This window comes from Phoenix dactylifera, chromosome 3, assembly GCF_051530095.1.
Source record: "Phoenix dactylifera cultivar Ajwa chromosome 3, Ajwa_hap1_PhDact_Kaust_v1.1, whole genome shotgun sequence".
Taxonomy (NCBI): Eukaryota; Viridiplantae; Streptophyta; class Magnoliopsida; order Arecales; family Arecaceae; genus Phoenix; species Phoenix dactylifera.
The window spans coordinates 53,279,376-53,350,369 of record NC_143192.1 but is presented as its reverse complement, the minus strand read 5'-3'; the positions used below and the strand labels follow the sequence as shown (position 1 = coordinate 53,350,369).

General features: G+C 39.4%; 6 protein-coding genes, 1 long non-coding RNA gene and 1 pseudogene across 13 annotated transcripts; 4 read left to right on the top strand and 4 right to left on the bottom strand.

The window, feature by feature from the left end:
- Positions 1–1,850: 1,850 nt before the first annotated feature.
- On the bottom strand, positions 1,851–12,117 carry LOC103701488 (FMN-linked oxidoreductases superfamily protein). Of its 2 annotated transcripts, none has more exons than XM_008783559.6 (10): positions 11,569–12,117; positions 9,728–9,844; positions 9,381–9,611; positions 8,628–8,886; positions 8,244–8,506; positions 7,302–7,574; positions 6,790–7,071; positions 6,518–6,638; positions 2,400–2,569; positions 1,851–2,307 (listed from the first exon to the last, which is right to left on the bottom strand). In XM_008783559.6, the coding sequence occupies exons 1-10, from the start codon at positions 11,872–11,874 to the stop codon at positions 2,209–2,211; spliced, it is 2,121 nt and encodes a 706-aa protein (XP_008781781.6). In that variant the 5' UTR covers positions 11,875–12,117; the 3' UTR covers positions 1,851–2,208. The 2 variants fall into 2 exon arrangements, with proteins under 2 accessions (XP_008781781.6, XP_038973378.3); XM_039117450.3 differs by having other exon boundaries at positions 9,728–9,848; positions 11,569–12,037.
- A 4,435-nt stretch (positions 12,118–16,552) lies between these two features.
- LOC149768147 (uncharacterized) lies at positions 16,553–22,182 on the bottom strand. The gene is made up of 3 exons (XR_016400003.1): positions 21,403–22,182; positions 21,144–21,285; positions 16,553–18,878 (listed from the first exon to the last, which is right to left on the bottom strand). It is a non-coding gene; the product is annotated as an uncharacterized LOC149768147 (long non-coding RNA).
- A 2,348-nt stretch (positions 22,183–24,530) lies between these two features.
- LOC103701489 (uncharacterized) lies at positions 24,531–30,851 on the top strand. Of its 6 annotated transcripts, none has more exons than XM_088719088.2 (5): positions 24,531–24,920; positions 25,018–25,120; positions 25,441–25,514; positions 25,628–26,371; positions 30,632–30,851. In XM_088719088.2, exons 1-5 carry the CDS (start codon positions 24,714–24,716, stop codon positions 30,743–30,745), a joined length of 1,242 nt encoding a protein of 413 aa, XP_088575214.2. In that variant the 5' UTR covers positions 24,531–24,713; the 3' UTR covers positions 30,746–30,851. The 6 variants fall into 6 exon arrangements, with proteins under 6 accessions (XP_088575214.2, XP_008781783.2, XP_008781782.2 ...); XM_008783561.6 differs by lacking the exon at positions 30,632–30,851 and adding an exon at positions 30,213–30,485 and having other exon boundaries at positions 25,634–26,371; XM_008783560.6 differs by lacking the exon at positions 30,632–30,851 and adding an exon at positions 30,213–30,485.
- Positions 30,852–33,965: 3,114 nt separating this feature from the next.
- Positions 33,966–34,917, top strand: LOC103701491 (uncharacterized). The gene has a single exon (XM_039117464.3). The coding sequence runs from the start codon at positions 34,337–34,339 to the stop codon at positions 34,730–34,732; it is 396 nt and encodes a 131-aa protein (XP_038973392.3). The 5' UTR covers positions 33,966–34,336; the 3' UTR covers positions 34,733–34,917.
- Positions 34,918–39,831: 4,914 nt separating this feature from the next.
- Positions 39,832–43,757, bottom strand: LOC103701492 (large ribosomal subunit protein uL2-like). The gene is made up of 2 exons (XM_008783564.6): positions 43,232–43,757; positions 39,832–40,387 (listed from the first exon to the last, which is right to left on the bottom strand). Exons 1-2 carry the CDS (start codon positions 43,669–43,671, stop codon positions 40,042–40,044), a joined length of 786 nt encoding a protein of 261 aa, XP_008781786.1. The 5' UTR covers positions 43,672–43,757; the 3' UTR covers positions 39,832–40,041.
- Positions 43,758–45,239: 1,482 nt separating this feature from the next.
- Positions 45,240–48,080, top strand: OTP84 (Tetratricopeptide repeat (TPR)-like superfamily protein). The gene has a single exon (XM_008783703.6). It carries the CDS (start codon positions 45,281–45,283, stop codon positions 47,927–47,929), a length of 2,649 nt encoding a protein of 882 aa, XP_008781925.4. The 5' UTR covers positions 45,240–45,280; the 3' UTR covers positions 47,930–48,080.
- A 4,037-nt stretch (positions 48,081–52,117) lies between these two features.
- On the top strand, positions 52,118–54,395 carry LOC149768146 (pyruvate dehydrogenase E1 component subunit alpha-3, chloroplastic-like; annotated as a pseudogene).
- A 7,409-nt stretch (positions 54,396–61,804) lies between these two features.
- On the bottom strand, positions 61,805–67,237 carry LOC103698325 (uncharacterized). Its single transcript, XM_008780320.6, has 6 exons — positions 66,419–67,237; positions 66,177–66,336; positions 65,773–65,955; positions 65,593–65,676; positions 62,942–63,023; positions 61,805–62,812 (listed from the first exon to the last, which is right to left on the bottom strand). The coding sequence occupies exons 1-6, from the start codon at positions 66,715–66,717 to the stop codon at positions 62,373–62,375; spliced, it is 1,248 nt and encodes a 415-aa protein (XP_008778542.4). The 5' UTR covers positions 66,718–67,237; the 3' UTR covers positions 61,805–62,372.
- Between the last annotated feature and the right edge of the window lie 3,757 nt (positions 67,238–70,994).

Sequence of the window (70,994 nt, the reverse complement as noted above, 5' to 3'; positions counted from 1 at the left end):
TTTTTTCTCTTTTTTTTCTTGTGCATAAGGCGGATGGATCATACCTGATAAGTACGGATTCATCTAATAAAATCAAAAAATAAAATACTTTGGAGTGTCAGGGGCAACTTTCCATCACCAGCCCATAAAGTACTATCGGAGTGACTGGCTACATAAGCAGCCAAATAATCCGCAGCTTCATTAGCTTCAAGGAACACATACTTGGCCTGAAAGGCCTCTCCATCCCTCACTATTACCCGGATATCTCGGAGCAAAGGGTGGACGCAACTATTGCCCCTTGGGCCTCTCCAGATCCAACTGATGACAGTGGCCGAGTCCCATCCAGAATGATGGAACTAGCTTGTAAAACACACCGGGCGTGACAAAGGCCTTGGGGCGGACGACTTTTTCTGGAGGAACTTTCGCTTCGCTTCTGACACGGGTGCGTTGGAACAGGAACAGTATTCCTATATGATTCCAGACAAACTAGTAGCTTTGGATTTGCTCCTGTTGCATCCCACACGTCGACCACGTCGGGCCTTGAGTTTTTGTGTTTCAGATTAATAATGTTCGCTCTCCTTTTTCTCAGCTGCAGGGGCGGTGGCGGATCCTCCGTTGTGGCAGCGTCAACCATCGCCGCTGCCGATAAGGTGGGAGGGAGCTTCTCTGGCGGTTTCCGCAGGCTTGCTGAGGCCCTGAGGGAGAGATCGGTTTTTGATAATCCTGTTGAAGCATGAGGTTGGAACGTTTTATTGGACCCAGTCCGCTCCAGAACAACCGGACTTCTGCCAGCCCATTTCTACGGGCAGGGCCTTTATCTATTCTCCATTGCTTGGGTCTCCCCGACCCCTCATCCTTTTCTCCTCCCCCCTCCGTCTCTCTCTCGCTCTCTCTCTGTGGTTTGACGCTACTATCTCATTAATCTAGTGGTATTCCAACTAGATTATCTAAACAAGCCCTTAAAGTACTAGCTTACGAAAGAAAGAGTTGAAATCCTCTCCAGTCAAGAGCTGAACTCGAGAGGATCCTAAATAAATCCTATCCAAGGAAAGTTCCTCATTCATTGTACTCGAGATTAGAAAAATCAATCCTACTCTCACTAGTCTACGTATTTTGCATGTTACACATTGTTTTCATTATATAGACATGAATACATATATAGTTTGGGTTAGTTCAGGAGCACTAATTGACGGCTTCCTCTTACTCTGTAGCCAAAGATCATCTATCACCAGCAATAAGTAAAAAAGATCTTGTCATTTGGAAATTAAACCACAAGCTCTTGTATCTTCCGAGCACAAAACTCAATCTTCCAAGCCCATGCGCACCTCATGAACGTGTCAACTTTATCACACCTACGCTTCCCGTAATTTTTTTTAAAACTTCTCATCTTGGAAAAGCACTTTTTTATAATTTTTTTCTTGGAAAGTGCGTTTCTTTACAATTTTTTAAAGCAATATAAAACATGCGCTGAGCTACTCAGGCACCGCGTTAGACAAGAGAATGAAGTGGGGCCTGTTTTTCAAATCAGAAATCTTAGCGCATGGGATCTAAGACCTCCAGAGTCGCATATTAACTGCTTGTGCTTTCTTGGGTCTTAATTGATACAACTCTTCTTGGCAATTCCACAGCATACTTAACAGATTTTCTTCTTCAATATCCGATAAGCAAACCCGAATGAACAAATGAAGAATCAGATTAGCTACCTGCTACGTAGTCCAATTTATTAGTGTTGATTGGCAAAAAGTTCGAATGTCACTGGCATTCTTCATAATTTTATATAGCTGTACGAAGGAACTATCATTTTCTTTCAGGTAGATCAAGCATTACATCCATTAGCCTGTGAAATACAGAATAAAAAGGGATATCTGCCATGCAATCAACCTATAAAATGACTCATTTCATGATTAAGTACTGTCTATCCACCACTTGAAAAAAGAAAAGAGAGAACAAAAAAGATACAGTAGCATATTTTTCCGCTTTGCACATGCTTGCAATTATCCGTACGTGCAAAACAATGATTTCAAATCGTCTTGGACATATATTGATTCTTCCGAAGTCCCGTATCAATGATAGCATATAACTAAGAGGAATTTTCACCAAAAAAGAAAAAAAAAACAAAGAACGTTTGCTTTTAGTAATGCCAAAACAAAGGCTCTTAGCTAGGCCACGCAAGCCTTCTCTCAAGCTGGCAGAAGTATAGAGGAAATCAAGGGATCCAACTCTCATATCTTAGCCATTTTCTGCCCGATCATAAGCGTTAGATTTATGTTTCGGAGCAAAAGTAAAGCCTTCTGGAACCTTGCCAAGCAGCATTTCAGAGATACGGATCTGCATTATTGAGGAAGCCAAGACGAGAGGAAACAATCAGCAAGAAATGTATAAGGTACATGCAAATCAAAAATGGGCAAGAAAATATATACCCAGTCAGCAGCTGAATCAGAGGCCATCATGGTCTCAAGATCATTGCGACCATGATAGCAGGGGGGTCTCCAATTTACCCGTTGCGGAATGACATCCAACAGACCGACTGGAATATAGCGGCACGTGTAGCTCAGCCATTCTAACAGAAAATGGCGAGTTGTCTCTACACCTGTACTAACTAGATTAGCAGCTTAAAGGAGACGAACAAAAGCAAGAATACAGTGGATTACCACCTTTGATAGCAATGGTAAAAAATGAGTGCAATAAAAAATCTCAACAGATTATCCCCAAAAAGATAGATTACACTCCAGGTGTGTCGTACAACAGAAGAAGAAATAGATCATGCACTTAGAATAAACATAAGCAAGCAATCCCAATTTGTCAAGCTGCAAACACTTGCAGACAAGATTCATAGTACTGGAACCAGCAGCTATGCCAGTACATCGGTAGTACGGTATGGTAAGATACCATGCCATGATGTTCTGGTGCATACCAACAAAGGGGAACCTACAAGGGAGGAGGAGAGAGAGGAGATAGGAAAAGAGAGAGGGAGGAAGGGAGAGGAAAGGAGGGAGAGGGAGGGAGAGGCGGAGGCTGAGAGAGAGAGAGAGAGAGAGGGGGGGCTTCGAAGTTCACTCTCCCCTCCCTCGCCAGTTTCTTGAACCGAGGGGCGAAACCGTGCCAATCCGCCCCTGCTACATCTCGGTACGCTTCGAACCGACAATTCAGGGTGGCATAGCCTCCCATACTTGTGCAGACGGTGAGGTTTTTCTTCTAACATCTTTTCTGCTTCACTAAGGCTGTTGAAAAAGCATAACTCATAATAGCAATGCCAAAACACTAGCTGAATGGAGCTTCCTACATGATATTTGAAAGAGCAGGAACCAGAAAGTGAATTTATGCAATGGAGCAAGGAGGCAGAAACCAGGGAAAATGATTAACATGTGCAAATATACAATCATACTATACTTACAAAACTGAAAATGTAAGACGCTTTCTCCTAGGCTTTATTTTAACATATCTACTCTGAAGATACTGAAGGTACAGTAGTACAATAATTAGATTAAGTGTTTCAGACAGATGAGTGATGGTTGTAGCTAGTCAAATTTGCTCTCTGCTGTAAAATAAAAAAATCTTCTAAGTGCACCAGCTAGAGAGTGATTGGGTTTCCAAAGAATGTCAATGGTTGTACAACACAAGCTTATAATTGGTTTCTACAAGCTATGTACTTCTTATTTCTAATGAAGGTTCTGCGAGATCAGAAAACTTTGTGCAGAAACTAGGACCCTCATCTTAGTAATGCAAAAGCTTCCAAAGAATGTCAATGATTGTACAACACGAGCTTGTAACTGGTTTCTACAGGCTATGTACCTCTTATTTCTAATGAAGGTTCTGTGAGAACAGAAAACTTTGTGCAGAAACTAGGACCCTCATCTTGGTAATGCAAAAGCTTGGTTTCAAAAAATTGAACTGTAACTGGTTTGTGAATCCTTAATGATGTCGGTTTAAGATGATTACGGTAAAGATCATGGACAGATTTTAGCCTGTTGGTTTTATATGGATGTTCCTTGCCCTGAACGCCTAAAGAAATATGCTTCTAAACTTAATGTTTTCATAGAGAGATTAGAATGTTTTCTAGTTAGCCATGCGAATACTTGTTGAGACTAGAGCAGAGGAACACAAAATATCAAGCCAAACACTTGAATTGCCCTCTTCAATGTTTGAAAAGGGCAACATGTGCCATGCATAGTTGAATCCATGGTTCACAATACTAAACCATATCGGACCATAGCAGGCATACCAACTCATACCAGTAGTGAACTGACATGCAGTACACCCCATGTACTAAGTGTCGGTACCAAGAATTGGACTGTACCAACACTGTACTACTTGGATGCCGGTGGACGTACTACAAACCTTAGCTAAACCACTTATGTGCAACACCTAGCTATTAATACAGATTGCAAATATCACCATAGATAGCTAGAAATGAAGCTCCCCCAGTTTGATTTTACATTCCTAATGGAAATTTAATGCTTTGGCAACGAGAAGGCATATGGATTTCCAAGTGGAATACTGGAAAAGGGGGAAACGATTGATGGATTCGGAGAATTGACCTGTGGGGGAAAGCAAGATGAAGGGAATCCAGTGGAAAATCCTTTAAAGGATATGCCACTAAATTCTTTTATTCAGGATCTCCATCATGGTTTGAACTTTGAACTAGCCTTTTAGATTCAAATACATACAGCTTGATTTTTTTGTGTGTGTGTGTAACAAATCCTTTGGTGTTTCTAATATTTCGAAGTAACATGGCTAGGCACCTAGAAATCATTTTCTGGAGGGCCAAAACAGACACTCGAATATCAATTAAATGGCCCTTATGTAGCTAATATTTTTCTTTCTTTTTATTTTTTTGACAATATGGTAGTTATTCACCACCTGTCAGGTTTGAACCTGAGTCCTCTCACTTGGAGAGATAGGTAACAACCAGTTGATGGTCCCTTATGTAGCTGTAGTTAGGCTTGAAATAGAAACTTCAGTAAAAAAGAAAAGATGGTAAACAAAATGCCAATGAGATAATATCCACGAAGTCTTAAGTAGACCAAAATAAACAAACACAAACACAATCAAAAATTTTCTGCTTTGGATGCACGCATACACCCTCCTCTCCATATTTATGTAATGGGAGTGTGCACATATTATATCCAATAAATTTCTTTTCCCTATTCTTGGCTCACATCCCTGAGCTATAACTAAAATGGAGAGCTACACCTATAACATTAACTATTGAAATTTCTAAAAAACTCCTGTAGATCTTGAGCAGAACTCTCCAATGAGTGAAAAATCACAGAAATCTGGTGTTCCAGACTTGATGCAAGGCCTGTTATCATAAATAGTGTCTCCAAGCACAAATTTTCAATAGGAATATCCTGAGCTAAAAATATTGATTTCAAACGACATGCCTGCACTTAAAACTTCTCCCAGGTATGATCTTGTTTTCTTGCATTTACGATTCATTTCCTTTTCCTTTTTCTTTCATCTTTTTTGGTGAAGAATTACTCAGTTCCACTTTCACAAAGGAAATCCAAATCAGAAGCTTTTGATTGCAATAAAGTTTTAAGAGGACCAAAAATAAGATGCAAGTGGTATGAATTATGTTATTGGTACCCAATTCAAGAGATATCGCCACATTGAACAACAGCAATTCCACGGCTTTCATAGAGGAAAGCTGAAGCATTAAAAATTTATTGGCATCATTTAAGCATCTCTGTCCAACTTCATTGCCTAATTTGATCTCCCTTGACTGTACAAGCAATTCATGACCCCTATTTTCTCTCTTGAGGGAAAATCTTCTCTACCCTCTACCAACCGACCACCCAGATTCATATCCAACTGTGCTTATCGTTATAAACATTCAACTCACTATTGTTAAAGGATTGTTTGTATACTCTTTTCATTCTTCTTCACCCCCTCTTGCAATTCCTTCGTGGTATTTGGTGTTTTTGGGTGGCTTCAAATGATTTCACTTTGTGTTCATGTTCTAGTCATTTCATTCCTCTTTAACATCTTTTTTTTTGAAGAAAAGTTTCTCTTTAGCATCTTAAACCTAAAACTAAGGAGACCGATGCCATTTTGGATTCCCATGCAAATGCCTTCCCCTGTCCATCTTTTCTCCGACTCCCAAAGTTGTCAGCAGAAATAGGTAATAGGAAAATAAGTCCACATAAAAGCATCACTTTGAGGAATAAATTTTAGATTTGATCCCAGCATTATTTAATATCTGGAGTTAGGCATGTTATTGCACTACCCCACATTGATGTTACAATGATCTTCTTTTATTATATATAAACCATGAAGGTAAACCAATTCAACATATCACCATGTTCTAACTGTCTTGTATCTCTTGTCTTATGAAACTCTATTTCAGCTCCATACTAACAGCAAAACTCATACTATGTTTAATCAGTATGCACAAATCCAGGATGATGTAACACATCAAATAACATGCGTATAGTTACAAAGACAACAGAATATTGTAGGTTTTCGGAATCTGCTCATTAGATATGATATAGTTGGACATAGATATAAGTTCTTGTAATGGGTTGATAGAGCATACCTTTCATATCAGAACCCCAGTGTTCTAGGCCAAAACGTACAAAATCTTTGAGAATATTGAATCGCTCCTCAGAGCTAATGTCCCAATGTCTTTGTTCCTTGATTTCAGTAAGTAACCAAGGCTGCGAAACAAAGATCTCTAAATCAAAGGCAAATACATATTGAACATGGTGAGGATTAAGAGTATTAAAGGAGTTCTGCTGATATACCAATAGATACTAAGATAACGGATTTCAACAATTTATGAAGGAGAGAACCAGATGGGAGACAAACCTTTATTAAGGCACCTCGAGCGATCATGCAACTAGAAAGCTCAGGGCAATCAGCAGAGTGCTTGTTCCAGTCCAAATATGAGAAGATATCACCATTTCCTAGAACTTGCAAAGCGTCAGGGGCTTTTCTTGCACATTGGTAGATATAATCCCAATCAGCAAGCTTGCTATAGCGTTGCTGTCGTGATCGGCCATGGATGGTCAATGCACTGGCTCCCCAGTCGCTAATATCTGAGATTAGAGAATCAATGCGATTTCTCCCTTCGAAATAACCTGTACGCACCTATTAAAAAGAGCAAAGAGTCAAGAGCAGAGAAATACTTGATTCTATTATGAAATCATTCTAAAAGGAGAAAGAGAAAATAAAACAGCTATCTCAAAATGAAATGCCTTAAGAGTATCTCAGATGGAATTCTTGACAATTCCTTCAAAACCTTAATTTACTAATTTATTGATGAAACTGGATAAGCAGAATGACATAACAAGACTAGTGTCACCAGAAAGTTGACCTACCTTAATAGTTAATGGTATGTTGATGGTACAAGAAGCTGCTTGAATAACGCTCTTCATCCTCATGGGTTTTGTAAGCAGACAAGATCCAGCCCCCTTGTTAACCACAATGTCAATTGGGCACCCCATGTTAATGTCAATAAAATCAACTAAACATTCACGATCTATAAGCTCAACAGCACGTGCTATGGTATCAGGATAAGCCCCACATATTTGTACACCAAATACATCCTCTGATGAATGTCGCCTCAGCAATGCCCATTCTGAAGCATGTCCCTAAATCCATTAGAACATTGCAGATAAGACAATTTATTTTGTTTTCATATATTCACAGTCATAGAAACAACATATTTTTTAGAAATATCTCAAACAAATTAACCATAACAGGCACCCTGGCTCATATTCCTTCATATAAAATTAATTGTAAGCCATCAACTTGTGGCTACATTCTTGAGATCATATCCACCAGCAACATTTAGAGGTGTTACATAGAAAACATTAATCTTCTAGTCTTTCCAAATATTACATTTACTCAATGTTTTTCCATTTGATTTGTTATTCATGATTTTATAATGATTTAATACAGGGCATAAATCATTCTTATATTTGACCATTTTAGATTTATAGTTTTCTTAAACTTCTTTTCTAGATTAGTTTATATCTTTTTCTTCAAATCTCAACATTTACTGCCTTTCCAAATTTGAAACACATATACAATATGCATTTATTTTATTGAAGTAAAACAAATTCGATTGTTATGACTGTGTTAAAATCTAACTGAATTCCGAAGTTCAACAGCCTGGCAATGTCCATGGTAATGGCACATGAAACTCCTTTTTTAAATCTTTTGTTGAGAAAGTGCAATGTCGCAAGTCTCTTTTTTCATTCTGTTAAATTCTTCCAAACTGTACATGAAATGTGAGAGCTCAAAGTTAGAAGGCAAACCTGCAAAAGATTAGTACACATAGCCATTTCTCCACAAGTAATATCAGCACCTAAGGCTTTGCAAATCCTTCTAAAAGGAAGATTCCCAACTGTAGTCAAGGGAGCCAGGTACAGCTTTCCTCTGAAATCAATAAGCTTCCTTTCCCGTGGATGCGGTTTCAAACTTAAATCAACTTTAGATGAACATAAGCTATCAGTTGAGATCTCTTGTGGTCCATTTTGTGCATTAATTCCTTTAAAATCTTTGTCCATGTGATATGTGCCTGTCCAGATTTCACTTATTGGAGTCAGCAACAGAGCGATCTAGCTACAGAAAATACATTGCAACAAAGCCACACAAAACTTTCATTAAATAGCATTAAAACCTCTAGTATGAAACCTAACCACTATTGTTATCAGCTAAGCAGCGTCCCTCATCAACTGAACTCTTTGCCTTCTTCAAAGGTCTTGAGGGGTCAATGACAGATGCATCCTCTAAACAGTCCTTTTCTGTGCATGTTATTAGAGCAGGCTCTGCTTCATTGGCTGAGCTGCAAAGAACCCCATTGTCATCATCCAAGTGAAGATTATCCGGCCCATTTAGAGACTCTGAATGGATTTCCACCTGATTGACATCTGGCATTGCCTTTGTTTTGTTACCCCCCTGCAAAGTGGAATTGGTAATAGTGAGGACAGGAAAGACTAGCAATTTATACATTCTTTTCAGAAGAATATTTTAGGAACAGAAAGGACAGTCGCATTTCTGAAACAAAAATCAATAAAACTTGAAGGCAGATAAAATAATGTAGGCAGCTGAAGAAGAATGAAGTTGGTTAAAAACTAGAACCAATGTCCTCAAACTTACTGTTACATACAAGAAACCATATATGAAATGGAAGAATCATCTAAATACATTGTTATATTCCTTGCTTTCCAGGGCAACTTAAATTAATATAAGAATGATAACTTTTAACATAATGAGCCATATTAGATGTCCACCAAAAGGAATAGAGAGATAACAGTGGGGTAAAACAAGTGCGTAATATAAATAAATAGTTTAAAGTTTAATTTGAATATATTAGAGAAATGGGTTTCAGGAAGATAAAATAAACAATAGAGTAAAATATAAGTGTATACTGTAGGATGACAAAATCTTACCGCTAAGCCAAGAAGTTTGAGCTGGGCATTCGCCTTTGGAAAACTAACTTTATTCTTCCACAAAAGCTTCTGCAAATCTTTTTTTAGACTATTGATTTCAAAGCTTTTCTCAGGAGGATTCTGGGATTCTACAGGTTTGTTGTGTGTGCCTGAAAAACGACAGGTTATTCCATAAGGACATGGCTCTCCAACACTGAGGAATGGACAACTCCCCTCTAGGTCAGCTGGTTTCTGCATGTAACGATGATATATTAAGTAACAATAACTGATGCATAATTGTGCCATAACCTCACGAGAAGATCTAGTCAGAATACAATATGAAAAAAGCAAGGATTTAAGCACCGCACCTGAGCAAAGAATCCATCCAAATCATGACTGAAACGGCAATTATTATTGTAACGACATGCATCAACATTTCCACTTTTTGCTACTTCCGGACAAATATGCAGTGCAGACTTTTGTTCCTGGCTAATGTAAAAAACATCAAAATCAAAATTTAACTTATTAGTATGGAAACAAAAGAAATGTAAATTTAGATACGCAACCCCTTTTGTGATAATCACTTACATGGTATGTGTATATAAAAATCAAAGCTATGAAAAACCATCACAGCCTGATGGGCACAAGATCAGGGTTTAGTTTGGATTGAAGGGCACATAAACATTGCAATGACAAAAGAAAGCGAGTGATATTCCACATGTGGATGCACATACACATACACACACCAGAGAGAGAGAGAGAGGAAAATGTGAATGGAAGAATACTGAAATTATTGGATATAAAATACCTAGATTTTAAAGACCTGAATTTTATGTTGTTTATAAAAATTAAACAAGACAAGCAAAATTAAGAAATGATCTGATATCTTTTCAACATTAGATGACTCAGTTTGACTGCGAGCATGATTGGAAAAGTGGGGAAGACGCAATGCTATGACAAATTACGGAGCATTTTACATGCATATATAACAAAACAACTACCTCAGTGCTCATAAAAATCATTAAATGCATCCAAACTAGAAATGTAATTTGATTTAGAATGATCCATCTGTTTTCAATAATTTCATGTAATGGCATGAGTTGTTTCTGTGGTGAAATGGGTGATGCCCCAATAGTCACACCTTTTTCTCTCCTTGGAGGACTTTCCAGGATTGAGTCTCTGGTGGTGCATCCCCAAGTTTCTGGCAAAACTTGGAGGTAAAGGTTCATCATGTTTTACTGAAACCAGAAATATAAGAAATAGATACAATTTTCACTGAAAAAGAAACATAACAATCCCCATCTTCCAGAAACTATTATTGTAGTTCTATCAAATGTTTTCGTGAAGATTTAGGAAAGAGGAAAGTTTCTCACAATATTTTTAGACATGTTTTTATGTACGCATGTTTAACTTGTCTATAACTAATTTAAGAATTAAGATTACGCTATCTTAAGATCAAAGCTTGCCATAGATGATGTATAAGAAGAAGGAAAATGGGCCAAAAATTTGATAAAAGCTGACAGAAGAAAAGATAGGTCGCACACTTAAAGTTAGAAAAGCAAACTTCAAATATGAGCACTCTTTAAATAGACAACCACCAGGAAAGGAAACACTTGGAATATAGTGCCTAAGTTTCTTTTTTCAAAAAAATAATAGCCAGACTTTCTTGCTATTTCCTAATGGTGACATAACACTTCCAAAGCATATAACACCTTGGAACTTTGACAAAAACAAAACAATCCCAAGTTTCGCTCACACAGCGACAATTTTAAAAACTTTTCTAAGATGACTGCAATTTTATCAGGCTTATTTCCAGCATCCATAAAAGTTCATACAAAAAAATCTCAAACCTAGAAAATTATCGGCCTTGGACTTATCTTCCAAAAACGGTCAAGAAATGCCTCGAACAGATTAAAGACAGAAGGCAGTAGACTAAGCATACCTATAAATGACAGGTATTTGTCATCTTATATACTAAAGCTTACCCCCGTTACACTCTAGGCGTCAAGTCTCGAAAATCATCTTAATTATCCAAGCCATCTCTTTCCTTAAAAATCACTTTTTTTGTTATGCTCATAGAAGTTCAAAGCACCAAGGAACAAACCGAAGCCATAACAAGATTTGAACTTGAACAACATGAAACCAAGGCAAAGCAGAAAAGAGGTTAATTTTTCGGTAGGGTATCGGAAATCGATCACAAAGTGCGCACCTGTTGCCGCTCTCTCTTGAGCTGGCGCCTGGACTTTTTCTCTTTGACGACGTTCGAAGGAGCGTTCTTCTTCTTGTTGACGTCGTCATCGGCTGCATCGCCTGCCTCGGGGGTCGAGCGGGACCTGGAGGGCGGGGCGCGGAGGTACTCAACCTTCACCGGCGCTATCGCTTTGGCCACCAGATCCTCCGGCCTCGGGTGGGCGCCGTCAGGCTTCGGTGGAGGAGGAGGAGGGCCTTCCAGTGGAGCGCTGCGGCCCTCGTCCGGCTTCGCTTCCTTTTCCTCGGCGAGCGCGGCGACGTCCATGGCGGAGGCGAAAGAAAAAAAATGGGAACCGCCTCCCAGTAGCGGCTGATGGGGGTTCTAGTGAGAGACGGGGAATAGACGAAGCCGGACGAGGTGAGGTTAGGGTTCGACTTCGGCGTCCCAAATCAAACGCCACCGGAGAAAAAAGGGACCAGCATTACGTGTCAGGTGATTTGTCATGGGAAACACTATTTGTTGTTTCGTGATCAAGACAATAACTTTTTCAGATTACACTGGTTTAATAAAAGAATTCTCCGCAACATGCTATTAAATCAAAGCCATGCCCGAGGAGTTAGAATTCGCACGCGTGGATACCACCTGACTCTCGTAGACGACTAGCACCATACGAGTGTCACACCCCTTGTCCAAAGTGACTTGAGTCGCGTTAGGAATTCACTAGACTTGTACGCAAAGGTCAAATTATACAACTTTTAGTTACATATCTCTATATCTCAAGGAAATTAAACTTCTCAAAACACCTATGAGGCTGTAGTTGGTTGCAGGTTGAAGACATGTAGAATAAATGCCCTTCGCTCTACCTATTTCACCTTAATCTGCTAAACATTAAAAAATTAGTCAATTTATCTTGAGGAAAACTTGGCATTTTACAAAATAAATAAAGTTGTTCTTTTCATTTAACCCGAATAAATTACTCCTCATTACATGGTGCAGAAAGTTATTTCAGAACAAAGAGAGATAGAAGCAAGTAACCTTTTAGGTCTCTATATATTTAACCAAACCATGGCAGTCAATCATTCAATTTTATTTCTCGATTTTATATAATAATCTTGAAAGGGCTTTTGGTTACTATTCAGAAATACGAAATTTTAAAACCTTATGCAAGTAATAAATTAAGGAGGGACCATTCGTTAAATCTATTCCTATATTTCATAGGGTAATTGACTTTCCCATCCCTCTAAAGACTCCACTGTAACAAAAAGTCCTTGTTAATTAAATCTAAAACAACCGGTCCAGAAACTTTCCAAACTGTAATTCCCGGTCCCTGAGCCCCTTTTATTTTGAAATAAGATACCGAAAATGCCCCTTCCCTCATGATCTCTCATCCTTCCGAAGAAGAAGAATTTCAGAGACTTTCCAAACTGTAATCTCCCAGCCGCGGCTGCTGCCGACCGCGGCCTGCCCCCTCCCGCGGCCGCCGCCGGCCCGGCTCGCCTCCTCCCGAGCCCCCTCCCGCGGCCGCGCCGCCGGGAATGCCTCCGCCCCTGCCCCCATGGTGGGAAGGTGCCGAAGAAGAGGAAGAAGGGCGCCGTCCCGCGTCCTGCGGCTGTCGTCGGCCACGGCCCGCCCTCCTCCAGCGTCCGCCGTGGCCCAGCCCCTTTCCGGCGCCGCCGGCCTCGCGGGAAGAGAAGAAAGAAGAAGAAGGGAAGAAGAGAAGAAAAAAAAGAAAAAGAAAAGAAAAAGTTTGAACTGGGGTCGACTCGTGAGAATCTTGGGTCGACTCGCTCACTTCTACAATAATTTTCTAAGAATACTTAACTGTGTGCACAGTCCTGTTAACTGTGTTCGCAGACAACTTAACTGTGTGCCGCCAGCTCGCGAAAGGAGAAAAAAGAAGAAAGAAGAAGAGAAGAAAAAAAAAGAAGAAAAAAAAGGAAAACATAAAAATAAAGTTAAATAAGCTTGGAACAATTAAATAAGTTTGGAACACACTTAATCTAACATGACACACGGTTAAATAAGCTTGGAACATATTTAAATCATCCCGGAACACACTTATTCTACCCCAGAACACAGTTATTTCGACTGTGCACACAGTTAAGTGTTATTAGAAAATTATTGTAGACTTATGCTGAGCTGGGGTCGACCCCTAAAGAGCTGGGGTCGACCCCTAAAGAGCTGGAGTCGACCCCTGAAATCAGGCAGAAAAACAGCTATCTGGAAAGCCTGAGAGAGTCGACTCCATGTGAGCAGGGGTCGACCCCAGGTCTGTGAACACAGTTAAGTTGTCTGTGAACACAGTTAACTTGTCTAGGAACACAGTTAAGTTGTCTGTGAACACAGTTAAGTTGTCTAGGAACACAGTTGTTTAGGAACACAGTTAAGTTGTTTGGGAACACAGTTAACTTGTCTGGAAACACAGTTAAGTTGTCTAGGAACACATTTAATTTGTCTAGGAACACAGTTAATTTGTCTAGGAACACAGTTAAATTGTTTGGGAACACAGTTAACTTGTCTAGGAACACAGTTAACTTGTCTAGGAACACAGTTAAGTTATCTGTGAACACAGTTAAGTTGTTTAGGAACACAGTTATCTAAGAATACAGTTAAGTTGTTTGGAAACACAGTTAACTTGTCTAGGAACACAGTTGTTGAGGAACACAGTTAAATTGTTTGGGAACACAGTTAACTTGTCTAGGAACACAGTTAACTTGTCTAGGAACACAGTTGTCTAGGAACACAGTTAAGTTGTCTGTGAACACAGTTAAGTTGTTTAGGAACACAGTTATCTAAGAATACAGTTAAGTTGTTTGGGAACACAGTTAACTTGTCTAGGAACAGTTAATTTGTCTAGGAACACAGTTGTCTAGGAACACAGTTAAGTTGTTTGGGAACACAGTTAAGTTGTCTGGGAACACAGTTAACTTGTCTGGGAACACAGTTAATTTGTCTAGGAACACAGTTAACTTGTCTAGGAACACAGTTGTTTAGGAACACAGTTAAATTGTTTGGGAACACAGTTAACTTGTCTAGGAACACAGTTAACTTGTCTAGAAACACAGTTGTCTAGGAACACAGTTAAGTTGTCTGTGAACACAATTAAGTTGTTTAGGAACACAGTTATCTAAGAATACAGTTAAGTTGTTTGGGAACACAGTTAACTTGTCTAGGAACACAGTTAATTTGTCTAGGAACACAGTTGTCTAGGAACACAGTTAAGTTATTTGGGAACACAGTTAAGTTGTTTGGGAACACAGTTAACTTGTCTGGGAACACAGTTAATTTGTCTAGGAACACAGTTAACTTGTCTAGGAACACAGTTGTTTAGGAACACAGTTAAATTGTTTGGGAACACAGTTAACTTGTCTAGGAACACAGTTAACTTGTCTAGGAACACAGTTGTCTAGGAACACAGTTAAGTTGTCTGTGAACACAGTTAAGTTGTTTAGGAACACAGTTATCTAAGAATACAGTTAAGTTGTTTGGGAACACAGTTAACTTGTCTAGGAACACAGTTAATTTGTCTAGGAACACAGTTGTCTAGGAACACAGTTAAGTTGTTTGGGAACACAGTTAAGTTGTTTGGGAACACAGTTAACTTGTCTGGAAACACAGTTAACTTGTCTGGGAACACAATTAATTTGTCTAGGAACAGAGTTAACTTGTCTAGGAACACAGTTGTTTAGGAACACAGTTAAATTGTTTGGGAACACAGTTAACTTGTCTAGGAACACAGTTAACTTGTCTAGGAACACAGTTGTCTAGGAACACAGTTAAGTTGTCTGTGAACACAGTTAAGTTGTTTAGGAACACAGTTATCTAAGAATACAGTTAAGTTGTTTGGGAACACAGTTAACTTGTCTAGGAACACAGTTAATTTGTCTAGGAACACAGTTGTCTAGGAACACAGTTAAATTGTTTGGGAACACAGTTAAGTTGTTTGGGAACACAGTTAACTTGTCTGGGAACACAGTTAACTTGTCTGGGAACACAGTTAATTTGTCTAGGAACACAGTTAACTTGTCTAGGAACACAGTTGTTTAGGAACACAGTTAAATTGTTTGGGAACACAGTTAACTTGTCTAGGAACACAGTTAAGTTGTCTGTGAGCACAGTTAAGTTGTTTAGGAACACAGTTATCTAAGAATACAGTTAAGTTGTTTGGGAACACAGTTAACTTGTCTAGGAACACAGTTAATTTGTCTAGGAACACAGTTGTCTAGGAACACAGTTAAGTTGTTTGGGAACACAGTTAACTTGTCTGGGAACATAGTTAAGTTGTCTAGGAACACAGTTAACTTGTCTGGGAACACAGTTAAGTTGTCTGGGAACACAGTTAACTTGTCTAGGAACACAGTTAAATTGTTTGGGAACACAGTTAACTTGTCTAGGAACACAGTTGTCTAGGAACACAGTTAAGTTGTCTGTGAACACAATTAAGTTGTTTAGGAACACAATTATCTAAGAATACAGTTAAGTTATTTGGGAACACAGTTAACTTGTCTAGGAACACAGTTAATTTGTCTAGGAACACAGTTGTCTAGGAATACAGTTAAGTTGTTTGGGAATACAGTTAACTTGTCTGGGAACACAGTTAAGTTGTCTAGGAACACAGTTAACTTGTCTGGGAACACAGTTAACTTGTTTGTGAACACAGTTAACTTGTCTAGAAAAGCCTGAGAGTCGACTCCAGGTGAGCAGGGGTCGACTCGTGCTGTTAAGGGGTCGACTCCAGGTCTGTGAACACAGTTAAGTTGTCTGTGAACACAGTTAACTTGTCTAGGAACACAGTTAACTTTATTTTTATTTTTATTTTATTTTATTTTCTTCTTTTTCTTTCATTTTCTTTTTTTTCTTTTCTTTTTCTTTTTTTTTCTTCTCTTCTTCCCTTCTCCTTCTTTCTTCTTCCTTCTCCTCTCGCGAGGCCGGCAGCTACGGAAGGGGGTCGGACGGTGGCGGCCGCATGATGGGGCCACCGGGGGGGGGGGGGGGGCAGCGGCTCCTCTTCTTTGGCACCTCCCCACCGTGGGGGCGGAGGTATTTCCGGCGGCGCGGAAGGGGGCAGCGGGTGCGGGAGGGGGCGGGCTGTGGCCGGCGGCAGGCGCGGGAGGGGGTGGGCCGTGGCCGCCGGCTGCCTTTTTCTTCTCCTTCTTCGGTGGGAATGGGAGAGGCGGGGGCATTTTTGTCCCATAAAGCAATGTTAAAATATATATGGACCGGTTGTTAAACAACCGGTCAACAGGGATTTAATGTTAAAGTTCGGTCAATAAATGGACCGCTGAGCAAGTTCCCCTATTTCATATGGTAAGCGACAAATAGTTGACCCTCAAATGATTCTGTATATTGGTCGCCGAATGAAGAAGCAACATTTTAGCTATTGATGTATGCATGAAACCTGCACCATTTTTATAGACATGCTACATAAGAGAAAGGGAAAAAAATAGAACTGTTGGGACAAAGGAAACCAATAAAAGGATTCTAAATACCAACTATATGCAGAAAGAAACTATTCTTAATTAAAGCTATCATCCAGCCACCCAAATTAGACAACAGAGACCTGAAAAAACACATGACTGATGATTCAACCCAAAGAAATGAGTTATAAAGTTATATATTGCAGCAAAATCCTCGACATAGAAGGCTAGACTAATTTAAAATGTCCAATTGCAGGTTTGGTTTTAGTCAAGTGTCCTCTTTGACTCACAATTTTTAAATCCATTATACTTTTGAATCAAAAAGCTTATCTTATTCACAGGGCTACTGGCCTTAAAAAGAATTTTCCTATATATGACCAACAACCAATCTAAACTGAAATGTTTGTCCAGTTTTGTGGATGCTTTTAAGGCATGGACAGACCTACTCATTGAATGGTGCCTCCTCAATGCATTTTCTCCAATGTGCATCATTTATGAATTTTGTGATCACCAACATAAGAAGGCACACTATGGAGATTCAGAAATTCTTTATCATGAGAATAAAATAGCTGAGATATTCAGAAGTATGCCGGAGATATAAATTATAATACTAAACAACTAGAAAAAAGGAAAATTCAAATTTAAACAAGACATAACGAATTTTTTGTTCATAATGGTGTTAATTCATGCTACCAAAATATAAAAGCATATTTCTGTAGGTCAAAATAAAATCAGAAAACAAAGCTGAAAATGCTCATATAAGTAGGTCCACCATTCCCTTGCCGATATTTCCTACCTGCACGTCAAAATTAAGAGTGTAATGGTATGGCGAAAACTCCATGCCACCATTGCACCACATTTTAATTGAATTATTATGGGTTCTATAAAGTATTCTTGGAAGAAATACTCAATACAACGTCCATTAAAATAAAAATTTGTTCTCTTATGCAGAAGCACAATTCCATTTTTTCAAACATAATTTAGAATTACTTGATTGCAAAGGATATCTTAAGCAAAGTTTGTTGAGATGAAGGCAATAAAAAAAAGTAACAAAACAAAAGTTCATTATCATCTATAAGTCACAGAGCAGGAACATGCGAGAGATTTAGGCCCAGAGCATACCGAATGAAGACATGCAACCCTAAATAAAGCTACAGGAGAAAGTAAGCAAAAATGAGTTGCAAGAATCAAAGCTGCAAACGAACCAAGCTGTTCATGAGTAACTTGGGCTCAGCTCCATATTTCAAACATTTTTTGGAGCTCAGCTCTATAAACAAACAGCAGTCTATTGGAAAACAGTGAGAAGGCTCAGCTCGGTCCGATTAAAGCTCATCTCAGAGCTTAGCTGAGCCAAACTTGAGCACTTTATCCAAAGTTCTCTTAGAGTTTGAGCCAAGCTCGAGCAGCTCTTCAAATATATCGAGCCAAGATGAGCAGAGCCTGATATCGACTCAGCTTGTTTGCACCCCTAAGAAGAATCGAAACACCAATAGCACTCCATTCTAAACAAAAACTTGCCTACTGATCATATTAAGAGTGCCTGCTGATAGCTACACAAGAAAGCAACAGTACTCAAACAACTATACAAAAATTGTAGAATTCCTCCCTTTTGACACTTATAATGGGTGCATGCAGCACGATAATCCACCCTATCCTACTCTTGCTATAGGTCAATAGTGAATTCCAATCAAAAGTTCAAGATGCAGTCATTACCAAGGTTCTAGTCTCTCAAAGTTTTCGATCAAATCAGACGGACAGATAACAACCAATGAAGCAAATGGAGCACAATGGACTCCTTACCACAGAGATAAACGGAACATTTTTGCTCCTTGGGACGCTCCTGCATGAGTTGATGTCCGCCAAAGAAAGTTATTTATCATTTGATATCTGAATATCAAGTGATAACTCAATCTGCAAGAAGTCAATTGTAAGGTCATGACTCAATACTACTTCATCCTTTGCCGAGTAGATAATGTCGAGAAGTCTGACTCCACTTCATAGTTAGGACATAGTAAGCAGTGCAGTGAACCACAGCCATGAAATCTGGATGAAACTAAAAGGCAGACATATAATTAAAGGCATCCAAACTAAAGCACAACTACTTCTATCATTTTTGTCACCCTAACAGTGTGCCAGTGTACTCAATTATCAGTGTACTCAATTATTAATTATTATGTTAGTTCCTTGAGTGCTGGTGGAAGAATGAACTAAGTTTAACGGAATGTAGGCACACACTAGGGTGCAATAGTAGTTACAGCAGCTCCATTTATGCTGAGGTGGAAATAATATGCAAGCAGCACAAGTAAAACTACAGCTGAAAGATTGCCGGGTCCTGCATATATACCAAATATAGAGTTGAAACTAGTATGCTGACACATGCCAAGAAACCCTATGAAGACATGCAAAATTCAACAATGACAATTGCAATATTGAATTAAAAATAAAAAAATTCAGAAACAATAAATATTTTTTAAAAAAAGGAGTTAAAAGTCCATAATAGATGCATCATGATATTCAAGTTAATCCAGAAAGTTCCTACTTGAAAACAAAAGAAATTGCTGACTTTGAAATTTGTTGTCTAACTGCAGGCAAACTATGAAATTTGAGAATATGAAGACCAGTTACATGGAATGTTTTTGCATGGAATTGCAGGTAAGATAATGTTTTCATAACATAATCAATGGCAGTATCAGGTTCTAGGATATTCTGCAGTATTTTTTGGTGCTTAAAGGTATCCTGATATTCCTTGCCTGAAGAAAAAAAGATTATAGAAACTCTCACAACCAAAAGTATCATTTTAAACAAAGTGATCGTTGATCAATTCGTCATACTTCCCTAAGAGGCAGGAACCCCGAATTGCTGGTCATAATCTGGTTTCCTTGGTATGCTCCCACTCCCTCTAGAATCTGTTCTGTGTGCCACTGTGAACTGTGAGCAGCATAAAATTTAACGTCCCAACATCATACTCTGTTCCTGCCCCCACTCACAGTCCAGCTTCCAAGGTATTACTACCCTCAGTGATAGACATTAATGAACAAAGGCTACCAGATCATATATATTCTGTTCAAATAAAATCAGTTTCACTGCTACAAACCTGTGCATTTAATGAATCCTAGACATAAAATGACTTCTGGACACTCAAATAGAGAAAAACAGTAGCCTGGGAGGAAGAAAAAGAAATTTTCTGGACACTTAAGGAACACTACATATAATTTTGTAACTCCCTTCATATTGAGTGCTCATAAAATGACAAAATAAATCAGGGAGGAAAAATAAAAGGTGAATAGTTCTCAAAAGAAGACTAGTTTCTCCTGATATATTTACCAACTTCAAATAGAACATCCATGGTATGCTGAACCGACATGTACTGGCCGGTTCAGCCCTTACCGGACTAGTCCGGTGGCCTACCAGTACAATTCCGCCGTGAAAACCGGTATGCGCCAGAGCCGGGGAAGAAAGGGAGAAACAACGAGCGAGCGGGGGCGGGAGGGAGAAGCAGCTGCCGTAGACGCCTGCAGGGCGGGGCAAGGAGGGGGGGGGAGGGGGAAGGGGGGGCCGGAGGCCGAGGACGCGGCCGCAGAAAAAAAATTGGAGATGTTTAAGTGAAGTCGGCAGAGGGTTTGCCGACTTCACTTAAAAATTTTCAATTTTTTAAATTTCGAGATTTTTAAGTGAAGTCGGCAAACCCTTTGCCGACTTCACTTAAAAATTCTCAAATTTTTTTCTGCGGCCGCGGCTTCCGCCTCCGCCAAACACCCCCCCCCCCCCCGCAGCCCTCTGCAGGAGTCTGCGGCTCTCCTTCTCCCTCCCTCTCCCGCTCGCTCGTTGTTTTTCTTCTCCTTCCCCAACTCTAACTGGGCTCTCCCGGTACGGGCCCGGTACCGAGACGGTACCGAACGAGCTGAACCGGTCCAGTCGCCGTCCAATACGGCTTTCGGTATCGGTTTGGCATACTCTAAGAACACTTGAATGGCGTAATCTGTTAACTTGCATTATTAAATTGACTCTAAGAGTTGAATTAATGGAATTGGAGAGTATATATGAGAGAGAGATCAAAATTTAAAAGGCAAATAGCACATGAGCCTCTTGCTATTTTAGGATCTAGAAAGGGTCAGATGTATATGCAGCCTTAACCCTACATGTGGAGAGGTTGATTCTATGTTCCAAACCTATTACCTCTAGATCACAATGGAGCAACCTTCCTGTTACGCCAAGGCTCACCCTCACAGATATCAAAATTTGTTGGCACTAATTCAAACAGCAGTGATCTCCACAAGTTGTGAACCACTTCTCACTTGCAACTTATCAACAATTATGCCTGCAAGTTGTGCAAGAAAATTTAACTCCTAAACAAGATTCTATCTCACTTTTCCTAGTTTGCAGCTCGTCAACAGACGGCCCGAAAAAGCTTGCAAGAAGATTAAAAACCTCTTACCTAAGCCAGTTTTGGCTCACGGTGATTGCATCTCTTGCATAGATTATAGATAGCCTGCAAAACATACTAGCAGATAAAAGTACTAATCTGTCTATTTCACCTTTTCTTAATTTCGGATCATTGCAAGATAGCCCGGCAAACCCGTGTACGAGGATCAAACGTCTATGTGAGCTCTTCTTGGACGCAACTTATTAACAGGCAGCTATAACAGGCATCCAAAGAGTAACCCGTGAACCAAACTCACTTACCATATGAGACTGATGAAAAGAACTGTTCAAGCAGTCCAAAACCGGAAATTCTCAAATAAAGCCTTCCAAAAAAACAAATGAAGCATTCAAGATATCAAACTAAAACATCAAGGAATCAGGATCAAGAAAATACGTGATAGAAAAAACCTTATAAACCCAAAATCATGGACCATATACCAGAACAATAGAGGCAGAGGCTGATTCACCAGATGGAGGTAACAGTCATCGCCATCAACCCCGAGAACGATAGAGGCAGAGGCTGGGGGAATCGACGCGGAAGGCTCTAACCGAAACCAAATCTCCGAGGAATCAACGGAGAGAGAGGCAGGAAAACAGAGCTCTCCCTCGGTCGTGGAACAGCGGCCAAGGCAGCGAGAACCAAGGGCGGCGTCACCATTGCCGACAGGAATCCCAATCAAATACTTCCCTTCTTCCGCACTCGCTCGCTTCGAAGGAGGCGGAGAACGAAACCCCCGTCGATCTTGGAAGATGAGAATCGGCGCGCGGACGATTGATCTCTCCATACGGAGTGAGAACCGGAGGAAGAGGCAGGCGCTATATATATAGTTGCAAAGCCCTCGGTTAAGAATATAATTACAGATGTGCCATCTTGGAATATCAGTGCTCAAATAAAAGCTTCTTGACCGTTGGCCATTTGGGGTGGCCCCAACCAGGTCCATGAAAGTGGGTCAAGTGTCTGAAAGTGTAAGCTTAACTTGCCAAACGAGTTTGAATCCTTCTTTTACCAGGAAAAGGGAAGGGAGGCAGATCAATTTTGTTAAGGTAAAACAAGGTCAAGTGGTTTATTCATTAAGTAGCTAAGATTTTACCATGATTCATATGCTTGCATGATCTAACCTACATGGCAAGTCAAGTTTTGCATGCATTACCTTGCATGAGATCCCATGGTATAATTTCTCATGAAGGTGCTTGTGAATGTAGACATTTAATTAGATAATTGTGCATGGTATGAGCAAGTTAAGTATCTAGTCAACAAATTACTTAGTTAATGAATTATGTGTTTTAGTTGGAAGGGATTTAGAACTTGTTTGGATATCCCAAAGATCGCATGTATTTGAAAAGGACTTTTGGTCGAGGTTTCAATTTTTTAAAAATATGATGGCATTTGGGTGTTTCAAAGAGATCTAATAACAAAAGCAGCAAGTACTCTTTTTTAAGAAATAATCAATCTTTTCCTTTTGCTAGTAAGTAATGAATCTCTTTGTAGAGGTGGTGTATATTATTTTTAAAAATTAGAAAGTAGCTACCGTCTCACCCTCCTTGCTCTTTGAACCACCCCCACCACCATATTAGTCAAGAAGATCTTATCAGATTGATAATTCTTCCTGCATCCAGAGAAGACCTTTATTGTGGTCTTGGTTGAAGATCAAAATTGGTGCATTTTAGAAGTTGAAGAAGAATAAGGTGACTCCTGTGTAGCACCCCTAGTCTATAAAAATGAAGGAGAAAGGGGAAAATGGAAATCATATCTAGTTGCTCCACTACAATTTGCACCATTTTCTTGTCTTGGTGCCTCCCATTCTGCATATTTGGCTAGCATGGCTTCGCTCATGCCAATTATTTACTATGGTGGAAAAAGCTAATGGAATAGAGGAATTTATATACTTTGATCTCATGATCCCATGTGAATTAGTCTACCATGTTTTGACTCAAACCATTTGAACAATTGAACAATCCAAGCCAAATAGGTTGAATAGTTTTTCGGCAATTTTGGGTTTATGTTTTACTCGAACATATAGTGACTACTGAGACAGGTTGGGTGGGTCGACCTGGCCAACTTGTTCGAGTCATTAGAGACTAGACCTAAATTATTGGAGATACATTATTCACATTTTTCTACAAACATTAGACATAGCTCTTGTCTGAAAAATGGCATTTTTTTGGTGATGAGATATTTTGAGACTTGTTGCTTGTAAAATGGTAGGTTGAACCAAAAACTAAAGGCTTGTTTGGTATTTCTTTTGTTCTACTTTTATTTTTAAAAATCCAAAAAAAAAAATGAAACGGACTAAATAATATGCATGGTGGAACTCTTTTCTTTAACTATTTGTGAAAATCTTTAGAGCTCTTAGCATCCTATGTTTATTATTTTTTAAAAAATAAAAAAATAAAAGCAGGGAATATTAGAAGTTTTGTCCAAATACTATCTTAAAACATCAATTTGCATTGGTATTTCACTAAATTTTAGATAAACATAAATACAAAAGCAGCAACAATATGAGCAAGGAGTAATTTGGTTCGCACAAATTTGAATCAGACCCGGCAAACTGAGTTTACGAAACTAATATAGAAATTATTTGCCAAAACCTCTCTATCGAAGATATCGACTCAATGCCATCAAGATGGTAGCACAGTTAGAACGGGATCTTGCTTCCACCAGCATGGTCCAACTTCGAAACGTGCGGACGTCAATTAAATATGGGGACTAGATGCTCCCGCTTGGACATGCACGGTGGAAGCGCTATCTGGTCCAGCTATCACTGAGATGGCATTGGGATGACATGCTCACACGTTAGGTGACTTATAGGTCAGAGAGTGTACGAGCAAAATTTCTACTCACATCGAACATTCTCTGGTGGAAGAGAGGCCCAGTGAGAGCTGCTATCTGGGTGAACACAACCAATCCCTTCTACTCACATCGAACATTCTCTGGTGGAAGAGAGGCCCAGTGAGAGCTGCTATCTGGGTGAACACAACCAATCCCCTCCCCCCCCCCCCCCCCCCCCCCCCCCCCCCCCCCCAAAAAAAAAAAAATTTTTAAGCAAAAAAAAAAAAAAATCCGACTCAATTCTGTACCAAAAAAAAAAAAAATCGACTCCTTCAAGTCTTTTCTTGAGTTGTACTATTTGTAATTACTCCCAACGGCTCCACTACGAGTCGGATGCGCCCTATCTGAAACGCTTTCAAATCGGAAAGAAACTCGAGTATTAGGGCAACGGTCATCTTTTACCCCTTGCGCCTTCCCCACCTCTCACTCTCTCTCTCTCGCGCTCGCTCGCTCTCGCTTTTTCGAAATCTCTCCCTCCTGGGCTGTGCGAATCAATGGGCGGCCCCGAGAGCTCGCCGCCGTCGTCCTCCGACCGCCGCCAGTGGCAGCGGATCTTTGGGACCCTGGTGGAGATGCTGCAGTCCCAACAGTCGCAGATCGAAACCCTAGCTGATGACCGCAAGTTCTTGGAGCGCTACATCCACATACAGAACGACCGCTGGGCCTCCAAGACCCGCATTCTCGAATCCCACATCGTCCAGGTACAAAATAATCCGGGATGCAAACCCTAACCCTAGTCCTAACTGCGACCTTTCCAGGGTTCCTTTAAAAAAATGTTCTATTTTTTTGGGTTCACAGATGAAGAAGGAGGAGAGGAAGGGTCGTCGCGTCCAGGCGGCCAAGTTAGATCTCATGGTCGGGATGAAGGAGAGGGAGGCTTTGTGCTCCAAGAAGCAATATGGTTGGATTCCCTTCCTTCTTCTTCTTGTTTTCTTTTCCCCCCTTTTCCCTCTTTTAAACATTGACGTGCTTTTATTTTCTGCCGTCTTTTTGACATAATTTTTCAATTTTTAAATTTTTTTTGCGTTCTAATGAGCCTCTTTGTGGGTATTGAGCGAACTGGTATGATTCTTCTCAAGCAAGAAGGGGCGAAATTATCAATTTGTTCTTATGTATGGATTTAATTTTCTTGAATTGCAAATACAACTCACACTTTTTTTTTATGATTATTCTGCTTTGTTTTTTACTGTTTTTTGTTCTAAGTTATGTTAAATGGAGCAGAACTTGCCGAAAGTGATTTGGAGGACTTCCGCGCTTGTGTGGAGACTCTGGGTGCCGAAATCTCAGAGCTGAAGGTATTCTTACAACTTCACATCCTCTTTCTTCAATTTGTCATGCCAAAGTGCTTTTCGGTCCAATTCAAATAGTAGTACTTGTTTCTTCCACCACCGGGTCATCTGTTTGATAGGAAAAGCTGAGAAGCAGAGAAATTGATAATGGAGGGACTGGAGTTAGTGACGCAAAGACCAGGGAAAATGCCAAGGAAGAGCAGCGGTCTACCACTGGTTTAGAAGGTGAACTACGGAAGCTAAAACATGCTTACAAGAGGCTTAGCTCAAAGAAAGAGGCAGAGGTCTCTGCCTTGTTAGCAGAGAAGGATTTTGTGTGGAACCAGTTGAAGAATATGGAGAGTGACTACGCTGGTCTCCTTAAGATCAAGAGGACAGAAATTCAACAGGCTAATGAAGCCATGGAGAAGCTTCTTCATGATTTGGCGAGGTTGCAGTCATCAGACAATGAGAAGGATGGGACTATTGCTAGATTGGAGGATGAGCGGGCTAGGCTTGAACTGGATCTAAGAAGGCAAACACAAGAAGCTGAACAGGCTAATGCAAAGCTAGAACAGCTTCAGCATGATATGGAGCAGCTGCAAATTTTGGCCAAAGAGAAGGATGAAACAATTACAAAGTTAAGAAGTGACCTTGCAAAGATTGAGATGGATGCCACCAAAAGCACTAACAGGAAATCTAGATTTTTTAAGGATATGAATACTCAGAGAAACTCAAGAAATGCATCAGTTACACCAGTAAGGAGTTGTCTGAGGAGGAGTTCTCGGAAACGTAACTCGGAAAGTGCAAGAAGTCATGCAAGTCAAAAGCGTAGACGTACTAATGAAGATTCTTCTGGATCACAGGTCGCTAGTTCAGTTAATGTAAGTGTAACACACTAGCTAGTTACTTCAGTTGCTCCTTTTTCTTTCTCACTTTTGTGTGTGCATGTGTCACGTGTTTGTGCGCACATATATACCTGTTTGCACTTTCTTATGTGGGTGATTGGGTAAGTTAAATTGTTTCTTTCTGATGCTGATTCTTTAATTTCATGCTTTGCAAGTGATCTTCCTTATCATGGTTCTAATATTCTGTGTAGATTGAGTCTTCTGATAGCATGATGTCCATTTTCATTTTTCATGATGTTATTTTGCCAGTTTCTAACTTTTACTGAGTAGCTGATGTTCCTATCTTAAGGATGGAATGCTTGTCAGATTATACATGTTATGGATCTCATTAAATATAAAATTCATAGTAAGTGACACTGTAATTGTAAGCCACATCACAGAGTTTGATGTTTGTATAACTGTCCCTGGTTTTGCTAAAGCCAGTAGGTACCGATGGCATTTCAATCCACCAAATCAGTTGTCTTATATAAGCCGCAGAAGCCATGCTCTGTTCCACTTCATAAGGAAAAACTGGCATGGTAAATTTACATAATTGGTTCCCTAAAGGATGCTGGCTCATTAGTCTACTTCTATCCATGGAATTATGTTAGCCTGCTGACAACTTTTTAATAGTATCTAGGCATGATTGCTTACTTTTGAGATGAAGTTAAAACAGTTACTGGATGAGTATTCAATGCTTAAGAGCGGTCAGTGCAATATAACTTTTCCTTTTATGGCTATGCACAGGCCATGTTCTCTATCTAGTCCAGCTTATTTTCACTGAATCTACATCAACATACTTTTTATCGTGAACTTCTTTTCATAAATCATTGGATTGCAAATTTTGTATGATGATGACTCATTCAATTTTTTTATGACAATAAATACCCACAGCAAGATCCATATAGAGAATTAGCACCTGTGATTTCTGAAAGCAAAGAGAACTTACGTGATGTTTTTCACCCAAGGCATATCTTCTCCATTCTTGGACCTTGCTTCTTTACTAGATTTTTTTGTCCCTGCTATCACTCATCACATTCACCAATGAACTTGACTTTTTGTCATGTCATCTTTTGTATCTAGGTCATTTTAAAATTTGAAACATAATTTTAAAATTGGCATCTTGTTGTATGATGCGTATAATATGAACTTGACTGTATTTATCTAGCCATCTTTTTTAAAACTCTGTCATGTTGGCAATCCTCTTAGATGTTCTATTTTGTTAATGCAAAGTATTGGTCCTCTGGCAGATATGCCAATGTTGCCAGTATAATGCATAGCCTTGGATATGCTTTAGCCAATCCTTAAATAGAGAAATTAATGTACAAACAAGATTCTGATAAAAGTTTAATGGTGCTCAATGGTCTAACAAACACCAGAAGTTTGCAATCGTTTTGTATCTTGAGACTAACTTTAGCATAATATGGTAGTTAGAAATGTCGAAGTTGCTTTGGGGTTTCATAATATACTCCAGGGGCATGTTTTGCGTAAAAGTTATACCATTTCCATGCACACCATTAATGGTATACCTAGTCGCAACATGACTTGTTTTTTTAATGATACAGGGGCATAGAGAGCCTAGCACCTAATTTCTTGGGACTAGTTCTTTTGCTTATTAATTTACAATTCATCAGTGAAAGATCTTGATATTTAGTGTTTTGGGGTCTTGTCTTGATACTTCATAGTGAGATCAAACTTCTGTTACCTTTGAACAGTGCCTATCATATATTCTTGAATTAATGGATCCTCTTCCTTTTCTTGCATACACTTCTAATCTATATTTATACTTGACCCAGAATTAAAGAACCAAGACTTGTTTGTGCTTGCAGCATCATTTTATCAATGTTATGATTATATTCTCTAAATCAGTCTCCGCAGAGTCATCAAATGCTTCCTAGGACTTAGAGATTTTGTATCAAGGACTTTATGAGTCATATATTAAGAAAATTAAATAGGCTATTAATGCTTAGAAGCATGTAACTTTTAATACATCATATTATGCATATTGGCTTCCATGTCATGAGAATTTTTTCTCATTTTAGTTTATGAAAATTGTTTGTGGGGGGACAGTTTATACTGTTGTTTAGAAATTTATAGTCGATCTTTTTTTTGATCTTTCTATATCCTTGCCATGCCACCTTTTTTCCTTATTTCAGCATGAATGTTTTCTATGTAATTACTTAATGCAAAGTATGGAACGTGCTTTTATATTTTCAATTTGCCTAAGTGGTTTTAAGCACTACTTCCTATAGGGGACCTAGATGGAACATCTAGCCTAAGAGACCGCGCAGGCTCTTGGTGTTAAAATTGTAAGATGATTTATTATATATGCAAATAATTCATAAGTTTAGATGTAGATTACAAAATTCAGAGAGTAGTATATGAAACATGAGTAATTAATATTAAAAGGAATAAGAAGATACATATGAGATCTTCAACTCGACCATCTTTCGTATCATTACACATATCAGAACTTTCTCTCATCCATCTCCTGTATTGTTAACTGTCACAAGATCATCGATTTTATGACCTAAATGTATTTAATGTTCACGTTTTTTTGCTGTTGAGGAAAAATTTATATCTTTCAATTAGATTAGATGGAATATTTGCAAAGTTCCTTTATTTGGAATTTCTTCCTTCTGGTGCCTGCATCCTTTTTCAAGAGCTTTTAGTTGATCTACTTATATACAGCTTTCTGTGGTGTCGGCTCATTACTTTGTTTTATAATTTTGTGTGATTAGGCTGGAATAGCCTATGGTTTTCTTTTCCCTCTCAGTTTAGCAAGATGGTGGCCTTCTTTTTTGGTAATCAAGAGTCAATTTACTCCACTCTTTCCACAGTTCACTCACTTCACATCTATCAACAGATACCAAGTCTTTATGCTTATCTAGCAGATCAGTGGTTAAGGGTCCCCAAACAACCATGGTCGAGCATGCCTCCCAAATGGCAGACATTTACAGATTCAAACCTGAATCTATTGGGAAAGATCCTTTGCGGTTGCTGTCATCAGTATTTGCATTTACTGCACCTAACAAATCATGTTGCAGAAAGTATTCAGAACTTAAAGTTGGTGTTAAGGAAGCCTCTGTCTAACTAGGTCATGTTTGAAATATGTGGAAGCAAGTCTGTTCTGAGATTTTTTTTTTTTTTTTTTTTGGTATGCTTGGAGACTAGCTCTAATTTGTGTTTTTTCTAGTCAGAGAGCATCATGTTCATGCAGAAGGTACAATAGGATCACATTGTCCTATGTTAGTTATGGTTTTTAAGTTTATGAGGAATAAATTCTCCTAATGAAGCTCGATAGACAGATGCTAAGGTTATTGGTACCTTATCTTAACGAAGCAGCTGAACCGTGCACTTGTCACAAAAACATTAATTATTCCAATTTGTTGTAATTCTGTGCTCTCATCGTGTTTGGGCTGCACAAATTCTCATTATTTAGCCTTTTGTCACTTTTTTATCAGTTTCTTTTCTATATGACTATATTACCAGAAAACTGTAATGCTATGCTTGTGCCTCGTCATCATGTATGCCTCAGTCAAGATTCAAATCTACCATCTTCAATTATATTGACTTGCAAATATTCTTTTTGACAATATGTTCTTCCAATCAGGTTGCTAGATGCTTGCATTTATGTACCATTTGCAATTTTCTTCCATGTAGTTCATTCCAGATTGTGAATGCTAGCACATTAGTTCAATCGTTTTAATGTTATATTATGGAGGTGGATTCTGGTTATTATGTTAGTGTATTCAATTTCCTTTAACCCAATTTTAGACGTAGATGACAATTCTCTTTTCATTAGAGGCCAGCCTAACAAGACTAGAATGTTTACCAGGGAATTCGGCAATGTTCAAGAGGACGACAAACAAGGACTGTTTCACCAGCAGACAGCCCAAGGTTGTTCTCTGCTAATTTTAAGGTTCCAAAATTGAAGAGCTCCTCTCCTGCAATCGTGTAATTTAACAACAATGCCCATTATGTATTTTTCTTGTATTTTATCTGTATTTTATCAATTTCTTGCATAGTTTGTTGTTTTATGATTTTCCTTGTAAACTAAATATATTTCAAGCCTTGTGTCAAATAGCTAGTTATAACTTTTGTTTGTTTATTTATTTACCTCGATGTTCTGTGTTGTTTGTACATACTTCACTACACCTTTATACAATTCACAAAACTATCCATATTCATTTCCATGCTTCCTCCTGTTTCACTGCCAAGGATTCTATCAGTTTAGACCCTTTCCCCTTTATATAGATAAGTCTTCCGGGCAGCCACCTACTCCATCTTGGCTCTGAATTCAGCCTTTTCTTCCTCAAGATTGCGATCAAGGATTATGATTTATCTTGGTCTTCTGGTATGTTCATTTAGGATATGTAGGCCTTTTCAACTTCGAGCTTCGTCTGTATTTTCGGTATTATTATGCTTTTTTACTTTTGGCATGCTTATGCTTAATTGTTTGCTGAATTGCTCTCTTTAGTCTCTATTATATTTTCACTTTAGCTTGCAAAGAAGATGCATGATTCCTTGGATGAAGGGTGACTTAGGGACTCAACCCGTAAGTCACCTCTCAAAAGTGATAATTTATTTCTAAAAACCAGGAATTTGATGTCACCTCTCAAAAGTGATAATTATTCCTGAAAACCAGGAATTGGTTGTGCATCTAATAACCCGATCTCTTTCAGTAGCTCCCACATACAGCGGATTTTCTAAAGAGATGGATGTCCCATCGAAAGATTTTTTTTTTTATGTCCAAACAGGACCAAGACCAAGGCCCCATCTAAATACAGCTCTCAGCTGGCTTTAGTTTGGAAACCATGGGCTTGTTATTTAATTGAGAAGAATGGTTGCTTGTCTTGATATCTAATATCAACAGTCTGGGTGATTCTGTAATGCCCGAGTGACACTTTAATCCCTTTTCGCTAACCCGAGCCTAGAGTGCCTCCTTTTTGCTAAATTATTGGTTGGACGTGGTCCACCGTTAATCCCAGAGTGCCTCTTTTTCCAGAAATTAGTAGTTGAACGTGGTCCACCGCTGAGCCTAGGGTGCCTCCTTTTCAAGAAATTATTAGTTACAGAAAGCAACATGAAGGGCTGGCTTTTTTTTTCTCTCTTTTTTTTTTTCTTTTTTTTTCTTTTTCTGTTCGGGTTGCTTTCTTGTTGGACTAGTCTACCGTTGAACTGGCTAATTTGGTCTAACTAATAATTTCTCCCTTTGTCACTGTCTTCACCATCGGTGTATTATAAATAAACAGTTTGGATATATTCAACTTAAATTAATTTTGTTATATAATTGATTGTTATTTGATATTCGATTGTCTGATTAGGCATCATCGTCGATATGTTTCCACCCTCCGATATTTTGTTCCTTGTATCGTACCGAAAATAAGATAGTCAAAAAATATGCTTTCTTTTTTGGATTAATTTTAATTTGCTGCACGTCGATAAACTAAAAAAAAAATTATATAGCTATCTTGATGCGTATCGATAATTTTTAATTAAAATAGAAAATATGTTGGCTACCATCGGCGATGTAGAGCATGTTCAACTATTGGCGGATTAATATATTAAATTTTTTAAAGTATTTTTAAAAAGACAGAAAGTACTTTTTGTTCCTCTAAAAACTTCTTCAAATAAAACCTAAACATGCATAAGATGGCACACATTCCCATTACTTTTCTAGAAAAATCCTAATAATCAAATTAATTTTATATTGCTTGAAGTAATACGTGCAAGGGGGAAACAAAAGTAGAAATCTATGCTTGTTATCTTATAATTACTCACGGTAATCTTATTTGATTTAGAAATCCAATCAAACATTTTTTTTTCTGAGGGGTAGCCTAACCGTGTTTCTTTTCTTGGATTCCTAAATAAATTGTTTGTATAAGAATGATTTAATATTGTTAACAACTAAATGTACTTGGGCTAACAGCTTTTAGCTTAACTAATTGGCATATTAGAACATTTATTTTATGTGGCTTAAATTATCATTAGTTAAAAAGTTTCTTGAACTTTATTTTAATAAATCTCGAACCATCTTAAAGGTTTCTTTATCACGAATAAATCTGTTCCTGGTTGCAATGAAGAATATAAGAATCCTATTAGAATTAGGACTTATGATTGGAAGTTCCATATCAATTATAACATGATGTCTTCTATCCAGTCATCGAAAGATAACTCCATGAAGTGGATCCTCATAAAACCCCTTGTAACAATTAAGGAGGAGTGAACATAGATAAAGAGAATTGTCGGACAATTTTGCCTAAACTGTCCATATATTTAGCTTAGCTATGGCATAGAATGGAAAAGGATGAGGAAGAAATCGCCGATATCATGTCTCCATGATGCAAGTATGTTCTTAAACTTATGGTGCCTGTCTTTGTATTATTAGTCACTAATATTGTATGTATCAATTATTACTACACCCTTCAGTCTAAATGAGAGATCTAGTCCAAACCAGAGTTGTTATGAATATAAAAATAATATTATCAAAAAAATAATAAAATATAAATTTGTTTCTAGCACTAATAGTTTTATTACTTGTGCCATGTAATGAATTTTCTTTTTGATTTCAAATTGGCCATAAAGAAAACCAAACTTATAACCATACACGATAAACCCCTGGCTTTGGTTCTTAGGCTCAGGATCTTGCTGCTCCCTCAAAAGAAAAGGTCAGGAACTGGTCCACAATTAACAAAGATTTCTTCTCATTCCAATTCCAGAGTGTCTTTCTTATTCTTTCACTTAATAGAGTTCTTGCAAGCAAAGGCCAGTGCTGCACCAAAATATCCACAAGTTCTCGAGGTCTATGATCATTCCAAACCTAGTTGACCTCAGTGAGCCTAGCATGCTTCGCCATCCCGTTTGTAGCTCTAGCTCTGTTGCCTTCTTCTAAAGTATGCTACGGCTACAAATCTTTAAACCCATCACAACCAAACAAGCAATCTAGAATGGCTGTAAAGCTATTGCAGATAGCCTGTGCTATTACAATGTAACTTTTGCACCAAAGAGTCTTGTGCTATTCCGGATAGCCACTATATGCATCATCCATTACGGAGATGAATGGCTCTCATTTATTCCTGAAATATGACGAGGCATGCACGACGCATCACGGTGATGAAGGAGAGCTACCCATCTCGGAGATGAATGTGTGGCAACCATCCACAATAAGCAAAGAATCTTGATCAGATCTTTTACCTATAACTTTCATAGGTTGCCCAAAGTGGTACCATCACCATCCTCCCTATAGATTCAATTGGAATAACAAATCCATCTACATTAGTCTCGGCCGGCTAGCTCATAAGTAATGGATATTGAATTTGAGTTGCATCGCTCAATGAGAATCAAATAAGCAATAATGCCGCAATTTGCGCCCTCCTGCATCAATGTCGGCCATCCTAAGTCCCACACACTAACCTACCTCTCGGCAAGTTAAAGGGTGACACTTATTGTTCATTAAGACTATTGAGTCCAACAAATATTTTTCTTTTGGATAAAAAAAGGGCCTGATAATTGAGTCCAACATTTAACTTCCATACAATCTAAGAGCTCCAACCTACCATATCTGCACTTCCCCAGGTCCACCTTTATAAATTCCAAGCATCCAACCCACATGGAGAGAGTGTCCACTGATAGTGATCTAATTCATTATCAACAGCCACCACTATAGACACAGGAAATCACTCGGCCAATGGCAAAGCATTGGGATCAACCTTCATCATATCATCCCATTATTCAGCTGTTTGTGTGCGGATTCATATAGAAACCATCCATGAAGGAAAGTTCTTTGAGTGGAGCCACCGAAGCATCATGAAGGAGGTCCACCAGCTGTTCGCATTGAAAGCAGTGTAGGATTTATCTCTTTATGCTGCCAGAAAAGAAGAAAAGAGAGAACCTTCTCCTTGCGTCCCGAAGACTCGACCATTCCTCTCTCTCTCTCTCTCTCTCTCTCTCTCTCTCTCCATGGCCTATGATAGAAGAGAGTCCTCCGTGTTCGATGCCTTCACGCTTTCTCCTTTGCCATACCCAGTGCTGCTGATACTGCTGATGGTGTTCTTCCTCCTGGGCATATCATGGTTCTTCACCTATGAGGACCTCATCGAGAGCACGGAGGAGTCGATGAACTGGGCGCTCCTCCTGATCCCCATAGTCCTTCTCCTTGTCATCCGATGGCTGTCTTCAATCGAGAGGTTTGATGACACGTTCTTGGGGAGCCTCCTACCGTACGATCGGCGGAGGAGTAACTACATCAACCAGCCGCAGGAGGGAAGCTCGCCGTGGGGTGTGGCCGCAGTCGTCGTCTTGTTGCTCATCCTGGTCTCCTTCCAATCTACTTTTCAGGATATGTGGAAGCCTTGATCCCTTAATAATACTTTGCATCCAGCGGTTTCCTTATTACTAAGAACTTGTCTGTATATATATATATATATTTTTGTGATGAAATTTTTGTTTGTAAAATTATATATGGTATTGAGGTGGTGTTTTTTCTTTAAACTTGCTTTTAAGCTTATAGACAGAATCATAATTGAAGGGGTTTTTATTAACTCAACAAGTGTTCTTTTGATGAATCCTTGGTTAATTTACCTCTGGCAGCAGCCTATTAAGCAATAACACCAAGAGTCAATCTGGGGGATGAATTCATTGATCTTCTCACCTGGAATTGATGAATCCTTGCAAACAGCAGAAGTGAAATAAAGGAAAATGAATCATTTTATTCGAATGAGCAGGATGTCATGATTCATTCAACTTTCATTTGGAATGCTTGCATGACCTCATCAAAGAAATAGGTATCATAATTCTCGTTTTTTTCTGTTTGGAGTCTTGCATCAATTATTATCCAAAGCAACATTTTTTCAGAATGGATTGGATTATGTATTTTGCTATCCAAAGGTAGGACAGATGGTCCGATATAGATAAATTAGTATACCTCATGAGTCATGTTTCATATGGAATCTCGGAACCAGAGGAGTCCATGAATCCATCAATATACCGATATTTTTGTAGCATATGAAATCATCCAAACAGCACCAAAACCATGATAAAGACCAACATTATTTCAAGCCACGCTGCAATGATGGTTTGGGCAAGAAAAGGTTTTCAATTCTAAAACCAAGAATTCATGACTTAAAGATGGATGAAACTACTCGACATTGTTTCCGATTATATGATCATCTTTATCTTGAGATTATCTTCTATAATATAATTTCTCTCATCACAAACAAGAGGCCTTGACCTTGGGTATTGTATCAAATGAGGAAAGCTTGCAACCACCTCTATGATGCGTGTGGGGTTCCTTCGCCAGAGAGGAAAGCTTATCCTACAGGCTTGTTGTCTTATTCCTTTTTTCCGTGTGAAGACGGGAATTTTGACGTCTAAGTTGAGGCCAACGCTGCACCGAGTGATTAGAAGAAGCAAGGGAATGCAAAGGAAACACGGCAAGTATGCGCTCTGAAGGCAACAGCTTAGGAATTGTGAACATCTTGTGGTTGGACCAAAGCAGCAGCTTGGACAAAGGGATCTACAGGCATCTTCTTCTTTGTGTGTAACAACCCAGGACCTCACTTAAAAAGGTTATCTGGGGTTGGCCGGAAAGTGGAACTAAACATACGCCCGCACAGGTCCTCACATACCCCTTCGTTTAAGTTCTGATGTCTTCGTCGAGTTCAAATCCATATAAATCTAATCACAAGTACCACGATCGGCCCGTGGTCAGCTCCGATGGATCCTTGCTACAGTGTTCCTTAGTCCACATAGGTTATGGGTCAGGTTCGCTCTGATATCATTTATAACAATTCAGGATTTCATCCAAAAAGACTAGTCAGAAAGTATTATTTGGGTTTCTTCATTCTGTATAAGTATCCAAAATCTATCTAGCGAATAATTGATGTGTGACTAAACACACGTCCGCATGAATTCTTACAAAAGGTATATCCACGAGCTACAGGAGAAGGCGAGGTCACAAACGATGTGGCCTCATCACCTAAATAAACAGCAACATTCAAATACCATCAAAAGTCTTGTAAGCCAATAGCACCTTTTAAATCGGAAAGGAAGAAACTTAGGGGCCAACGTCACAATAAAATCTTCAAAGCCATCTTTGGGGCTCCCAGAAGGTCAATTAATCGAAAAGTCTCATAGGTCAGGGTCTAGACATGGGAGAATTTGATGCTGTTTCTAAGAGCATCTGGCCTTAATTTATGCAAGTTGTGATATTTTCTACCTTTCCATCTGTTTGATTTCAAATTTGAAGTATTACAAGGAATCTAAAGTGGCTCCTGACACTCTCACATTTCTAAAGACAAAGTCATATAATCTGCCTTCTCATTTTTGCTTCAAAACAAGACATAGTTATGGATGCGTCCTTCGCATATCCACTGTATTAGGTTTATGCATGGCAGTCGAACATCCAACTTTCTGTATATGGAAAAAGAAAATAAAACTAAATGCCCACATTTGCAGCTTATGGTGACAGTGATGTTCCTGGAACATCAAAAGAAAAGAAAAAAAAGGTATCCACGTTGTATCTATCACCAATATATGTGAGTGAACAAGAGATTGCTTAGGAGCTAAGATATGGATTCATCTCTTTTTTAATGTTATGGAATATTAAATCCAGAATACGAGACTTTATAAGGCCTCAGTGCTGCAACGTATGAGCCTGAAGAGACATGGGCAATTATCTCTTTTTTAGAAGTTGGAAAATATCGTGCAACTTTTCCTATAGATGCCTTAAATAATTCAACTATATTTCAAATCATAGAAAAGTGAGGGATAGAGATATGAATTTGCACGTCACTATTCTATTGAGCCAACAAGCTATCCTAACGAGCTCATAGTCCAACATACCTAGTTTTTTTAATTGTGCCAAGTGAGAATGAAATCCACTAAGTTACTCAGTTGACCCTAACAGTCTAACATACCCTTTTTCTTTTGTGCGTGTGCATGTGTGTGGTGGTGATATGCAAGGATAAAATCCATCAAGAGTTGAGGGAAGAAAGAAAGAAAAAAAAAAAAAAACCATCTCTCTCTCTCTCTCTATTATATATATATATATATATATATATATATATATATATATATATATATATATATATATATATATATATGTGTGTGTGTGTGTGTGTGAATAAATCTTCGAAAACCCAAAGATCTAGGAATTGGACTCCAAAAATTAGACAGAATTGGAGAATAATCAAGGTAGGTTGTATTCTGAATCCAGCCAATCATAACCTCAGAGTTCCTTTCCAAGTGAATACGGTCAGCTCCCAAGCTTTTTATTGCAAACAATACTCCTTTCCCAGCAGAGCATATAAATTAGCAAGAATGATTTGAGCAATAGCGAGATTACCTGCTGCTTCCTTCACAATCTCTGACAATAAATCCTGCATTAGTTCTTAGGTTCTCTATACACTACCCCATTAGAATTTATCTTGATGCACTCATTTGTGGGAAACAATCTCCCCCTTGCACTCAGTTTATCTGCAGGTTTATTTCATGCCTAGATGTAATCTTTTTTCTGCACGTTAATCCATTAAAAATTCTTGATTTCTGTGCTAGTTCTAAAGTTCTGTCCACAAATCAAAAAAAAAAAAAAAAAGATTTGTGAACTTCAATGGTTTTTCTCTCCCTTTTGAACCCTTTTATTTCCCCCACTCCTTGTACTTCATCCCTCTGTGAAGTTCTAAGAATTATCCATTTGATTGGTGTTAAGTAATATATTGATGCAACATTTGTTGTATACTTCAAGAAATTTAGAATTCAACATATCACCATCAAATGGCTCTATAAAACTTCTAGTGTTGAAGGGGATGGAGAGTCAAAATCTATGGCCCCTGATAAGATAGCTGATACAACTCTGTTGCTAAGGAAATTCATCATGCCTCTGTTACTCATCCTATACAAATGCTGAGAAACTGGGGTAGTGTCAGATCTACTCTACGAGTTAGTTCATCTGCGATCTCCATCCCTGGCATCATCAAAATCAATTTTGATAGGTCTGTAAAGGAGCACTCACCAGAAGCAGGTTTCATCCTCAGAGATAAGCTTGCTTGGTAAACCCATATATGTAGGCGCCGGGAAGTCATCTCTTTGCACCGTGCTGGATGCAGCAGAACTCCGTGAGGCCTGGGAAGGAACCTGTACAGCTTTCTATGTCTCCAGAGCTATGAGAGTTTGGTTGGAAGAAGATTCCATCACTATAATTCCTTGGATCCCTCGTCGTTCTAACAATATGACCAGCTCTAACTCCCTGCTTCAAGATCTTTGGATGATTACTGATCCACTGCTGTTTTTCCAGGCCTCCCACAGCCACCAACAAGGAAACCAACCGCAAGGCGGACTATCCTTGTAAGGCCAGTGTTATTTCCCTTAGCAGCTTGCTTATCTTTCAATGGCAGAAGGAAATGAATGCAATAAAATTAGAGACTAGTTACTTCTGCTAGACTGTTTAGTCTAGACCACCCACTTACCCCAAAAAAAGGGAGGGAGAAGGCTTAATTAAAAGGAATGGAGAGGAAAAGTAAATTTTCAACTGTACCATAACTTCTAAAGTGAGGGTTTGATTCAAAGGAATGAGAAAGAACATGCATTTGAGTAATATATATGTTTCTAAGCATCAGCATGCAAATTCAAACGAATATAGGGACTACTGGACAGACCGAGATGATCTCAGAGATCAACATGCCAAAATATCATATAACTAATGAATAAATGGTCCAGAGGATGGTCATATTTTTCTTGTAGGTTGATCAATTATGCTGCACACCACATAATAAAAGTATATACCCTTTTTGGTCTTTTTGCTTCACCTCTCATTGCTTGCTAGTTGCCAGATTCAAGACAGGTATTTATTGAATGAAAATGCTAAGGGCTTGTTTGGTTCGTGGGAAAAGAAGAGGGAAAAAGTGTGGTCAATGAGAAAGTAATGAGATGTCTCTTCTTTGGTTGGAGTTTTCAAAGGAGAGAGAAGGGAAAGTTGAATTTCCATGGGAATATGATTCCCACATTTCATGGAAAAGTCTTTCCCATGAGAAACATGGAAAAGTTACTTTCCCAGAGGCAGGAATTACTCCATTTTTACTTTTTTCCAAAAAGTCCCTTCAGCATTAAAGAAGCATTAAAGAGACATTAAAAACCTAATTTTTATTAAGGGCATAATCGAAATTATACATAACTTTCCTAGGAAAGTGGATGGCCAACCAAACATAAGCACTTTGGAAATTTGTCACTTTCCAATGGTCAACCAAACATGCCAAAAGTACTTTCCTAGGCATCCTTTTTCTAGGAATTTGTTTCCCAGAAATCATATTCCTAGGAGGGAAAATGCTTCCCGCGAACCAAACGAGCCCTAAGCAACATCAAAACTCAGGGAACTGACACAGCCTAAGTGACATCAAATTGGTCCAGTGATAACACTTATGATAGAGAAATTGAGAAAACTCAGCTGAAGATAAACATAGTGAAATCAAAGAAAATCAAGAAGAAGTTCTTTAATTCGACCTGAAAGTAATCCAAATCCAAATATGTCCAAAATTACATAAACAAGGTCTTCATAAATTTATCAAATGACTTAATAAACTATGAAAAAACTGCCGGATGAAGTCTTCAGCATATCTAGAAACCCGAGAAAACCAAAAATATAACAAGCAATAACAAAATGGATTTGTAACCTAAGATCCCTTCTCTGCTTTGGCAGCTGTGGCTGCAGCCTGGCCCCTGAGCCGGCCTGTCCTCCTTGCAGCAATGAGACCCACCTTCTGTCCTGGAGGGGCATCACGACGAACAGTGGACGCATGGCCGATATGCTGGTGGTTTCCTCCTCCATGGGGATGCTCCACAGGGTTCATAGCCACACCACGAACCTTTGGCCAGCAGTTTCTCTTAACACGGAATTTGTGGTAGGCATTGCCAGCCTTGAGCATGGGCTTCTCAGTTCTACCGCCACCAGCTACCTGCCCAATCATTGCTCGACAGCCACTAGGAACAACCTTCTTAGAACCAGAGGGAAGCTTGATCCTGCAAGCAAATCAGCAAGCAATATAATAGTTACGCGCGAGTGTATGACCTAGCAAGTTGGATAAAAGAGCAGCTGGAAGAATTCAAGTTTGTTTACTATGTTAATTATAAAAAATATACCACCGAGAATTGTACTATGACTACAACAAATTTCCTAAGGTATTCCAGCTGGACTTAGTCACATATAAAGGTAAAGAAATGTTTGCACTTTCACACATTTAGCAGCAACATTCCAATTAGAGAGGCTCAACCATGATTCAGCAATCCATTTGGCAGAAGTAATACAAGTTGAATATAACTCAAGATAGCCAACTGAATGTTTTTACCTGGGTAGGATGTAATACAAATAAAAAATTTGACACTTGCAGAATTAGCAACGATGTTAGCCAAACATTATGAAGTTAAATTAGCTAGTGGATTTGGTACATCATGCTGCATAGCATGCAAAATTTACTTTTCCAATATAAGAAAAACAGATTGCTTTAACGAGCTTCGTTGCCACCAGAATAGGTGATTACTGATACCGATACAATGACAGAATCATCGAAAAGCAAGCTAACAACATCCTCTCTAAGTAACAACTATTTCTCCTGACTGCAGCGAACGTGATGAGTAACAAAATCAAATTCAGCTATTATTCATTTCGTTCTTCTGACAACAAGAAAATCCTTCAATTCCTCATATAGTCCCAATAATGAATCTTTTTGACAGAACATCATGATGCAGAGTTTGATAACATGAAGCCATCAACCATAAAATTTGATAATTTTCATGTTTCAGAGAAGTCAATCATTAGACGCATCTAGTCATTAGATGCAACATGAGATTGAATTGTGTAGGGATTAGTTCTAACCAGATTGTGATGAAATTAGGTCAAAGTGCAATATGTCAACAATCAGCATATTTATCACCCTGAAAATGATAACTGGGAAACTGGAAGAACCTAAGGATATCATGACAGAAACAATGATTCTTGATACATTTAACTAAACTATGGGTGCACAAAAGGGATGCAGCATCACATGACTCCATGATACAGATTACCCTAAACGATAATTATATGAAGAATAAAAGCTACCATTAATGAATAGCTACTATGAAAGAACATCCTATTTATTGACTCCATGCTATCCATCATAAGTAAAAAAGCAACATGAAGACACCCAACCAGTCACATGCATATAAATCATTTATCTTCACAAACAACTCAATCGAAAACATAGAATTTCTTTTGATCTACTCTATACATTTTTCACCCTCTTCTTTGACTGGAGATACCAAATGAAAGTGGAACACTACTAGGAAAAAACAAAATAGTTGTCCTAATTATTCTCAAACTTCCTTTTACCAAGGAAACACCTACCAAGTTACACAAAAATAACCTTCATCCAAGTAGTTACACTGCCAAAAAAAAATTTAAATAAAATTTCAGTTCCATTTCACAAATTATTAGACAAGGGCCCCCAGACTAATTATCACATCGCCCATATGATCAAATACTTTCTTTATCACGACATAATGCAACAAGATTATTCTTTTTTTTTTTTATAACTTATCTTCTAATCATATTCCTCCATGCCCTGAAACAATCATGAATAATTCTGGATTTGTATGCTTTCTTGTGAAACTTTTCCTTCAGAATTATGTATGCCCAACATTTTTCAACAAATCTTCCATTGTTCATTCTTTAACCTCTGACTATTTCCATTTCTTCTCTATAATATTGATTAGTAATGTATTTTGACCAATGGTGCACTAATCCCAAATCATGTTTATGTGGCTACTGACTATGATATTTTAGAAGGCATTTCTGGTTCTTTTTCCTAATAAAGGTAGGACCAAGCTCGAGAAACTCTGCAACAACGATTTACTAGAGCTAGAGATTGAATGGAAGCTTTAAAATTGTTTAGCAAGTCCATTTATGTTTGCCTTACCATAATTAAATACACCGATATCTAACAACACATATGCATGGCATGCCAATGAACTATGCTCTACAGAAATCAATTAATGGAAAGAAACTTTGTACAAAGAATAGGAGAAACATTCAAAACCTATGAAAAGGGTAAATGAAATCCATACAAATCCCTTAAACGTGCTTGTATTGTATGAAGTTTGACAGGGAAAAATAGGAATTCACAGAAAAAAATAAGATAAACATGCATTCAGGTACGACCACTGTAATGCCACCTTCAGCCTTCCATGTCATCAAGCTTGTGCATCTATACGAACGACCGAATAGATCTTCACATCAAAGGTTATCATCTAATTTCGATCTGAATTTTCTTATTTGTACTCCATCATAACAAACAATCCTACCGCCCATGATCTAGGAATAACTGATCTCACAAGACAAAATAGCCCCCGAATCTAATTGCCGAAACAAATAAATGAAACCATATGCCTGAAACGATTAGCAGAAGTCTACACAAACCAAGCTACATGCATAATTTTAACTACCAAGACATACCTTCAAGGTCGTATGGCAATTTAAACACAAATCGCAATGCCCCGTCATTAACGAAAACAGCAAAAATGCTACATTTGATGCAACACATAAACCACGAGCGGCATGCACACTGGCCCACTTATAATAAAAATACCAAGGCAATAAAATCAAAACACCGCTCCCAATCAAAAAACTAATATCAGTTGACCGAAGAAGCCTTCAGATCAGATCGCAGCAAGAAAATACCTAAAGCCCCATTTTTTCCCTCGCCTAATCAAGGATCTATGCTTTCGGATCCAGACACCAAAAACCCAAAACCCTGACCCTAGATCAAAAGAGAAGCATTAAAGTAAAGCAGCATCAGAAGAAGAGGGATGGTTGGAGAGTGAGGAGACCTGGTGGTGCCGTTGTCGGGGTTGTGGCTGATGACTATGGCGTAGTCGCCGGAGGCGCGGGCGAGGACGCCGCGGTCGCCGACGTGGTGCTCGACGTTGCAGACGACGGCACCCTCGGGGATGGAGCGGAGGGGCAGGACGTTGCCGACCATGAGGGAGGCCTTGCGGCCGCAGTAGATGAATTGGCCCGTGTAGATTCCCTCGGCGGCGATGAAGAGCTCCTTCTGATGCTTGTAGCGGAAGGGGTGGCGGAAGGTGACGCGGGCCAGCGGGGCGCCGCGCCCAGGGTCGTGGATGATGTCGGTCACCACGCCCTTGAGATAGCCATTGCGCTCCCCGTAGTCCAGGCTCCGGAAGCGGGCCGGCCCTTTCCGGTGGTGGGTGTGGGATCGGAACACCGAACCCGCACCCTTCCTCTGGGCCCTGATCACTCTACCCATGGCGCCGGTGACGAGCGGTGGCGGCGGGAGGGAGGCGACGGGATAGGGTTTCTTGAGAGTATATATCGTGGCCCTAGCGGCTGCTATCTCCACCGTCGGCTCATCCGGTCCGGTTTAGATTTTTTCAGTAACATCCGGTCCGGTTCGTATCAGACCGAAACTTGGTTTGATTTGGTCATGCGAGTGGACGCATGAGGCGCAAATTGGGGGCTAAGAAAGGATTCGGTGCATTTAGCTCCAATTGTAAATTACGATGCAGACTTTGGCAAAACGAGGCAAGGGAATGAGTTCATAACATCATATGCCCGGAAGCAGAGCTTAAGTGCCTGATGTTGAGCCTTGGATGCTAATAATTTGATGATGGAGTTGGGCATGTTATGTGCCTAATGATGGAGAAATTCTAACCGTTGGATGGGTCAAATTGTATGCTAGTCCTATTTGTCCTACCACTAAAGATTAAGTTTATTGCAACCCTTCTCTTGAAATTGTTATATAAAAAATATTTGGTTGGGTTGGATCGCATCGATTTTGTTCTATATTGATTGTGTCCAAGATGCAAGGCCTATCCACAACCTACTTTGATATTGAACTATTCTTTAATCTAAACATTACCTATTCTTTAAATATTTTGTATATTTAAAGTATTAACATCAATACAAGGACCACCATATGACTATTGCTCTCTAAATTCAAAATATTAACAAAATCTCAAGGTAGAATGAAACTCAGGGCTTAAAATGAACTATTTCCTTTTTTTAGAAAATTTTTCAATATACATATGTGCGCGCACGTGCATGTACGTATGTATACATACAAACATATGGAGCTTGATCTTATTATTCACTTGAAGAGGCCTCCTACAATGTTGGGCTATCATCTGCATGGTCGAAGAAATTAATGTAAGCCCAAACATAACCTACACTTTCAACAAAAGCAATTCAAGCAACTAATTTGCATGATTGAACATTTGCTACAAGATTGTAGGACAACATTATTTCATCCATCATCTCCTATCTACTAATATAAAGTGAACTATAATATTTAGACTCTACCCAATTTTGACTTAATTTAATACTTTTTAGATATGGAAGGTCCAAGGGTTCAGCTCTAATATTTTATTTGACATATGGTTTTCCTTTTCAAAGTGGCATTCTCTCTTTTAAAAGATTCCTGGTAATGGTTCTCTATTACAAAAAAGAAACAATTCCTGTTACTTTGTTTGCCACCTCTTGAACTTTCTCATTCTTCTCATGAGCTATAATCTAATTAGTACATGCAAAGATCTATCTAATCTTTGATCACCAGTAATCATGATTGCTTATCAGTTCAACTTTTTTCAAAAATAAATGAAAAAAAATCAAACAAAGCATACAAGGATGCATTCTTTGATCACCCGAAGCCATGGTTGTCAATCAGTTCAATTTTTTTAATGAAAAGAAGGCAAACAAAACAAGTACCATATCCATAGATCTGAGATTGTCAACTGAATGGCTGGAAACGCTGTTTGCTGTTTTAACCCAAACCCCGGGACACCCTATATCCACAGCTTCAGGTTGTGACTACCAGAGAGCTTCTCCCCGTTTGTTAGGATGGCATTTACCCAAACACCATGTCCTCCGCCATCCCCATCTCTCTGACCTCCCCCGCCACTCCCCCTCCCCGTCCTTCTCCCCAGACCCAGACCCCCTCCTTCCCGAAGATCCCTCCTCCACCCCCTCCCCCTGTCCTCACCGCCGCATCCACCGCCACTTCCCAGGCCGACCGCACCACCGCGGCCTCATGGATCGAGACCCTCCGCTCCCACGCCCGCTCCAACGCCTTCCGCTCCGCCCTCTCCTGTTACGTCGATATGACCTCCGCCGGCGTTCCCCCCGACCACTTTGCCTTCCCCGCTGCCCTAAAAGCTGCCGCCGGCCTCCACGACCTCCCCGTCGGCTGCCAGATCCACGCCGCCGTCATCAAATGCGGCTACCAGTCCTCTCCCGTCACCGTCGCCAACACCCTTATCACCATGTATTCCCGGTGCGGCGATATCTCGAGCGCCTTCAAGGTGTTCGATAGAATCACCGAGAGGGACCAGGTCTCCTGGAACTCGATGATTGCGGCGCTCTGTATGTTTGAAGAGTGGGAGGTCGCGCTCGAGGCCTTTCGGCTGATGCTGGAGGAGCGCATCGAGCCGAGCTCGTTCACTCTCGTAAGTATCGCTCTTGCCTGCTCGAACCTGACTAGGCTCGATGGGCTGCGGCTCGGGAAGCAACTCCATGGATTTGGTCTGCGAAATGGTTTCTATTCCGATGGAAAGCGATTCACCTACAATGCTTTAATAGGAATGTATGCCAAACTGGGAAGGGTTGGCGACGCGGTCGCACTTTTTGAGCGGTTCGATGACCGCGACGTCGTCTCATGGAATACGATGATCAGTGCTCTCGTGCAGAATGATCGATTTCCGGAGGCCATGGCTGTTTTCCATCGTATGGTGGCCTCGGGAATCAAACCAGATGGAGTCACGCTTTCAAGCGTTCTCCCTGCTTGCTCCCACATGGATATGTTGGACACGGGGAGGGAGATCCATGCATATGCCACAAGGAACGACAACCTGTTCGAGAATACATTTGTAGCCAGTGCCTTGGTTGACATGTACTGTAATTTTGGTCAGGTGGGGAAGGGCCGGATAGTTTTCGATGGGATCGCAGAGAGGAGGCTTGGCCTTTGGAATGCTATGATTTCAGGTTATGCTCAAAATTTGCTGGATGACGAGGCCCTGAAGCTGTTTGTCAAGATGGAGGTGGTTGCAGGGTTATATCCGAATGAGACCACAATGGCAAGTATTCTTCCTGCCTGCGTGCGGTCCGAAGCATTCCCTCGGAAGGAAGACATACATGGTTATGTTGTCAAGAGAGGTATGGAATGCGATAAGTTCGTGCAGAATGCGCTGATGGACATGTACTCCAGAGTGGGGAAGATGGAGGTTTCTCGAAAGATCTTTGATGGTATGGAGGTGAGAGATGTGGTATCTTGGAACACCATGATAGCTGGTTACATCATTTGTGGTCGTTACACCGAGGCATTTGATCTGGTGATTGGAATGCAGAGTATGAGGAATTCAGTTGATGAACATATCAAACCTAATAATATCACTCTCATGACCATTCTGCCTGCTTGTGGTTCTCTGGCAGCATTGGCAAAGGGGAAAGAGATCCATGGCTATTCCATTCGGCATGCATTAGATTCAGATATTGCAGTGGGGAGTGCTTTGGTGGACATGTATGCAAAAAGTGGTTGCTTAAGCTGGTCGAGAGCAGTCTTCGACAGGATGCTGAGACGCAATGTGGTCACCTGGAACGTTCTCATCATGGCTTATGGAATGCATGGGCTAGGACATGATGCGATGATGCTATTTGAACAAATGGTAGCCAAAGGGGAAGCCAAGCCCAATGAGGTGACATTCATTGCTGCCCTGGCAGCTTGTAGCCATGCAGGGATGGTTAGCCGAGGCCTGGAGCTGTTCCATAGGATGAAAGAGGATCATGACGTCGAACCCACACCGGACCACTATGCTAGTGTCGTCGATTTGCTTGGTCGGTCAGGGCAATTAGAGGAAGCATACCATCTCATAACCACAATGGAGCCCGGGCCACAGCAAGCAGGGGCATGGACTAGCTTGTTAGGTGCCTGTCGCATTAAGCAGAATGTTAAACTTGGAGCAATTGCTGCCGAGCATCTGTTTGAACTAGAGCCAGATGTGGCCAGTCACTACGTTCTCCTTTCCAACATCTATGCAGCAGCTGGGCTTTGGGAGAAGTCGTCGGAGGTGAGAAAGAAAATGAAGCTGATGGGGGTGAGGAAAGAACCAGGTTGCAGTTGGATTGAAGTTGGGGACGAGGTTCATAGATTCATGGCTGGGGATTCACTGCACCCACAAAGCCGGCAGCTCTATTCATTCCTTGAAACTCTCTGGGACAGAATGAGGAAGGAAGGGTACAAACCAGACACGTCTTGTGTGCTGCATGATGTCGAGGAGGAGGAGAAGGAAGTCCTGCTCTGTGGCCACAGCGAGAAGTTGGCCATAGCATTCGGCATACTGAACACTCCTCCAGGTTCAACTATTAGAGTTGCCAAGAACCTGAGGGTGTGCAATGACTGCCATGAAGCCACCAAATTTATTTCAAAGCTTGTGGGAAGGCAGATCGTTCTAAGAGATATGAGGAGGTTCCACCATTTTAGAGATGGAATTTGTTCTTGCGGAGACTATTGGTGACAAAGTCCCTCAAAATTTATTTTTTCTGCCATGGGGATTTAGCATATGAATCTTTATTATTGGCATAAGAGGAGATCAGTGAGTGTAAATTTCAAGTAGTTGATGTAATGAAGCTATAATCTATATGACTTTGCTGTGGTCAATTTAACTACCTCACTCATATGTAGTGCTTTAATTTTCAGTGATACTTATGCTAGTATAAGGTCCTATTTGGGGGAGCTGTTGGCAGGATAGCTGTTGGAAGTAGAGCTGTCCGAAGTAGAGATTTTATAAAAAGTTGTTTGCTGTTTGGTAACTACATTTCTAAAGTGCTGTGGCACTTTAACATGTATTTGATAAAGAAAATGAGAAAATACTTTTGTATGACAAAATTACCATAAAGGACATTGCATAGTATTATACTATAGAGCATAATAAAACATAACATATATTAATACTTAACATACGATATAGTATAATATTACTGTAATGTAAAATAATATTATTATAATATAGTAATATGATATTGTATAGCATAACATAATATTAATATAATTATTAGAGTAAATTAATTTTTCATAATATAACATAATATTAAATAATTTAACATCACATATTAATGTATTATGATATGATGTAATATATATATTATATTTATAGTATAATACAATAATAAAGGTATAAAATATTATAATTATTAGTATAAATTAATTTCTCAAAATATAACATAATATTAAATTATTTAAAATAACATATTAATGTATTATGATATGATGTAATATGATATAATTTTTAGAGTATAATACAATAATAAAGTTATAAAATATTATAATTATTAGTATAAATTAATTTTTTATTATATAACATGATATTAAATTATTTAACATAACATATTAATGTATTATGATATAATATATTATAATATTATATTTATAGTATAATACAATAATAAAGGTATAAAATATTATAAATCCAATCCCATACACATTGGGATTTTGGATCTAACTTTTATTCCATGTCCAATTCATTGAAGAATCAAATAGAGTTCAAATTAAGGTAATAAAAATATGCATTGGATTCAGATTAGGTTTAGGAACCCATCGAATATCAAATGTTTTATCTTAAAAATTCAATCAAACTAAAACAATCCAGGATTTTTTTAAGAACTTTATTAACGAAACATTCAATACATGTTTGAAAAATAAATTATGCCAGCAATTATATGACAAATAACTATATATTAATGATTGCCTAAAAATTGAAAAGAGACACTTTCAGTCGAGTGTAAATACCATTAGATATTTTAACATGTCATTACATTTTATCTTATGATCTTATAAGCTATAAAATTTCATATATTAAGAATTTAGAAATTGAATGATATATAAATAACTAATGTTACATAAGTATGTGTGTATATATGTATACTTATATGAACATAAGAAATCAGGCAATTACGCAACTTCTATTTTTTGGGTAGTCATTTTGATCGAGGTTCTGAATTGTTGCAAAATGGTATTAGAGCGGATTTAGTTCTTGACTTATGTAGACTAGAGGATACTATAGCACGAGTCCATATAGATTAATCACGAGTTAATTATGACATTTATAGTTGGATTTTAATCATAAAAAATACTGAAATATAAAATTAAAAAATATAAAAAAATATTTTTTAGCTAGTTTATTTGGATGAAGTGTAAATTCTTGTAATCCACCGGCCATATGTAACTTTGATCAGCTGAAAATAAAAAAATATATATAAATAATATTTTTTTACCGTTTTTTGGATGAGATTTCAAGCTCTTACAGTCCACCGGCCACATGTAACTCGATCGGCCAAAAATTTTTGTTTGGGAGACAGCTTAGCATGGTCGATGCACCTTCAACATCATCTCAATGGACTCCAGTATTTGATGTACATAAATCACCGACTCCACACTAAAAGACAAGATGGGTGACGTAGAGAGATTCTCCAGCCAAGGACGTTCAAGTACGTGTCATTCCCAGATTTGCCACCACACAACGGAAAACATTGAACCCAAACGCGACATTTAGTCCATGGTGTTAGGTAATGGAGAAACCGAGCCACCATCGGGGATCACATTGCGAAGAATTCGTAGACCATGTTTGGGGAGCTGTTAGTAGTAGAGCTTTTGAAAATAGAGCTGTTGGAAGTAGAGCTGTCTGAAGCAGAGCGTTTATAAAAAGTTGTTTGATGTTTGGTAACTATATTTCTAAAGTGCTGTGGCATTTTAATATGTGTTTGGTAAACAAATTGATAAAATACTTTTATGTGACAAAATGACCATAAAAGACATTACCAGTATTATATAACAGAGCATAATAAAATATAATATGTATTAATACATAAATATATGATATAGTATAATATTAATATAATGTAATATAATATTATTATAATATAGTACTATAACATTATGTATTATAGAATAATAATTTAATATAATATTAAATTATTTAACATAACATATCAATGTATATTATGATATAATATTATATTTATAATATAATAAATAATAAATATATAAAATATTATAACTATTAGTGTAAATTAATTTTTCATCCTTTTAATGATCATTTATCTCTCTAACAAATTTTCTAGCTAGGTAATAAAATTAGTTAAATAATTACTAATATTTTTATTTATTTATTTATTTAGATCAGATTATTTGCCGCTCATTTATTATTTTCCTTTTTTATCTATTTATTTATTTTATTTATTTATTTATTATTTCATTTTATTGAAATATAAAGGGGTCGCCGACCATGGATGGTGGCCGGCATGGTGGCTGCCACTGTGCGCAACCACAAGCTTCCAAAATAAAAAAAAAAAAGAAAAAAAAGAAGAGGAAGAAGGAACAGAGGCGGCGACGTTGAGAGGAAGAAGAAGATAGAGAGGGAGAGAGAGAGGATGGGTGAGAGAGGAAGAGGCGGGATGAGAATTTTGGGAAAAAAAGTGTGATTTAAATGGGGGTATTTTGGTTCAAAAAACAGCTTCTCGACAAAGCTGAAAACAACGTTTTCGGAAAGCTCCATATTGGAGCTTCTCCTCAAAAGTTGTTTTCAGCTTTCCGCAAAAGCTGAAAACAACTTTTCAAAATTTTACCAAATACCACTTTTTATCTAAAAATATTTTTGGAGGGCCAGAAAAAGCACTCCAAGAGCTACCCCAAATAGGGCCTTATACTTGCAACCAAGCATCTCCCATTCGCATTTCCTTTGCGCCGCGCATCCCGCTCCAGAAACAGAGAGGCATTGGCCGCGCATTCCTTTGCGACCCGGCCTTCACTTGGGCTGACTAGGGATATCTGGGGTACCCGCAGTGCTGTTTCAGCGCCCAGATTTGCCGTTGTTTTTTGGGTGCCCCCACACCCCTTGGTTATCTCAAAGTGAATTTTGATGGCAGTGTGGCGATGGATGGGAGGTCAGAAGGGGTTGGATTTGTTATTCGAGACCACTTTAGGACTTTGATTGCAGCGAGTGGTCGGGGCACGACAGGTCTCATTGTTGTTGGAGTAGAGCTGTGGGCAGCCTGAGCCGGCTTATCCCATGTGAGGCGGGTGCTCGGGGCCGGGCGGGTGCATCTTGAGGGGGACTCTGCTATTGTTATAGCTTAGATCCGGGATGCGGATAGGTACGAAGATGGTCACTCACTGATTCAGGAGATCCGTAGGTTGGCTATGGAGATGGATGAGTTTTGGGCAGTATACATTTTTCGGGAGGCGAACAGGGCAGTAGACTGGGTCGCTTCCGATGTTGTACGGCATTCAGGAGAGTTCCGCTGGACCTCCACAGTAGAAATTCCGTCTCTTTTGTTTTCTTTGCTTTCTTTTGACTTGGCAGGATGTACTCAAATTCGAGCTATATGAATTGTTGTTTTCACCAAAGAAGAAGAAGAAGAAGAATGGCCGCCTTGTCCGCCGTCCGCATCCTCCGTCCCTTCTCCCTCTCCTCCTACAAGCCCTCCTCCCCCTTCCTCTCGCCATCCTTCCCAGCCCCTTCTTTCCACCCCCTCGCCTCCTCCGAGGTCTCCTTCGCTTCCTCCAAGGCCTCTCGCCTCGGCCCCCGCGCTATCTCCACCGTTGTCCTCACCGGCCAGAAGCCCCTCAGTCCCACATCCCCACTATTCCCCAGTAGGTCCTCCTCTCAAAATCTAATCTTTGCAGAATCTCCCGTCCCAAAAAATCTGGTCTTTGAAACTATGAAGATGTCAAGATTCGATCTTTGGCACTCCTTCCGTCGATCTGTTCGAACTGACGCCAACTTTTCTGTTTTTTCTCAGGTGGTGACTCGCGATGAAGCGCTGATGCTGTACGAGGACATGGTCCTGGCTCGCCGCTTCGAGAAAATGTGCGCCGAGATGTACAACCTCGGCAAGATGTTCGGCTACGTCCCCCTCTACATCGGCCAGGAGGCCGTGGCCGCCGGCTTCATCAAGCTTCTCACGCAGCGGGATGCCGTGGTCGGCACCTACCGCCGAGCTCTTCGGCCGGACCACCGGCCTTTGCCGCGGCCAGGGCGGCTCCATGCACATGTTCTACCGTCCCTGCAACTTCCTCGGCGGCTTCGGCTTCATCGGAGAGGGCATCCCCATCGCCACCGGCGCTGCCTTTAGTGCCAAGTATCGCCATGACGTACTCAAGGAATCGAGCCCCGAGGGCCTCGACGTGGCCATCGTCTTCTTTGGCGATGGGACCAGCAACATCGGCCAGTTCTTCGAGTGCTTGAACATGGCTCAACTCTGGAAGCTGCCCGTCATTTTTGTCGTTGAGAACAATCAGTGGTCCCTCATGATGTCGCACTTCCGAGCAGCGTCGGAAACGGAGATCTGGAAGAAAGGCCAGGCTTTTGGGATGCCGGGGGTGCGTGTGGATGGGATGGACGTGCTCGAGGTGAGGGAGGTGGCGAAGGAGGCGATTGCCAGGGCGAGGAGGGGTGAAGGGCCCACGCTTGTGGAGTGCGAGACGTACCGCTTCAAGGGACACTCCATGTACGATAAGGATGAGGATGATCACAGGGACCCTGGTGAGTTAATTAATAAGGTTACACATTTCTTTATTTTTCAATCCCCGTTACTTTTTTTTTTTTTCTTTTCTTTTTTTTTCTTTTTTTTTTTTTTTTTTTTTTTTGATGAAAACAGCTACTCATATTATATAACTCGAACATGAGTACATCCTACCAAATTACGGAAAAGTAAAAAAGACAAAGGATAGGAAACATCTGAAGCAGGTTTCTTTCTTATTTGATTCTTTTCATTTGCACTGTGAGTATGTTCTAATGATTTTCCTGCTTTGGTTTTCTGGTATTTTCGCATTTGGTTTTGGGGCTTGGATTTTATGTTGTGCATACATTGTGCTGTACCATGCACTGCCACCATATTATTTATCTCCACAGCTAATGCTCATCAGAAAAATAATGTTCATTACAAAATTTCAAAAGCACTTGATGTTAAGATTCGCCGTCTCGATATCGGACTTCATACCGGTGCCACATTAGTACAGTATCGGTATGGCACGGTATAGAAATTTTTTGATTTACCGAGTATCAATACGCTATTCATACCGAATACCGATACTAAACTTATACAGTACGGTATGCTCCGTACCATCCGGTTCGGATCGGTATGGTATACTATGCTTGATATTATATATATGATACAGACTCTAAATAAGCGACAGTTGTCTATGACATGATGGCTATCCAGAATGTTACCGTACTCTATGGCGCAAAAGATGCACCAACTTTCTATGCATCATGCCACATACATGGTTGAGGATTCATGGCCGGGCAAGACACATAGAAGACCATCCTATCCTATGTATTACGAGACTACACATTCATGATCATTGCACGATACATGGATTATCATGGTTGATGAACTGGACCTCTCTAGTTCAATTCAGTTACACATCAACTAACCATAACATATAATGATTCAGCTAACGTGCACATGGAGTCATTCAGCTATGTGTATGCATATTTATGCGCATTCCTACATCGGTTTGATCAATGGATAAGCTGTCAAGTTGAAACAGTAGATCACTTGTTCGGCTTTTGTTCTCTTCTGACAGATGAGAGAGCCCATTATGCCGCGAGAGATCCTATCATGGCGTTGAAGAAGCACATCCTGGAACAGGATCTAGCGAGTGAATCTGAGCTGAAGGCTATCGAGGAAAAGGTCAATGATGTCGTCAAGGATGCTGTGGAATTTGCCGATTCAAGCCCTCACCCACCTCGAAGTCAGCTGCTGGAAAATGTTTTTGCTGATCCCAAAGGGTTCGGGATTGGCCCTGATGGGAAGTATAGGTGCGAGGATCCTAGCTTCGCCGTGGGCACTGCTGAGGTCTAAGGGTTCGAGTGCAATAATAAATTAAATTTGCACCCCTAGGGTCAGTTTGTTTGGGAACTCTGGTCTGCTAATCTTGGGAGAATTATAATAATAAATTTGTACCTTTATTCTCTCTTCTGTATCAGTCTCTTTCGTTCATCTGGTTTTCACTTAAGCTCTGATGCATCTGTCCATCTCTACTTCCATTTTTCTTAACAGATGATCAGTTCTGTTTCTAGACGTCAAAGAGTGTGATAAGCACTTTTTCATTAACTGTGATATCAGGGTTATCATTAGAAATTTTATCTTCTAATAATGACTTATATGAGGAAAATCTTGTCTTCTAATTGTATATCATGTTGATGCTGCTTGACCAAATTTTTTTTTGAAATTGAAATGTCCTTTATATCATAAATTCTACGTGATTTAAGTCCACAGAAGTTATCAGTAGATTTCCAAAACTTGACATAATTTAGCGTTCGGGAACCACTAATATAGTCAGTTTTGCTTGAAATATGGTTGAGGAAATTAGAAAATGAGAAGATTTCTTTTCCCTTTTGAGGAGGTTTGGAGGCCACTTTGTGTGCACTGATCAAGAGTGGCTCAATGTATTTGGGGGCCAAGGGAACTCAAAGGCTCCAACATAAATGTATTGGAGGGCCTCAATGCAAAAATAAGGAAAGAGATAATAAATTTCTTTAGGTAAATGCATTTGGGGACCTCAATGCATTTATAGCTATAAAGATACGTATGCATTTAGACTTGCTATAATAAATGCATTTGGGGGCTGGGATAAGGGTAGATCCAGTCCTGCATATGGCGTCTCTTTCCCCATCACACCGCTCGATCTCTAAAGATGGTAATATTTACCACCAAGCGCTTGCTTGGATGATATTATCTCTTGCAGCATGCACTGAGGATGGAAATTCGATTCTGAATGGCGATGGCCATCAATTCGATCTTAATTACCAAAGTCCGTGTGTTGTGAGCTTTAGTTCAATTTGTCAAGGACCTAGGCTCAGGTCCAAGTGGAAAGGAATGGGTATGCGTAAATGGTGGGGGTCAGCCCCTCCTGCTCTCAAATAAAAGAAATGGCATATTTAATTCAAGGATGTGGTATGGCTAGCAAGAAGCTTCGATAACAGGTTAGCTATTCGACACAAGAATTTGGATGGAATAACCTTAAAATTAGTCATATTCGTTTCATCACAATCACAACTATCTAATTCATATGCTAATTTAAACATTGATGTAGTGCAGGATATGCATTGTTGCTGGAAGAAGGGCAGGATCGCTTGCTTATTGATGATTAATCAAAAAAAATAACCAGGATATACATTTCCCCAATCTATATCTCCTACTTCAGTACCATGCTTTGAAAGGTTTTGGCTTGTGATATTTTCCACCACCTACTGAAGATGCTTGGAAGTGGCATAGTTCTGTACTATTTTAGGGCATGCTTGGATATCCATGCAGGAATATATTACAGGATTCGGATCTGTTGACCTAACCAAGTCCCCACTTACAGTCTAATTAAAAACATCATGCCGAGTCGAGGCAGTATGAAGCCTGACGCTATCAGATTCGCAACCCTTGCCAGGCAGAAGGAAAAAACAATAGAGACTTCTTTGAGATTCGTACCAAAATAAACTGCTCAATCCATAAATCTAATAGGAAATTCAGTTCAACTCTACTGAATTGCTCAAAACAAGTGCTTATTAAGATACTAATCCTTGCAATGTCACATAGATAATAGTAGCATTGATGGATGCTAAACCATATGGATAATAGTAGGGCTGTCCGATGCTGATCTTTGAAATTATATGAATGATATCGAGAAAATATTGTAGGGACACCCTCAACTTTGGACCAATCTTGAGGACATCTCCTCGGATTTAAAAAGTTTCAAATGGGTCTTTTAAGCTTCCAAACTGTTCCAAACTATTCCAAACTAGTCCATCGACTCCCCGACTAGCAAATGATGTTGGCATGCCATTTCAATTAACGAAAATGCCCTTCCCATCTTTTAGCTGATTAGAATATCTTTTTAAGATCTATGTAGGTGGATGGATAATCCAGATCATCCAAACGATCACTATGAGATCTGTGCGAGTGGATGAATAATCCTGATCATCTACTAGTCGCTTTGAGATCTGTGCAGATGGATGAATATTCAATCATCCATGCAGTTTCTTTGAGACTTGTGTACGTGGATGAATAATCCTGATCATCCTCTGATCGCTTTGAGATCTATGCACGCAGATGAATATTTGGATAATCCATATGGTGCTTTGAGATCTATGTAAACGAATGAATATATGGTTAGCTTAGAGATATGCGCAGGTTGATGAATAATCATGATCATCCATTGATCCCTTTGAGATTTTTGCAGGCGAATGAAAATATGTATCATCATGCGATTGCCAAGGGATCTATTTGGGCATCATCTCCTTTCTTTCGAATCACCTCTCTTTGTCTCTTCTTTCTCATCCTCTATGTTGCTAGCAGCCGGCAAGCAACACATATGGCAACACCAATGAGCCTCTTGCAACGACACCGGTAACACCAGTGCTCCACTCCCCTATTTGTAATGAATCCCTCTCTCCTCTTCAAAGCCCAAGACACCCTACCTATGCAAACCCTAATGTTTCCCTAATTTTCTTAATATCTCGATATTCGGCTATGAATTCCACCCGAGATCTCTGGAGTGGCTTAGCTTCGACCTCTCTCACCATCCCGATCCATTCTCACCCTACCAAACTCCGATTGCTCAGGCTCGAACTATCCACAAACCTTCCCCCATTGAGGGAGGGGGCCAACATCATCGGCGACTAGGGTGGAGGAGCACTCCCCTATCTCCCCATTCGCACAAATTCAGCTTTAAGATTTATGCAGATGGATGAATAATCTAGGCTTTGAGATCTATGATGGTGTACGGATAATCCTGATGATCCACTAATCACTTCGAGATCTATGTAGAAGGATGAATAATCTGGATCATCCATGCAATCTCTTTGAGATTTGTGCAGATGAATAAATAATCTAAACCATCTCGTAGTTGCTTTGAGATCTATGTAGCTGGTGGATGATCCTGATCATGCACTGGTTTCTTTAAGATATGTGCAGATGGATGAACAAAAGAGTGTTAGGCAATGGATTATCCAAAGTGGATTCGCTCAAAGAAAGGTGGGTCTTGACATTACTATGCGATGGACGATGCAATGGTGGATCCTTTTATGATACGAAGGGCAGTTTGGTCATAGTACAATTTTACGCTACCATGTGATGTTCATATGACACTACTCTAAGACATAACTAGTTTGGAAATTTGAAGGGTTCGTTTGAAACTTTATAAAGTCAAGAAAGTGTCTTTGAGATTGGCCCAAAGTCGAGAGGGTGTGCCTATAATTTTTCCTAATAATAAAGTTGTTGGATATTCATCTACCTGTACAGATCTCAAAGCAACCATTGCACGATCCGGCGGTGGATTTGCGCTAAGGAAGATGAATCCTTCGTAAAACCACTGTCCATAGTGTCTTATGGACAATAGTAGGGGTGTTACATTTACTCGGTATATAAAGAAAAAAGTCGTGGGGTCCAGCATATATACATCGCTCCTGAGTTTCCCATCATATCAAGCGCCTCCCTTGTATGAAACAACATGGATTCCCTGCTCGTGTTGTATTAGTAGGGTTGTCATTGGCAGCCAGAATGCGAAACCAGTCCTACCTCAGAGTGAGCGACTTGGCCTTAAGCATTACTGGACCAGAATTAATACTACCATCTCTTTAATTGATGTTTCATGTGTGATCTTTTCCATACTCACATCTGCAACTAAAAAAGAATTTTGTACCACATAATACAGATTAAAAGTGCCATCTATAAAGAATTCACTCTAGGTTTCATGATATCCACCACGAACAACCAAAATTAATAAACCACAGAAAAAAAACATCATATTTTTATTGGCTCTGGCTGTTCATAAATAGCATGAGTAGAAAGAAACCAAAAGAATTAGAGGTGGCACTAGAGCTCAGGATTTAGCATAACACTGTGCTCCAACTTTTAGTCTAACTTTCTTCATAAAAAAAAAGTTAGAACTTCTGAGCATCATAAGGACAAAAGCAACTTGAACCTTCGTCAAAAGCTTGTGAAAAAAAAATTGAGCATTAGCATTGGAACTACAGATACATATCTCAATATATGCATCAGGAAAGGCTACTCACCGAGTCTAGGCAAAAGACTGAGTTTGTCCAGCCAAAGATTTTAGTTTATAAAAGAAATCCATCTGCATTAATATGCCATGGCAACTGGATCCTTCAAATGTTGAAGGTCCAGCTCAATTGCACACTGTAATCCCTGCATGATCTGGTTAAATAGGCCAGATACAAACTGTTAATGCACGCATGATGGGTGACTTGTTTGAACCCTGCAGAGTATAGCACAGATTAAAAAGATTCCAAACTGCTGCTTTTGTACTCGTACCGATTCATACAATGCCAGGCTCTCTAGACCGATGAATTCAATGCACTTTTCATTGCAACAACTTTTAGCTAGCTTTCTCGAACGAGGCCCTCAATCATTACAACAATGACAGCACAAGGGAACTAGAATAACTTTATTCTTCAAATAAGGACCTCTTTAACTCCTTCCCCCTTTTCTTCTGACAAAAAAAAGTTATTTCATAAATTTAGTTCAAACTAAAAATATAAATAGCCACAGAATAACCATTGTATTCTCAAAGAAAATAATTATTCCTTATAATTATATAAAATTTTCATAATAATTTCTTTTCTAATTCTACTTCTAGGTGGGACTCCAATGCAATGGAAGGCTTTCCATAATATATGAAAATCTTGTATTCAGCTTTATACAACACAACCAATGAAGTGGCGGATCACATACATATAGAAGAGGGTTGGAATGTCCTTATTTATCTCAGAGGAGCGGTAAATTCACCATCCTATCCTTCTTTTATACTAGCTTGTTAGTACAAAAATAATGACAATACCCCAAATAATCTAAAATAAACTCTGTCTAAACGTGATGGCAACTAGCTAGTTATTCCATCTAATTTATTTTGCTTCGAATATTTCCTAACATAAAACCCTTAGAAATATTAATTTTTCATTATCTCCCTTGATCTTCTTTTCCCAATTTGAACCAAAAAAAAAATCCATGAATAAGAAAATTTGTTGTTACCATTCCTCATTGAGAATTATATCTTAGAAGTAACAAACAATATCCATCGAAGGCTTACTAAGGTTGTATGACTAATTAATTATGTGGCACCTGCAATAATTGTTTTAGTGCGAGGACCTATTCAACGCCTTCCTAATGGAGGCAAAGTGGCGTTGCAGCGGCTACAAACCAACCCTCGAGGAGTATCTAAACAATGCCCGCATGTCAGTGTTATGCAAGTACCCATAATCTCATCCCGAAAATCTCACAGCTCAAGCACAGCAATCAATTATTAGGGGGTAATCTACTGTTGAGCTAATAACCTGTCGTGTGGGACTCCCATTGGAAAAACCTCACTTCCACTTTTCTTTTTGTTTTGTACCCCCATGTCCTCCATGTGTGACGGCATGGAGATGTCAAAAAGCGATCATATAAACCCACTTGTTCCGACCTAGGATAATAAATTTATTAGCTTGGTTTTACTTCATTTTACTATCCAAAAATGAAAGAAAACTTCCACATCCAATCTTAGTCCAAATGTAGCTCGCTTCTTTTTGAGTTGAAGCAGTGCCAAACAAAAATACCATACAAGCATGAGCATTAACATACTCTCCCTGAAAAAAGAGGTGATTTAGCCGCACTATCCAGTATGGCTATCTTGTTACTACTTCACTCTACTCACTAGCCCCACCATCGGCATCTCCCTCCTTGCGCTCAATGTAATTACTTCAGGCACGACCAACTCCCATAGTGCAATAGGCAATGTGTACAAGGCCATGAAACAAATTCACTGTTGTATGACTGACCGGTGCTCATGAGCAAATTCGGCTTTATGTAAGCAAGTTGCAGCCTACAACCCATGACGAGCATATCGAACTATCCATTTGGCTGAGAGCCCTTAAAAACCATGTGCATCGATGCAATTATCTAGGCGTTCTCTAGTATTGATCTAATAGCCTATCATGTGGGCCTCCTATTAGGAGGCTGACTATGCCAAAAGCAAGAAAAACCCCCTTCCCTCTTTTTGTTGAAAGCCCTCATGTCCCTCTGGTGTGATGGCAAGGGGATGTAACAAAGGAGATCTTATGAATTAACTTGTTCCGACCTAGGATAATAAGCTCCAGAAAATAAAAGACTATTCCTAAATAATTCTTATGTATTTGAATGCAAATTTGTATTAGCTTTTCTCCGTAAACAATCTTATTATTTACGATTAACATCTTATAGAGCTTTTTCTAAGCAAATATATTTCTATAAAAAAAATGAAACATCCTAAAGCAAGGCATCATAATTATTTTCAAAAGATCCTATGATTCTTCAAGAATCCTTTCGTGCATTATTTTCGATATCAAGGAAAAGCTATTTTGGTTTCTAAGAGGACTGATCTCCTAATGAAGTAAATAGAAATGCTACCTTATCAATTTCTGCCGATATTATTTTCACTCTTGGTCTCAACTATACAAGATTCATAAAATCAAATATCAAATTGTTCTTTCTATTTTCTAAGTTATCCTTCAAGTGTACTAATAAATCCTTAGGCAATAAGAAATCAAATGCTAGAAAATTAATTTCTAATAGATATTGTTATTAAAAAAATGGATATTAATACAATAAAAAAAAAAGTAATACTAAGGTCTCAGTTATTCCTTTAATTGGGTCATTGTCTGGAACCAAATTTTATATCATAGGGACGCATCCTATTAATAAGTTGATCTAAACCAATTTATTATACTGTGAGATAATTGATCGATTTGGTCAGATATGGAGAAACATTTCTCATTATCCCAATTGATCCTCAAAAAAAAAAAAAAAGTTTGTATTGAATAAAATATGTACTTCGATTTCTGTGGGCTAAAGTTTGACTCATAAACATAAAAATATATTACGCACATTTTTACAAAGATTATACTCCACATTGTTAGAAGAATTCTTTATTGAAAAAAACAAATTGTTTCTTTGGTATTCCCCGAAACAATCTCTTTTTCTACACATTGATCACATAAAAAACGTAATTGGCATTTGGATATCTATACCAAGCACTTGGATATCTATACCAATAACCTGGTGGATCATTCACTTAGTTTGATAACATGATAAAATTTATGAATAGGATAGAAATGATCCATAAATGATGGAAAGAGAAAACAAATCACATATTTTATTTTGAAATGCTCGTAGTATAGTGGTTGAATGAATTAAGCAATCAAAATTATTATGCATCTTAGAATATCAGTTTTATATTATACATAGAGAAAGTTGCATGCAATAAAAAATGCAATCACAATTTTGGAAGGGATCCTTTTCCTTTAACCCAACAAAAAAAAAAAGAATTATCTACTCCACATGACCAGTTCTCAAGCAACCCATAAAGAAAAAAGAACAAATTTTATTTCTTTATTCACTTTATTTACAATTTTTTTAGGAGGATTTAGGCATGAAGATACATACCCATTAAGCATGTTATACTATTAAATAACAAACCTTCTATCATCAATCTCAATTCTAGTTAATATGCGGACTTCGATAATTTTAGATATGCAAAAGTGCGAACCCACTTCTGCACCTGGACAGTCAGCACTAGAAACAGACTATACATTGAATCAGCCGATGTTTTGATGATCCCTACCTTAAAGTCCGCAACTTCTACATTCATTATCATCTTCATGAATCAGTTTCAGGCTCCCTACCTTATGAAAAGTATATCCATTATTCATGGGACAGCTATCAATGGTTGGATTATAGAGAAAAGCGTATACACCGAGATACCTTTTTCCATGAGAAATAAACGAACCCCGTCGCATTTTCTGGCAATAAATTATAAGAACTTAACAAAACTACTCATGGCGATGCCATTGGATGAAGCCGAAAGCACCCAGCAACGTGGCTGGCAGGGATGCCTGAATGGATCCCTTATGCTTTCTTTTGCTGTCCATCTCACAACCTCCTTCCTGGTCTTGCAAACCTCCGGGCCACTCCAAAAATGACTGCCTTGGTCAACAGGCCATGGTCGAGACTGCATGCTAGGGCCACAGCACCACCAATTACAAGAAACTTGGGTATGCTGTCTGCCCAATTTTTATGTTTCTCTGCTTCTACCACTTCTGAGGATGAACAGGTGCCAGCTTCCGATGTTATTAGATCATCAGAACTGAACTTGGTGTTGATTTGTGCCATGAAGGCGCACCGTGATGGTGGCTCGTGAGACCTCCTGGCAATCTGGTAGGCTCGGAAGCCAGGTTCAATCCTTTTGACACAACCCCACATCCCCTGCCGGACACCCAGTTTCGCTAGCTCCCATGGGATGCCCATATCCTCGTGATGGAACAGTAGCACCTCACAGGCAGTCAACTGGCCATCCCCTCTCCTCGACTCAACTGTTAAGAAGCAACAAAAGAATGAATACTGTTGTGGTTCGAAAGGCTCTAGAGAATTTTGAGAGGCATATGTCTGTTCATATGTTTATGGAACAAAGGGGAAAAATGGTACAAGAATGGACGTCAAACCTGCACGAATGCACCAGCTGGAGTAGTACAAGTCGACACGCCTGGGTTTGTCGCGTCTAGGTACAGAGAGGCATGGAACTCCCTGGAAAACAGAGACCAGATGTCAGATATCTCTAAAGATAATAACAACAGAGAAGTTAAAAAGGTATGTAGGATATGTGAATATATAAGTGAGATGAGATCTGGTGTCGCTAGAAGCAAATTCAAATGCCAGACATGGGCGATTAATGTTTATACGTTGCATCATGTTGTTATTTTCATTTAAAACGAAAGAACCAATAAAGCACTATAACAAAATGATGGTAATAATCTCAAGCGGGACAATGGGAACAAGTTCCAGTGCAAATGAATATGCAATTTTTGGCACCACCTCCACACGGCCAAAAATTAGAGAGAAGAAAACAGGCATATGGTTGCACAAGCATCAAAAGGTATACCAGCCAGATAATACTAGAACATAAATAAAATGATTCTCTTATCTTTAATTATCAGACAAGAAGGGAGCCCGAGAAACATGTCTGACCTAAATTAGAAAGTTTAAGCAGCAGAATATATGGGCAATACATGTATCGAATATATAATGTTCTCGATTAAGAGTTAAAAAACATGAGGCTAAATTAAAGCAGTGTAACTTGGGGAGAAGAAAGGAACTTCTATTTAGATAACGAGAGAGGGGTGGGGGGGGGGGGGGGATTCCAGACATGACCATGGAGGATCAAGAGAGAATTCTATAGTAATAGAGAAAAGAAGATGTATAGAAGGCTTGCGGATTTAAGTCTAATTAAGCAAGATTTGAAATTGTTAACACCAAAAAAAAAAAAAAAGAGAAAAAGATCATGATGATAAAAGAGACAGTAACACAGCTGATTGAGAAGGCTCAGTTGGACGTATACTTGAGCATAGAATAATTTTTTTAATCACAACTACAATGATCTAACACATGCTAAAAAGAAAACTATCTAACAATGTTAATTCGCTCTATAGTCTATGCTAACAATACAGCAAGCACAGGGGAGCTGAACAGAATAGTGAGAAATTCTTAGTGTTCAACATTTGATTCACCAACTCCTGGGCAACCGAATAAATTAAACCACCGAAGTTCACATTTTTGCAGTTTGTAGTAACTTGACTAGGACTTGCTAGAAGTAAAAACAGCTGTTTTAGTGCACTCAGCACCCTAAAGGAAAAGCCAGTCTCCATTGAACAAGTTTCAGGAAAGTAAGCAAATAATTCAATAGTTGAACTGTAGACTACATAAGATTTTTTAGGGGAAAAAAAAGAGGTGCTCTTCCTCTGGCATACCGTGAACATGCAGGAAATTTTCACAACACTTTCTCGTATTACCTTTTTTTAATATTAACCTAATTTCCCAGGTTCATGAATAAAGAATTCCTCCTATTATCTACAAAACTCATTTCGGTTATGATGATGTGGAATTATTGCTTAAACCGGACTTTTGGAGAAGTTAAACAATATTTCCATTTAAAATAACTCAGCTTTATCTACATGTTAAACAGTCGCACTAAATTAGGAACCCAACAGCTCCCAAATGTGCCTAAAGAAAATTTTGCATGTTATCCATCTACGAACAAGACACCATTTGGAACTATTAAATCACATAGCAGTAATTTTAGAATTGCCGACTAGAGAATAAGCAATTTAGTGATTCTCTTCAGGGTTTAGATGATATTCACATTTTGCATAGCATTCTAAGCAACAAAAACAGTGCATACTCTAGTTAACCCAACTGCTGCTAATTTACTATATGTTTAAGCACCTTTACATCATTCTCATTAGATAACCAATTTTTCTTCATCTCAAACTACCACCTTGGCAGGAGATTGGAAATCTCATAATAGGACATATTCTACTGCAAGAAACACAGATATTTTTTTTTGCCTCGCCCTTAAAATCAGGAGTACTGTCCTATATACATCTGGTCAGTTTGATGTGCAAAAGTATGACTTCTTAAAGCTCAAAACTTGTACGAACAAATCTTTGACATTAATCAGGTGCTTAACATGAAAATTAGAACCCTGATGGAAATTGGAACCTGTATTATTGGTTACACAATATAAGTTTCCATAACGATGTGCAATCTTCCAAAATCTTTCCAAAATTACAATGAGTTCATATGAGAGAGTAGCATGAGAGGTTTAATCCAGCAAACAGCAATCATCTTACAGACAAAAACTATTAGGCAACAAGTCAGAATCCAACACAATCTTAATAATCAAAATATGTATTGCTGGTAAAATACAACCAACTGTCAATCAATGGCTACCTATAATCTTCATCTCGCTGGAAGAAACAGAGATGAACCTATAAATTAGAATTATGAACACAGAGCAGTGTAAAAAAAAATAGCTGCACATTGTAATAATCAAGTTAAAAGAAAGAAAAAGTACCACACACTGTAGAAACGTAAGAAATAGAAGATTTTTTTTTTTCGGAAATTCTAAACATAAGCAATTGTCAAAGGAGGACAAAAAAGCAACATGATCCTACATGTTCCTCTAATCATGAGCCGTATAGTTCATCTCATCTTTCCAGAGATGAAATTTGAAGAAAAGACGAAGGCATCCGAATGTGATGAATTTATAGAAAACAACTAAAGCAGATATACTTTTACCGTCCATTTTCCTCCTTACCTTAGTCACACAGTAATATGTTCTTCCCGATTCCCATATCCGACGACCGATGATGTACTCTCTGTTGCTGCAGAACAATGGAAACTGCCAAGCAGGAGAGAGAGAACAAAAAACATTAGCAAACACAAAAACAGCCAGATTCATAACATTTAAAGAAATCCCAAGAAAGAGCTCTCACACCTTTCGAATCCAGTGAACTACCATCGTCCCCGTGGTTGGGCATTCCTTTAGTGTGTCGTGGTAGAGGAGCATGTCGTCCCACCCATTCTTGATCCGGAACTCATCATCCCAGAAGAAGTCCCTCACAATCTCTGGCGTTGCATCCTCGAAGACAGTTCTACTGCGATATTGCGGAGGACCCGTCTAGCATGAACAAACGCTAAGCTGAGCCAACTGAACAAATGCTTACAAATACTCGAGACCACATACTAGACCAAAAAGTAGCACATCCCGAATCCAATTCATAACCCCTATGGGAACTCCTACCACAGAAAAATCTAAACAACTTAATTGCGCCGGCGCGAGATTCCACAAACTTAAAGCAGAAACAGACAATTAACACACTCCCAATTGAAGCTGCATACCTCAGGATCTCTCCGCCATGCCTGATAGCTCATGTTCGGCAAGGTCCGGTCCATCATCTTGTGCCACACGGGCCCCCCGTCGGTCACCTCGACAAGCTTGTACAGGTGCTCCAAATCCTCCTCCGTCACCGCCAAGTTCTCACTTTCCGCATCTGGAGGACTGGATAATCCACAAACATCAAACACCCTAGGCAAACCCATGGGTACGAAATTAGATCGAAACCCTAGACAAAACGACTTACCACACGGCGACCATCTTGGCCTCGCTTCCAGAACTCTTGCCGGAAACCGAGCAAGTGACGCTGCCTGGCAGCTGAGCCTTCAAAGAATCGACTCTCGACGTCACAGGGCGACCACCCAGAATGGCCTTCTCCCCGCCTAGGAGACCCGCCGCCCATCTCGGCCTCCACGCCCACCCCACAAAAAGCCCTACAAGAACCGCGATCCAGAGAGGGGCGGCGAACAAGGCGAGCTCGGTGACCACGTCGCCGACGGTGGGCTTCCTCAAGATCTCAATCAGCGCGTCCAGAATCAATGCCATCTATCTATCTATCAGGAATCGATAACCCAAGAAAACAAACAGCTGCAAGAACCCACCGAGATCGATCCTCGGTAGGGTCGGAATCGCACGGCAGAAGAGCTTCGGAGCGATTCGAGGCTTTCCACAGCTCAATCGGCCCGCTCTTTATCCAGAGAGAAAAATATCACCATCCAAAAAGATAAAATTATAAGGGAAAAGAAACGGTTGTGGAGGAAAGAGGCGGAGGAATAGAGAAAGCGAGAAGAGGATAGAAGACAAACGAGCCTGGCGGTATTTGGGGAGTTCGGATAAGGATTTCAAGAGAGAGGCGTGGAGGCGTCTAATTAGATTACCGTAGGGACACCCTTTCTCCCCTTCTTCCCCTCTCTAACTCGCTAAATTTGGCGGAGGAATAGAGAGGATAAGAGAAAAGAAGACAAACCCTAAAGAAGAGAAGAGACGAGATATAGAATAAGGTAAAAGAAGGGTATGTGCGTTTGGTTCTTGGCTTGGAGGAGGAATGGAAGGGAGTCTTTTATACGAGAGGGATCGAGGGGCTCTCACGTTTATTTGTACCGCGTTATTGTTTATCCCGTTCGCTGACACGGGTGCAGCGGGCGCCCCGGACCTTTTCGCACATCGATGCGGTAAGTAACGTGCATATCAAAATGGACGGCGGGGATTGGTTTGACGCGAGCGGGTTTGGGCCTTTGGGGTGCACCAGCTACACGCTTTGATTGACGGTGGAAAAGTATTTGGACGGAGAGAGCGACGAAGTCCAAGTTGGACCCCCGACGGAAGTTGAGTAACCGACGGACTTTTGTTGCAACCATGACATCCGGACGTGATTCTTCTCGTCAGACTGAAAATTTAAATATATTTAAATCAAATTACAAAAATCCCGATAAATCCATAGCCAATTTCTATAAACTAGACTGCAGTGTTCTTTGGTCCTTTAAACTATTTATCATAATATAGGACTTCATCAAAAAAAAATATTAGCGGGAAGTATTTTTTAAATTTTTTAGTTCTACATAAGTACCCAAATTTTTCTCAATGAATAACTGATATTGGACTAATACATGCTCGCACGAATTTTCACAGAATTAGACATGTATGTTGCCGTAGAGTTGATGCATTGGAGAGCATGGTTTTAATAGGATTAATTAAATTCAATTGATTAGCAGTTTTAGATTTTTTTTGTTGTTGGTTCTTTTTCTGTTGGAGGTTCCCATGTCATCTTGGAAAGCATATCTATTGTCGGTATTGACTGATATTCCTTGCTTCTCTGTGGGAGATTTGGACGCAAGTTATCTTCGCAGAAAATCATTAGATATTTCATTAACAAAGGAAGCCTGATGCTGTAGAGTAGAGCAGTTGACAGGAAATAAATAAAATTTCTTGAAAATAAAGGAGAATGAGATCCATAATATGGACGCCTAAGGAAGTGTTCCTAAATGTTTGGCAAAGGAATGAGCTATGTTTCTTTCTCAAACGCTGCGTCTTTTCCACTTGCATGAGGGAATGGTTGAATTCAAGTATTTAACTCCATTTATTGTTTGAGTCGTACCATTTCTTAGCACCACTTGGAGCAATTTTTTTTTCTTCTTATGAGCCCACTATCTTAACCAACTGGACTCCAATGCACCAATTGAAACTTTGCTCAGTCTTGCTCCTCTTTCGAGAAAGTCATTAAGTTCAACATGCATCATTCTGGGTTACTTGCTCCAGAGAGATACAATGATGAGCAGCGGTTGGTGGGAAGGATGCAATCTCGAATAAAAAAACACTGCTATGAGAAGGTGAGAATTAGGTGGGAGATATTAGATGATATAATTATAAATGTATATTGGTTAAACTTGATTCGGATTCAGATTGTGTTTAAATATAATATATTCCTTGAAAATATTAATTAAGCCATTAATATTATATGCTAAATGTTCGAGAACCACAATGAGACATTTTATAGCAAAACTTAGTATGCTAAAATTTCTCATGATTTTTCAAATATTTTTAAGGAAAGAAATAATTTTTAGTTCATAGATAATCCACATACTTAAAAATATGATCAAAAGTGCAAACCTTCGGATGGAATCATTTGTTATTGCTTTTGCATCGTGTGCTCTATTGAGAATGTGAATGATTCACCTTTGAATGGATAACAGGCAAAACCTTGCAAACATAGTACAAAATAGCTTAAAATTTAGCGTGGAATTATCCTATCCAAAAAATTACATACATAAATATTGCTCATGAAGCATATCCCTTGCTCACTGGAGAACCCGGAGAAACACCAAATACTCCGAGTAGAGCTTTTTAGCTTTCCCAAAAACCTTGTATTCTTCTAAAAAAGGTCAGTGCACGCAGATCGCTCACGCTTTAGTCTCATACATCCGAACAAAAATCATATGCCGCGGAACTTATGTTTTGTCATATTTTCTCTAGCGCATATTTTAAAGGAAAAACTCATAAGTCAAATAAGAATAAAGCTCCTCCTACTAACGAAATTCGTCAATCTTGTAATTTTTTAAAAAAATAAATATAAAATGATTAATTGCTTGATGTGTATCATACTATCATATGGCCATATAGTATATACTAATAAAAAGCATATTCTAAAAACTGTATATCGTTTTACCTAAAAGTGTATATTGTATCACTACTAGATGTGCATCAGATAAACTTGCAGTATATATCAGAAAGTCAACGAGTGTGTATCACCAGTTATATAGCGTGTATTGATGAATATGATATTTTAAAAACTGTACATTAATTTGCTTCAAAGTGTGTATTGGGTTGCTAAATGACTAATATGCTAAGTGTGTATCATCTAATCGCATACTATGTACTGGTAAACACCATATTTTAGAATTTGTGAATTGATTTATCTATGTATTGACTTGCTAAATAACTAATTTGCTTAATTGTATTGCTCGACTATATAGTACGTGCTGCAATTTTTTTTAAAAAAATTATGGAACTAACAACTCCATTAGTAGAAGAAATCCATGACTTTTGGATTTCTTCTTTAAGATGCTCACTAAAGAAAACATGGCAAAATAGGAAGCCTGCCCTATATATATATCTTTTTGGTGACCGCCCTTTATGATTTTTGTTCCATATATTCTCACATATCTAAATCATTGACACAGATATTACATGTGATCAACACCAAACAGACCGAGTTCATTGTGCACTATCTCTCAATGCGCCAATTTTTTTTTCTTCTTGTTTTTTTCTTGCTAAGACGGGTGAGTCAAACTATACGAGTACGAACATACCCAATAAAATCAGAAAATAGATATCACGGAATGCCCTAGGCAAATCCTCTTTTCGGATCCAGAGAGTGCCACCGGCGTGATTGGCCGCATAAGCGGTCATCCAGTCTGCAGCACTGTTGGCCTTCCTAAAGACGTGCTTGGCCTAAAATGCCACTTCGTCACTGCCCATCGACCAAATATCTTGAAGCAGGGGGTGGTCCCTGCCCAGTCCACTCGGGCCCCCTGGATCCAACCTATCACCGTGACCGAGTCACCCTCCATGATAATAGAGTCGACCTGCAGCACCCGTTGAGCATGGCGAATGCCCGCCCAAGCCGCTCACAGCTCAGCTCCGAGAACAGTAGTGTCCGAAAACTGACAGCCATCAGCCGCTACCACCCTCGAGCGTGAGTCTTTGATAACGAAACTCGCGCCCCCTCTGTGCCCTCCATCTAGTATTGACCCATCGAAGTTGACTTTGAGGAAACTCGGAGATGGAGGCTCCCAGATGAAAAACACCATCCGTGGCGCTACCTGAGCATAAGAAGAGTCCCAGATATCTCGAGCTATCAAAGACCCACCTACGGGGGTATCCCGAAAAAGCTCCACTGCTTGTGCTCGATCCCGCTCCATCGCGAATTGCGAAGACAGGCTGCATTCGTCGAAGATCCAAGCATTTTTCGCTAACCAGATCTGATGGGCAATGCAGGTTTCTCCAAAAGTCATATGACGCAGCTAGGGGCTGCCAGACCATCACCGGATAGTCTGCACAAACTGGTCCCTCTGGCCCCAAGCCCCAAGCCCCCTATGGAAATCCGGAGAGCTGCCAGATTTTCGTCGCCCAGCCACACCGGAAGAGCACATGGTCGACGGTCTCATCGTCCCCACACCATGCACAGTGTGGGGGTATGCTCTCTCCCCCCTCCCCCATGTCTGCTCAGAACAGATCTCGTTAGAAGTCTATTTTAGACCCCTCCTCCCCTGTCTCTTCAAGACAGATCCCGTCAGGAGTCTATTCTAGACCACCTTCCAAAGTAG

Excerpts from the sequence above, each read along its gene's own strand:
- LOC103701488 (XM_008783559.6), bottom strand. The coding sequence starts at position 11,874 with ATGGACGTCGCCGCGCTCGCCGAGGAAAAGGAAGCGAAGCCGGACGAG. Across the intron at positions 8,507-8,627 it reads CTTAGCTGATAACAATAGTG|GCACATATCACATGGACAAA; the intron begins GTTAGGTTTCAT and ends AAATCTGGACAG. Across the intron at positions 7,072-7,301 it reads ACATACCATTAACTATTAAG|GTGCGTACAGGTTATTTCGA; the intron begins GTAGGTCAACTT and ends TCTTTTTAATAG.
- LOC103701489 (XM_088719085.2), top strand. The coding sequence starts at position 24,714 with ATGGGCGGCCCCGAGAGCTCGCCGCCGTCGTCCTCCGACCGCCGCCAG. Across the intron at positions 25,121-25,440 it reads GTGCTCCAAGAAGCAATATG|AACTTGCCGAAAGTGATTTG; the intron begins GTTGGATTCCCT and ends TAAATGGAGCAG. Across the intron at positions 25,515-25,627 it reads CCGAAATCTCAGAGCTGAAG|GAAAAGCTGAGAAGCAGAGA; the intron begins GTATTCTTACAA and ends TCTGTTTGATAG.
- LOC103701491 (XM_039117464.3), top strand. The coding sequence starts at position 34,337 with ATGGCCTATGATAGAAGAGAGTCCTCCGTGTTCGATGCCTTCACGCTT.
- LOC103701492 (XM_008783564.6), bottom strand. The coding sequence starts at position 43,671 with ATGGGTAGAGTGATCAGGGCCCAGAGGAAGGGTGCGGGTTCGGTGTTC. Across the intron at positions 40,388-43,231 it reads CCCGACAACGGCACCACCAG|GATCAAGCTTCCCTCTGGTT; the intron begins GTCTCCTCACTC and ends ATTTGCTTGCAG.
- OTP84 (XM_008783703.6), top strand. The coding sequence starts at position 45,281 with ATGTCCTCCGCCATCCCCATCTCTCTGACCTCCCCCGCCACTCCCCCT.
- LOC103698325 (XM_008780320.6), bottom strand. The coding sequence starts at position 66,717 with ATGGCATTGATTCTGGACGCGCTGATTGAGATCTTGAGGAAGCCCACC. Across the intron at positions 66,337-66,418 it reads GCCAAGATGGTCGCCGTGTG|TCCTCCAGATGCGGAAAGTG; the intron begins GTAAGTCGTTTT and ends TGGATTATCCAG. Across the intron at positions 63,024-65,592 it reads CATATTACTGTGTGACTAAG|GGAGTTCCATGCCTCTCTGT; the intron begins GTAAGGAGGAAA and ends TCTGTTTTCCAG.